Source organism: Anoplopoma fimbria, chromosome 8 (genome assembly GCF_027596085.1).
Source record: "Anoplopoma fimbria isolate UVic2021 breed Golden Eagle Sablefish chromosome 8, Afim_UVic_2022, whole genome shotgun sequence".
Taxonomy (NCBI): domain Eukaryota; kingdom Metazoa; phylum Chordata; class Actinopteri; order Perciformes; family Anoplopomatidae; genus Anoplopoma; species Anoplopoma fimbria.
This window is the reverse complement of record NC_072456.1, coordinates 920,922-993,010: the sequence shown is the minus strand read 5'-3', so window position 1 is coordinate 993,010 and position 72,089 is coordinate 920,922. Positions and strand designations below refer to the sequence as shown.

The 72,089-nt window shown below is 42.4% G+C and overlaps 1 protein-coding gene across 1 annotated transcript; it reads right to left on the bottom strand.

Annotated features, from left to right (window-relative positions):
* Positions 1-63,847: 63,847 nt before the first annotated feature.
* Positions 63,848-70,751, bottom strand: znf644b (zinc finger protein 644b). Its single transcript, XM_054602859.1, has 5 exons — positions 68,057-70,751; positions 66,822-67,355; positions 65,252-65,365; positions 64,887-64,977; positions 63,848-64,019 (listed from the first exon to the last, which is right to left on the bottom strand). The coding sequence occupies exons 1-5, from the start codon at positions 70,749-70,751 to the stop codon at positions 63,848-63,850; spliced, it is 3,606 nt and encodes a 1,201-aa protein (XP_054458834.1).
* Positions 70,752-72,089: the final 1,338 nt, after the last annotated feature.

The following is a 72,089-nucleotide window of genomic DNA, read 5'->3' as shown; positions in this document are numbered from 1 at the left end:
AAAAAAAGAACTGGAAAGTTGCAGGGAGAAATAATTTAAAATAGTTGAGAAATAAAAAAACAAAAAACCCAAGAGAGAAATTCCACGTTTAGGCTACAAGCGGCTCGGATGGTCCATGTTACATTCAGAGAACATGCGGGTCTGGTAGTCCACGTCGCGTTTTGTGTTTGGATATTGAACTTTGTGTTAAAAGTTGAGTTGGATAGACACACACAGGCTGACTGCTCCACATCAGGCTCCCTTTTGCTGCTAATCGCTCCAGTGTTGCTCTACAATGACTTCCTATACTGACGTCACGGCCCACGGCGAGAGGGGAATTAATATTTTCTCCTTTATAATAAACACTCGACGCCTTTTCCTCTCGGCCCCGCAAGCCCCGCCCCCTCCGCAGCCCATTGGCTCCCAGCCTGACAGCCCCGCCCCCTCCGCAGCCCATTGGCTCCCAGCCTGACAGCCCCGCCCCCCTCCGCCGCTCATTGGCTCCCAGCCTGACCGGCTCCGGGGCCTAGCCAATCAGGGAGTTGTTTCTTTATCCAGACGGCTCAAGCCAACCGGTGAGTTTAATTCTAGAATAGCTCTTTTGAGCCAAAAGAATAAATAAAAAAAAGAAGTGGAAAAAGCATGAGCCTGTTTCAAGGCCACGCTGTAAACATTTTTATATGAAATATCCGAGCTGCGACAGAAAGGCCTCTGAAGTGGAGAATAAAAAATAAAAAAAACAGAAGAAATTCAATTCTGGGCTCTTAACAATTTGATAAAGTATGACTGAAAGGAAGAAAGTGGCTGCAGCAGTTGGAGCATTATGGTAGGGCAAACTATTAATACATCGTTTATTATTTTTTAGTTTATTGTATTTTCTTAAACTCCTAAAGAGAGTTAAAGGCTCAACTGTTGCCATATTTGAATTAATGGAATTTTTAGACCTGATTTTAAATTGAAAAATCTTGGGCAAATAAAAAAAATATATTTGAGGCCATGAAAATAACAAATCTTCATGGATGTATCCTCAGAGCCGAGGTCGACATATTTAGGAATGGGAGGAGAGCTGGTGGTGGTGGTGGTGGTGGTGGTGGAGGTGGTGCTGGAGGTGACTGTCATGACAGCGCATCTCGTTAATAACCATGTCATCCTAATTAGTAAAGTAATTATGAGGTGCTAATGAGCGTTCAAAGGTAGGAATTCGGTACCGACGCGCAGATTTTAAAGGATGTGGAGGGAAAATGTGTTCAGCTGACAAAGTGTCTGCAGGGAGGCTGATGTGTTCACTCCTCACAGGTGAAGGTTTGCTTTGCTTTTTCTTTTTTCTGGCTGGACGTGAAATCTTCTCTCAGATGGATTTTTCTCTCTCAGTCTGGCTTCTTTCCCCCGGAATGAATCTGAGGATGAATCATGGAGCTTTATCTTATTACTGTTTTGGTTTTTTTTCGTCTTTCTCTCAAGCAGGTTGACGATGACGATGATGATGATTATGATGAAGATTTTATGCTGTTGTTCACGCCTAGAAATCCGGATTTGTAGGTCTGTTTCTGATTTAAATTACCTATTCTTTTTTAATTGAAATTATCCAGGGACTTTATTAATTCAAACGCCATGTATTCATTTTATATGTATTCCTATATATTATATTGGTATTTGCATGCAGACAATGCCAATAAATCTAACGGAATTGTTAGAAAAAAAGCTACTTACTCTATCGTGTTTTTTTTTATGTCTTTTAGGTTTTCAACTTCTTTATAAATATCTCCACACTCAAGACATGCTTGCGCTAGAAAATAAAAAATGTTGAACTTGTATTAATAATTAAAATGCTTTGAATTGCCAACAAGCTGTAGAGCAGCAGTCTCTAATTAACAGCTTTAATATTTTGATTATTCACATATGCTAAAACGTTCAGTGTTTGCCTGTTTTTTTTTTTTTTCCTCCCCCTTGCAGCATGCTGTCTCTGGAACAATTAAATAAGAAATAGTGCATTTCAATTTCTGCATTTCAGAAGAAAAAAAAATGAAAAATAAAAATCAAAGTCAGTTCAAATAAATTCATATCTTTTAGTTTAATGTCATTAAATGTTGCAGCGAGTAAGATAAGATAAGATAATCCTTTATTAGTCGAGCAGCAGAAAAGTCAGCTTTTATTAATCAAACAGATCAGAGACCTGCTCTCACTGGAGCACAAGGCGGCGACAAAGAGAGTCTGAAGTTCAAAGTGAGGCCTTTATATTTAAAGATAAGATAAGATAAGATAAGATAAGATAAGATAAGATAAGATAAGATAAGATAATCCTTTATTATTATTATTGCAGACTTACAACAGCGTAGAGTAAAGTGCACACAAGAGACATAGTAGAAGAAGACAAGCTAAAAATAAAAAATAAAAAATGAAAAATAAAATAAAACAAGTATTATAAATAAGCAATAAAAAAAAAAACAGTAGAAAAAACAACAATAACTGAAATATTATATTTACAGACAGACAAAAAAAACAACTATTTTAACTATTTTTTAGAAAGAAACAAAACAAAAAAAAAAACGCAGAAACTAATTTAATGACTCATTAGAGCTCGTGACTTCTTGTAGCCCCTCCCTCCTTCATTGAACATTTATTAGCAGTATATAAATACAGAGCAATTGGTATCTCACACATTATATTGTAGCAAATATTAAGTCATTTTTGAGGGTTATCAAGTGATTTTCAACTTACTTGATGCATTAACTAGTGTATAGGCCGATGATCCAAAGAGTGAAAATATAATATGAATGTTGTTATATAAAATATACCTATAAACGCAACAATCAACCGGTCTGAATCTAAAACAAAGGATAGAACGAACATGTCAGATTATCCCCACAAAAACCAGTTCAATAATCAGGCCTTTGCTCAACCTTATTCCTGTGTGTGTGTGTGTGTGTGTGTGTGTGTGTGTGTGTGTGTGTGTGTGTGTGTGTGTGTGTGTGTGTGTGTGTGTGTGTGTGTGTGTGTGTGTGTGTGTGTGTGTGTGTGTGTGTGTGTGTAGGAGCAATCAATCGCTTTATTAGCTTTACGGCCCCGCAGGAGCTGATTGAATGCGACCAGTTAGGGGTGTCGTTCCACTGGCCTCGGCTGATGGTCGATGATGGGACGGAGCCACAGTGGCCTCGGCCTCCGGATCGATTCTCTGGCTTCACGCATGTAAGCTGTCACTTCACCGCTGGCGACCTTTTGGGGTTGAGCAGTGGAGGCGTTTACAAGGAGACACCCCGCATTTAGACTGTCAATCACTTCTCTACAAGAGAGAGAGAGAGAGATGCTGAAGGTTAAAATAAGTTTTCTGTAGATTAAGTAGGATGTTCCCTGCCTTCATGATCAAAGACTGGAGGTCTCTCTCTCTCTCTCTCTCTTTTTCTTCATTAATTACATAGAAGCAACGTCATGAGAAGCAGGATCCAATCAGGGGAGATGATGAAGGGAGTTGGTGATTGGATATGATGAAAATATGCAAGATAATTATTTATTTGTTGTTGGTTTTAGGACAGGATTCTTTGTAGTTATAAGCATCCACATTTAAATCTTTTTTTTTGTCATTAAACATTGTGTACAATTTCTTTTAAATTTTCAGGGACCAGTAAAAATGTCACACATCTAAAACTCTTTGTCCTTTTGCCTTAACAAAAAAACAACAACCTCAAGTTGCATTTAAAATTAACAAAATAGTTTGTAATATATAACAGTTACTAAAGAGATGAATCCCAGTTACAACATTTAATATGGATATGTTATTTTAGTTGTTTAAACACGATGATTACCAAGACTTAAATTGGAATTATACTTATACTATGGTCATGTATGCGCAAACACAATATTTTAATAAGAAACAATCACATTTTAACAGGAGTTTTGTTTCATTCAGGAGTAACTGAATATAAAAGGTAAATCTGGAGCAGTTATTATTTTTATTTTTTTAAATGTAGTTAATTGTTTTGGAACAGAACTTATGATTTCATATTATTATGGTATGAAAATGGCCAGAGCAGTGGCACGTGCAAAGTGTGGTTTAATGTCTGACTGACATCCTATCAAAGGGCTGTTGTCCTTGACAGATGGTCGGGGAATTACATTGATTAAAAGCTGCTAAAAAGGACAAGCTGTCCAGTGGTATGCACAAAGTCAGAAGATCACACCGCCTACATAAATCTCTACGTCTCTTCTGTCTGGTGGTCAATGTTAAAATAGGAGGAGTGCGTATATTCCAGAAAGTGAAATGTGTTATTCGTCCATGTGGCAGAATATGGAGCCACTGGCTGTCAAACCTCTTTATCAAATAAAAATCCTGCTGGATTATTCACAATCCTAAAAATGAAATCCTTTAAAATCCTACAACCATGTCGGTGCAAATCACTCTGTTGCAATGAAGACTTACTTTTAGTAAGGGGGGGGGAGGAGGAACCGCTGTGAAATATCTTCCCAAACTTCAAGAGCATTTAAACACCTGGGCACACGGAGGTACCATCACACACGTGATCTTTTTGTGTGGGTCGCGAGAGGTCGTCCCGGTGAGGATGTATGGTTTAGAGGAGCGCTGGAGGAAACTGGCTGGTTAGTAAACTTCCCAAAATGTACAGTTATCGTCTCATCAAGGTTCAGGGAGGATTACAAACCATCTTCATTGCTCATCAACATATAGAGAATCACAGTTATTATCGTGCCGATGACGTGTCTGCGTGTTGGTCCCTGAACATGTCCTGAAATAAAATTCAGTGAAAGCGTCTTGTATTACACTCGGGGGAAAAATTATGTTTTGTATCTTTTAGATGTTTGGCTCTGAAAAAAAGAGGCAACTTTAGGTCATCACAGAGCAGCATTTATATTTCCTCTCAAACGTTATCAGGTCTTCTTCTAACCCAGACGACTCCATAGCTGTTTGAGCTTATCATGTGTCATTGCCACAGCGCTCAATAAAGAAGTTACATGACTGCATTTAAATCACTGCATAAATGACTTTACATTTTTTTATGTGTAATGACGAATTTAATATCTAGAATAATTGCCTGCACAGTGCTGTAATATGTTAGGTTTGGTAGTGATTGGAACATTAACAACCTGAACTTGACCTTAAGATCACTTTGTGGGTGATGTTGGTTCAACCAAGGCTAAGAAAAGCCTCATACAAGATGCTAAAGTTGCATACTGTCCACCTCAAGAGGAGATTTCATATTGAATATTTAGACACAGTGGCTGCCTTTCATAAGGTCGACTTTGATTTAATTCACCGTGAACATTTTGACATCGCTTTAAACCTCCATTTAGCATAAATGAGTAGTAAATTAAGCTTTGATAATAAACTTGAATGTAGTTGTAATCAGTTAGATTTCTATTTCATTACTATTAATGTATTTGTCAACAGTTATCACTTTGACCAAGACTACAACAATGCCTACAAACATCTCTAACTGCTGTATAAACACTTAATCAACTAATCATATAGGCAGGTTTCAAACTGTTGAGCTTAAAGGTTCATTGTTGACCATGGAAATTGTAGTTTTCCAAAGAATTAAAATTAAAATCTTAACTCAAGGGCAAGTTATTTGATTTGTCCCGGGGCTTTTAGCCACAGCTAATGGCCTTCATCATTTTTAGATGGACTTTGCTCAGTTGTCATGGAGAGGGGAGAAGTATTCATAAATTAAGCAATCAAACAAGAAAATATACTTGAGTACTAAATACAATAAATCAAACTACTCTTACTGTATAATTTGTAGATAAATACTTCAGAATTCATAGCCATATATGACGATGAAGACTAAAAGGTATATTTTATATAACAACATTCATATTATATTTTTTGGATTCTTTGGATCATCGGCCTATACACTAGTTAATGCATCAAGTAAGAACGGTTGAAAATCACTTGATAACCCTCAAAAATGACTTAATATTTGCTACAATATAATGTGTGAGATACCAATTGCTATGTATTTATATACTGCTAATAAATGTTCAATGAAGGAGGGAGGGGCTACAAGAAGTTACAAGCTCTAATGAGTAATTAAATTAGTTTCTGTGTTCATTATAACTGACTTATTGATTTAACTTGTCCTGGATATTCTGGTTGCCTTTACAAACCCAATTGATTCATCAAACGAGTTAATACCAAACTGAACACGCGACTGTCTGCAGTAGTGAACTGATGAGGTAATAGCACGTCAGACTCAACCAAGCAAAACAAGTATTTATCTAAAAACTACCAAAGCGCTCATCTGCACCATCAGTGTGGTGGATGTTGGCGGGGACATTCACACCAAATACTCTCTCTTACAAGTGGGTAAGGTTGTTTTTTGGGGGTTTTTTCCCCATTGTCGGTGTCAGGCTAATATGACGCAGTGATTGGGAATCAAATTTCAATGCGAAATTACATCCCAGGAGCTTTGGAATTAAAGGTTGCGGCGTGAGAGCGATGTGACATTTAGGATGGACACACTGCATGTTATTTCAACCTCTAAACGTCATTTCCACTCATGCAGTAATGAAACATGTGACATTCAAGTTCAATTTTGAAGTGCAAGCTGGTATTATTCCATGCATTGTGATTCAAAATGTGATGAGCCAGGATGGAGAATTAAGTCTGTTTTATTCCATCAAGGGTTAGCAAGCTGGACAGGAACATTTCCGGTCTGCTGTGAGAATAAAAGATCCTAAAAATCTGTATTATGTGTGTGTAAGTGTGTTTTTAAAAAAAAAAAAAAACCTTGGGGTGAGTTAAGTAGAGCTATTTGTTGCCAAGACAAATATTCACTGCAGAGGATTGTGTGTTTCCTCCCTCTGTCTGAGGTGCATGATCAGAGATGCTCTGGGAGCGGAGAACACATTGATTCGAGTGTGTTCCAAACACAGACTGGCCCTGACAAGGTTGTTATAACAGTCGGAGGGTTCTATACAATCACTTAATTACCAAAGCTGTCAGTCAAAGAGGGTCGCTGCTGGCTCCGTCCATGGCTGCGAGCGGCGTTTCCACTAGCAGCCTCCCTGAGTGATTGATCCATGCTGATGGCATCGCAAAAATAATTACAACTCGTCTCCTGATGTGTGATCCCGTAGCACGTTCACGCTTCACAAAGGTAATCGGGGGGATCAGGAGGGGTCAGTGCCATTTCCTATTACCTGAAGTCCGAGCGCAAGGGGGTGCAAACAATGCCACCGGAGTCAGGCGAGGAGAAAAGACGGAGGGGAGGGGGGATGGACGTTAAGAATAGCCCAGGAAAGCTTGTGTGCACTTTGTCTTAACTGTGTGATATATCCCCCTCCCCTCCCCTCCCTCCTGCCCTGAGCCAGCAACAGCACATACTGTAACAGATTGATGGTGTCCAACATGGGGAACTGGAAATTCAAAACAATCACTGGGTCATTAAGTTGATTGGCATCGCAATTGTCGAGCTGTTGGAGGCTAAATGGGGAAGCGGTGTAGCTCATTCACAAGAGTCAGCTTTCATCTGATCTGATGGCAACATTTGGTGTCTGAAAGTGGCTCCAGAGCTCAAATCAACGCTCAGGTTTCTTTTGAAATGTCCTACTTGCCCCCGCCACTTCTTCGTCAGGCTGTCAGATTTAGCATGGCGCCCACACCGTCACTAACTGCACTCCCTGATGAAATATTATCAAATTCTCGCTGTAAAAATCATTAAGAATCAAAAGCAGCATGTGTATACATTAAACATAACTTCAGTAGCTAGCGTAGCATAGACACGCTAACGCTCGTTAATGATGCACTAATTGCTGATGTTAGCTTCACAAGTTTTAATGTAGAAACATAACATTTTAGAAACGTACCTCTCGGTACGGAACGGGTATCACTCTTACACAAAGTTTAACCATGAAATCTAAGCCGTATGGTTGCCAGACCATGGTCGGAGCTGGACGATGCTATGCTATGATTGGCCAGACTACCTGCAAGGGGCGGGACTTAGCGAAGGATCAACTGTACAGGCATTCCTACCTCACACCTGAATTTTTTCTGGGAGGAAAAACTTTGTCATGACACTAAAGAACTCTTTCCCCCATCAGAAGCAAAATAAGAAATAGTATCAAGTCTCAATGCAACTTGGATTTCCTTTTCGTTCTGACAGTTTAAATAAATAAAAAAGGCTTCACATTAGGACACAAATCCCAACTTTATTGTCCCTCATAATTATGTAGATCATCTATATTTCTTTTGGTAACATGCCAATCTACAGCTATTTAGAATGTGTTAAGTATCAGTGGTTCCATGGCAACTGGCTTGGAAGCCCAAATCACAAGTGGAATCTGCCCTCCGGTTTCAGATGCACTTTGTGGAGGCATTCATATTCATAGTGAGAGCATTAACCGTCATTAGCCGTCTCCCTGGTCTTGACACAGAAGCGCAGCGTGAGGAGGACTGGCAGAGACATGGTGCGTTTGAGCCACGCATTACCCACTCTTCCTGACAGCATCCCTTCATCGTAAAAAAACGAGAAAAAACTCACGCTTCACAAACACAAAGAACACAATGTAAATTGTGAATCAAGCGAGTAAACAATGTACATATGGTATCTACACCTGAAGGGGTCGTCCCCTTCCACTCGTGTTACTTCGAGCAGGCGAAGCAGAGGCATGATGTCACTAATGAACCCTCCGCCAAAAAAACATAAGGCGGTGAATAATGAAACACAACGTTGCATTTTGCAACAGAAAGAATAAAAGGTGAAATCATCGGCGAGCAAGGGAGGAAAAGAGTGAAAGAAAGCAAGCGATGATTAAATGATCAAAAGCTGGCAGAGCGAGTCTCTGTGTCACTGCGAGGCACACTCATCTACCCACAAGTGAAAGTTAGGTTTCAAGCACAGTGTAATTATAGCCGGGGATGTCAGTTTGACATTAATGCAGCCAGCAGAAATTCCCTAATTGGCCTCAGAGGAGAAAGTGAACCAGAAAATATATTAACATTTTAAAAAAGCATATTTTGCCTAATCCTTTCACTTTCCAACAATATTTGAAGACCAAAATGCCCCAGGCATGAGAATTTAAATGAGCAATTTTGTTTTTGAAGGAAACGGCCAATGAGACAGAAAATAGACTAAAGGGAAATCATTAGTGTATGAGAGATCCTGACAGGCTCGCCTTGCTGACTGGCTGGCCTGTCACTAGGAGTCTGTGTTCTTCAGCTCCACGCTATGAGCTAAGCTGATAACATGAAAAGACCCATAAACGTGCAGCCAGAAGTCAAAGCCTATTATCTAGAAATTCAAATGCGGGGGTAAGGATGAGGAAAAAAATCATGGAGGAGGGTGTGGGGGGGGGAGGCCTATCTCTCTCTGTCTCCTGTAGGGGAAAACTGGCCGGATCGAGAGATCTTGTAACCGCCCCTGTTATCCGACTCAAACTCGCGGCAGCGGCGGCGCTGCCAGGAAATATTGCAACAAATCACAACATCACTCGGAAAAGCGGCAGATACAAGCAGGAGTGAGCGTGGACGGCAGAGAAAAACTGCTTAAAGTTAGGAGGAGCATGCAATGTCACATGTGCCCGGGCTGATGTGATATGACCGTATCAGAGAAACACAGCTAAGTGCAGTCAGGAGACGTTAGCCCGGTCCCCCGGTGATGAAGCAGCTGAGGCAAGCATCGCCCCTGGCGTCGGACTGCGGGGCAAACTGCTCAGGCTGGAGAGCCTTGCCCTTTTGAAACAAAACAGAGAGGAATGGCCAGGGGAAGCTAGTCCCGGCCTCGGAAAGAAAAAAAAGAAAAGAAAAAAGGGGCCAGGTTTATTTCCTCCAGCAATGAGAAGGGGTGAAAAAAAAGAATGATTGAGAAGACAGAGGAAAGTGAGAATAACAGATCTCAGAGCTTGCGTCTCTTTTTGTGCGACAACAAAGGGCATATGATATTCCAGCCTCCTTTACAGCTGGCTGGTCAGAGGTTTCTTCTGGCACCTTTTATTCTGCACACAACCATGGATCAGGACTGCATGCCGAGGTATAGGGATTTGATTTTTCTTTTCTTTTTTTTTTATCTATTAGGCTGTTACCCCGAACACAGCAATTTAATCAGGCCCTTTGATAAACATTTGACACAAAGCAGTGGGCTTCTGTCTCCGCTGCCTACAGCCCAGGGCAAGAGATTGAGACTGAAGAATTTTCATCCACAATTTTCTCTATTTTAACTCCACCTGTCAAATGGTATGCCAGTCAGTGTGACACAAAAGATGGGGGAAATCAAAGCTGCCTCTCATCTGAAAGGAGCACAGACGTGCGGCGGGCTACAAGTTTAGCGGGAGGTTACAGACGGCACGCAGACGATGAGGCGATGCAGATCAGGTGCCAGGAATTACACTGTGGCGTCATATTGACAGAGTGCTGCGGGGATGATGTACTAGTATTACCCTGAGCCTTCTGCTTAGCACTTATTGTATTCGTATTAGTTTGTTTCTGTACTGTACTTTTGCTCTGGTTTATTCTCTTAGATGCTTGTTTAAGAAAGGAGATGCACTTATGACCTGTGGTGACTAGTAGTTCTCTTGAATACCTATGTTGATTACACTTATTGTAAGTCGCTTTGGATAAAAGCGTCTGCTAAATGACTGTAATGTAATGATGTGTTTTTGTAGGCCGACCCTGGAAGTTAGCATCGCGCTGGTTACCTCGACAGAGAGCCAATGGGCTTTCTAATATTGGATGTGGTATTATTGCAAATCATTTAGTCTGTGGCAAACAAACGTGATGACTGATACTGACACGGTTTTGTTGAGCAAGATAATCTTTACAAGTGAACACCACTTTTATGGTTTTTGAAATGTTAATTAAATCGCCAGAAGTAAAAAGCTAAAGCTCAGCTACAAACGAACTAAAACCCGGTCACATGACTTCCCTTCACCAGCCTGAAGCTAAAGGCTAGTTGAATTGATGACGTTCTGTGGTCTCATTTAGCCACTTGTTAGCACAAGCTTTGAATGTTCTGAGTGGGATATTTACTGACGTATTTTATGTTGTACAAAAGTAAAATCATCTTTAGCTTGTGTTAACTTCAGACATCCTTTCAGGTGTCTAACCAAAACACCATTATAAAACAGACTTTGAAACGAGGAAACCACAAGTGCTAACGTTCTAACCCATTTCCTGGTTTCAGGACTCATTCATGCAGAACTCTATCGCCAGTCAACATCCAGCTCATGCTGCGTTCACACATGAACATGGCCGTATCTCCTTGAGAAAAACGTCAAAAAACAATCCCAATCCCCTTTACCCGACGGAGCTACCTGCTCCACTATCATCTTTGCAGTTCTTGACGGTCATTCGCAACAAGAATCTAACTGGAGGAAACTACAAACTACAAAACCATTTGACCCTGAAGCGCCGAGTATGGAGCAGCCCCTTCTCCGCCCGACGGAGGCAGGCTCAGGTCACCTGGGTCAACACCTTCTTTGCCGAGCCTACAGCGCGATGGAGGCCTCAGACTTGTGTAAACATCGGGGGACTGGACATGGCCTGAGAGCCTCGCAGAGTCCGCGGCAGAGCTCCCCGCAGGCCGTGGAGGAAATGTGCGCTACAATAGCGCTACATGGGTAGCAGACACAAATGCAAAAATACAAAATGTGATTATCTAATCATTAACTTCCATAAATGAGGTGAACAGCGCTAGTTACCAGACTGTCATGGAGGCTGCTCTTACCTGCCCCTCAGGTAGCAGCCTCAGCTACAACACAGAGCTGCATAACGGCAAATACGGCATTCCAGAGGCATCGGTGCTGAGAATAAATGATATGACCTCTGGCTACAGTTTGGCCTTCAAGTCTAAATCCCTACCTGACCGGCGAGAATCATCCCCGCTTTTATTCATTCCTCCCGCATACCAAATGCATTTCTGTGCCGAGTCGTGTCTACGTGAATCTTTTGATTCCTTTCAATCGGTTTCAAGGACTGTAAACAATAAGGGCCGCCGATATGACGGGGGGGGAGGATCTACCTCGGCTCAATTAAGGAGCCGGCCTGCAGCCTCCTGCGGCCCTGAAAGATGGGAGCTATAATTAGAAGAGGGCAGTTAACTTGCAGACATTATTGATGATCCGCTGCCGCCACCTCCCTCACGTTAGCATTAGCATTTCTTCCCTGAGCTGGGGGGCTCGTGTCGAGAGAGGCCGGTCTCTAGGAGTCCGTGTCAGCAGGGGGTGGGGGGATATGTGTATGAGCTACATTACGGCTGAAGAGAGAGGGAGAGAGAGACACCCGAGCTCTCCTCCAGGCCCCTCTCGGTGCTCGTCCACCTGATGGGAACACGGAGACTTGGCTGTTCTCCCCCTCATCAATACAGCAGGGCTCTTTGTCAGTAATTTGCAATAAGTGTCCGCGCCACATCTTAGGGGACCTGGAAATCATTACTGGCTGAGGCCCTGCTCGGCTACTAATTGGATGCGTTGGGCCTTATCAACTGAGGATTTTCCGAGACCTTTGACAGATACCAATTCGAAAATCATTGTTCAGTTGTCAATTTAAGAGACCGTTAAAAGAGCTTATTTTAATTTTAATTGGAACTTCCTCCTGCCTTCACAGTGAGCCACACGGATTAAAAATGAGCTCAGGGCATGTGTGTGTGTGTGTGTGTGTGTGCGTGTACTCCCTTCAGATGAGGAGGAAAACTATGCAGGTCAAATTGACGGGTAACAGTTCTGACCAGCGTATGAATGAAGACAGCATGCGAACACATTTAGTTTACAAGAATCCACCCGGCTTTCCTGGGACTTCATCATCAACATCAAATAAGTCGGAATCTGAGCTGCAAAAGCTCCCAATTAGGCAAAGAACCGCATCCGCTTAGGATGTTTGTTGGGCTGCGGGTGTGCTGGGACCATCATCGATCACAACCACCACCAACACACCCCCACTCCCAAGTAAACTAACCGGCTGATAGCGCTGCCCTAACATATTTATGTGCTGCGCTCTCTCGTGACCCTGAACTGAAACACTCTCTTGGCTTTGATAAGGCCCGGGGAAGGCTCAGCCCTGACTGACTGACTTGGGCGAGGGGGAACGGCTGCGAACGCTGGCAGATGCGGCAAAAAGCTAACATGCGTAAAAGGGGCGTGGGTTTTCTCCAACGAGCCGCCGACGGGTGACGTGGGCCACCCATGAGAGGAAGGGCGTGGGGCCGAGGGCGAGGGGACGGGGCTCGGCAGCGAGAGGGAAAGGAATTGTTTTGACAACGCTGATGGTTTAGGATCCCTTCGTAAACCGCGGCGTCTAGCTTTTTGAGTGACGTCAAATATCACCCCGACTGCATGAGTCAAGCTGCAGTTGAAAAAAATAAATAAATAGCAAACCATGGTTTTCTTTTTTTTTTGTTTTAAGTAAATAGAGCTGTCATTTGATAATAAACCTGGCATTAATGTTAATTCTACCATCCAGTATTTGCAGTATTAGAGGCTTAGAGCCGGAGAGCAATACTGTTCAGAGGGTAATAAGTGTCTAATTAAGGACTAGACAGGAGGGAAATTGCCACGGTATAAAAGGAGCTTTTTTTTTTTCTTTTTTCACTCTCCTGCTTTTTTCTTCCACCACCACGTCTCTGGGAGCCGGCGTTGTGTTTGCCGGCTGTTTTACTCGCTGTCAGAAAGGATTTGAGGCGAGGAGCCATCTAAGCATGCGTACGAGGGGATTCATTTGACCTCATTATACATCAATAAAGAAGGAAGCCGGTTTACTAAATATCACCATGCTGCCCGCGCTTCACGTCAGATCATGCAGGAGTGTGCTAGAAAAGATGATTCCAGAAACGTCTGGTGTAGAGAGGGGAAGGGGAGAGGAGGGGAGGGATGAGGGAGGAGGATAGGAGAGGGTGGGGATGTGTTGGGGGGGGGGGGGATTGAACCCTGACTAGCCAGGAGGGATTCTGACAAGCACAGGAAAAAAAGGAGAAAAAAAACAGAATCGCAAAGCCCTCTTTAAGAGCAGAGCAACTGAAGAAAAAGATTTATGCTTTTAATTAATGGCAATTAAACCATGCCTGTCGGGCTGGCCTATGGCAATTGTTCTCAGTAAAAAGGAGGCCGAGCTGGTGACAAGCATTTGAATCCACTAAGTTCTACCAGGGGAGCTGACACTGCAGGCATCAAACCTAAACTAAATCAATAAAGGAATTAAACTTTTATAAATTGCATTTTGACAAGCATCAGATAGCGCCGGAGCTTTGATATTGCCAATTCCTCCGAGGTGACGCAAACAAGGAGAGGCACACTTAGAGATCCAAACAATCAAAGGGTCTCGTTAGCATGCGCTGTCAGACCGTGGCGGCACTGTTAATTACTACAAATTAATGTGACTCTCTCCACCTCCGCTGATTGCGATGATAATCAAGCTCGGCTTCGGCATGGGGAACATATGCAACCCTGCCAAAAATAATGAGGGCAGAAACCAACAGACGCCTCTCTACGCTCGTGTTTACAAGCCCAAAATGCGTGTTGCTTATTTTATCCTGCAGCCACACACACACACACACACACATATACAGCTCTGCTTTGCTAATGCGCTACGTATAAATGTACATAATGAGATTCTCCATTTGATTTTTCAATGAACCCGCTATATCAGTCGAAGACATAAACAGACCTCAAGGTTGCTGATCATTTACTGCTCCTTCCCATGCAGACAGACAACACACACACACACACACACACACACACACACACACACACGGAAGACAAAAAAAAGTAGCAGTTAAACTGAGCAATATGTGTTCAGACAAAAGTAGGCGTGACGCTGTCTAGAAGGGGAGCAGCAAAAAAAAAAACCAGAGGGTGGGTGGGGGGAGATAGGAAGTGTTCAAAGCTGGCATGACAGCTCAAACGTCCTGTCACTTAAATCGCTGTTCATATCTGCACATGACGAAATCCAGAAACGCACCCGGCATCGCGGTGACATCACGCTCAGCGAGCGCCAACAGGCCTTTTTCTAAATGAGACTGAAAGCAGTAATTACCGCACGCCCCCGCACCCCCAGCCCCCCCCTCGCTAAATTGTTTACCATGAGACTGATCCAGCTCGCTGGTGCTGCCTGCTGCTTACTCGCCCAATTTCTCATCCTCAACATTGAGATCTTTGGTGGCATTCGGCTGACTAACACCAGCAGCGGCCGCAGCTCTCTCTAATTTGCTCAGCGGTTATGCATTATTCATCGCTATTCAGTGGAGTGATTTGCAAATTCCATCGGTATACTCTTAAGTTTACACACATAATACAAAATGTAAGATTTCATGCTTCCCTACAAGACACAATGGCTTTGAGGGGAATACATTTTACAGAAGTTGGCAATGTTAATTTAATGGCACAGATAAGTGGATGCTGTGCCTGGTGAAACATTAACATGCAGGAATTGTTTTAATAACTGCAGACAGTAAATGCCCATGCGGAGAGGCTTTTGTTAGGGGGACGCACAATGGCGCGATGAGCTGCGGTGGAAACGTCGGCGTCCCCTGTTGGCAGGTGAGTGCTGTCACAGAGCTTCCAGCTGGCTTGCAGGTGTTTGCCCTAGTTGACATTAAAAAGAAAGAGCCCGACATGATTTCATTCCCTTGATGAATCTGCCCCAGACTCCACCTGACTTTTGGATGACCCCTGACCCCGGCAAATCCGCCCCCAAAGGACCCTAATGGTGACTCGGAGCGTGTTATTAGCTACTGTTATGTGTGTGTGTGTGTGTGTGTGTGTGTGTGTGTGTGTGTGTGTGTGTGTGTGTGTGTGTGTGTGTGTGTGTGAGCTTGAAAAAACGACTGGATAACACCGTCAAGGTCAACACAGCCTCTCCACCTCCCACCTCTCGCCGAGGAACTTCGCCTCCACCATTGCACTCATTTTCCATGCAAACCCTTACTCTCTGATCTCAAGTTAAAAGACAGCGTCGACACTCTTAAGAGCGCGTTAGACTCCTTTGTGCATAATGCGGCCCCAAAAAATTCAGGTCATCCGTTGTATTTTTAATTTTTTTGACAAAGTATTCCACCTTTGCGGGGGAAAGTGTGTAAAACAGAGGGCTCGCACTCCATCATCACCTATTCCCATTGTCACGGAGGAGTGTTGGTGACCGCGGAATGTGCTGCAATGCAAATTAATGTTACAATTTTAAGAGAGGAACATATGGAGATATGCATATGTGAAGAGATCGTGTGCAATGTGTAATGAAGAATGTATGGCATTATGTGTAGCCTCCCTCTCTGATTTTAATGCTAAGCATTTATATGCAGTTAGACCTCATTATGATAATTTGATATTTTCACTGAATTGCTAGAGGCAGGATTATAAGAGAAGTCGGTTTTAGAATGTTAATGTCTGCCTTTGGAACTAATGCATGTATTTATTGATTTTTCACTAAATCTATCCTTCTTAAGTTGTCACGGTTTAGTTGGGGGGGGGGGGTGTCTTTTTTTTTTAACAAAGTGGTCAGGGGCCCGAACCACGGAATGCAAGCGGTGCACGATCATTAACATCCAATCCTTTCGCAAACGTGCGTTCGTTAGGCCTCGTCTCGTTTTTTTATTTCTTCTTCTTCTTCTTCTTCTTCTTCTTCTTCTTCTTCTTCTTCTTCTTCTTCACTGTCACATTTCAGAGAGGTAGTATTAGCTACGAAACATAAGCGGAGTCAGGGACACGGAAGATAAAAAAAAAAGAGGGTGGAGAAAAACCTGGCGGAGGAGAATCTGAGAGAGACAGATTAATGCCTCGCTAGTACTTCAGTGTATCAGGACAAGGATTACCGCGGTAACAGCTGCGCCCGTGAGTCCCCTGACTGAGAAGAATTACAAGTATTATCACCTACATCATTAAAGAAGGGTTCATAGATGTGGAATGGCTTCAATCAATTCATCCCCAGATAACACCGAGCCAGCTGGACCCCCTGCGTGAGAACTTGACTTAATTGGCCAATAAGTGGTGGGGAAGGGTGTGTGCTATTTGATCAAATTACGGGGCCCCGGCAAAGGGATTACAGCCTTTTTTTTTTCTCGGATGGAGTGTGGAGGAGGCCGGCGGGCGGAGGCGGACCGCGGGGTCAGGGCTACCGTTAGCACCGGGCCCCCGCATAAGCCTGTCCGCGGCTAAGTGTGAGGCCGGTGAAAAATGGTGGCCCACTTGGCACTGGGGAAGGGGAGGGAGAAAAGCAGTATCCAGGTCAGCCTTTTGCTTGGGGAAATGCACTCATTCATCATCCCCCCTTGGCCTCATTTCTGGCTGGTGGTACTTGTAAACTAATAAGTTCCGTGTGCTATTTAGTTCGGATCATTATGCTACACATTCAGGAACTTTTGCTGTGTTCATACAGCGTGGGGATGAGCAGATAGAAGGACCTGTTTATAGCAGAGGGAAGTGAACAGGGCTGTGTACCATAATACAAATGTAAGAGCATGCTGTAAGTGGTACCAAAACAATGTTTTTTTCATGTATTGCATTTATGGTTTAGATCTTGGGTGGCCAAACTACAGCCTGTGGGCCATCAGTGGATGTACAGTGGAGCACTGTACATCGCACAGACAGATATTTTACTATTTCTACCTGTTCTGTTTGTTACATCATAATATCAGACTTTACATATTTACATATTTACAGATAACATTTTTAAGTGAGGACTTAGGCCATTCACAAATTGTTGATTTAATTTAAATCAAAAAGCAGCACAAACAGAAATACATTTTGTAATATATGCAGGATCACCAAAAAAGACTGCAATGTCAAACTTTAATAGTGTTGCATCGTTATTTTGATTGAAAATTAATGATTGAAGAATTGATTTTCTTGCAGTGTAACTGGTTGAAAAACACCTTGACTATTTTCCTGTATATGGCCCACAATGAAAGAAAAGGCCTGGCCACCTCTGGTTTAGATGTTTAGCTGCTAGCATCACATACACCAGAGCAGCCTTCGCCATGTTGCACCAGCATGTCAGCTGATTATTCAAATGTTTAATTAGCACCCAGATGCATGGTTCAACAGGGCTCTGGCGGCTATAATGCATACGCAACTAAATCTTCTCCAGTAACCATAAAACTGGCCAAAAAAATTGGAGAGATAGCAGGAATTTAAATTAGTTAAAATGCCAACGCTTCGCTGAGATTACCTCTTTGCAATATTCATGGGTGAAATAGCTTGGCTGAGAGGCATTTGCATTATCATTATTCCTAAGTAGAGTACAATTTAGTCATCAGTGCCCGACTCGGTTTCCAGTCCTTTTTAGAGGTGGGAAGGAATTCACCTCTACTGGACATGAGGGTAAAGAGAATCTAATTAGAACTGCGGCCCTTAAAGGCAATAGAATAATATCCAACAAAAAAAAGAATGAGTTGGACTGGAATGGGGATTTCATGATGCAATTTCAGCTGGTGAGGAGAGGAAGAGAGTCCCTCTGCAGCCATTTCTCAAGATAATTCCTTGCTGGAGAGCATGTTTGTCATCGCTGTTAAAAGTGCGGCGCGCATTAATTCTAGTTTTGCTACGGTGTAATTCTGGCAAAATGAGCGGCCCTCCAGGGGGCCCTGCAATGTAGACTAACTACCGGACAGAATTAGACTCTGCAGTCCTGGCTATTCATAATGTCATTAATATAAAGGCAATTAAATGAGTTTTTAACCTCCAACCTCTTATCGTTATTAATGAACAAGCGGACGGAAGAAACAAAAAACCCACCCGAGATGAAGCTGGTAATTATCTCTGCATCAGGCCCTTTGGAACAGGTTTGGAAAATTAAAGCTTAGCAAATGAATTGTTGGTGGGGTTTGTTTCCAGGCAAGCCCAGAGGGAGATGATGTGGTTTAATTTAATCACATGATGTCACACCAGGAGGGTTAATTAGATGGGTTTTTACTGTCGCTGGGCTCCGAGGGCCGACGCGCCAGCGTACCTCAAACACACGCAGCATCTCTCCCCGCTATCAAACTGTCAAACTGGTCATTAGTATCTCATACTCTCTTGCTGTAAAGAAGGAAAAAAATCCAGCATGATCAGGATAATTAAAAAAGAAAGGAGCCTGAAGGTCGTGTGTTTCGATATGCTTCATTATGGCCTTATTACAACAGTAATTATGTAAGTGTCGGTGCAGCCCAGCCAGTGTTATCGGGCTCCTAACACTCTGACATTAAGAAGCACCGCAGGGTCAATTTACACGGCGAAGAAGAAGAAGAAAACACCGGCACTCGGCCGCGGTGGTTGCTTCTGGAGGTTTGGAGAGGAGGACGGCGGAGTCACAGAAACTCGTTTGACCGAGAGCAGAGAGTGTAGGAGCAGGTTTTTCTTCTCCAGCCCTCGCTGCTCCCCAGACGGTGTGCGGGGGTGAAGGTCATGTGGGGTCACTGTCGCTGTGTACCCAGTTCTGCAAACAGCTCATTAGCGAGTCGGCAGTCTCACAACAGACAGCACTCTTGGGAGCGTGGGGGGGGGTCAGGCTGGTACCTGCTCCACGCCCCGTTTGTTTAGGGGCTCTCTTTAGGGAATGTTTCGTGCCTTCGTCTCTTCTGCTTCATGTTTAATTAATAATTAACTTGTGTCAACCGCTTGTTTACCCACATGGGGTGACACAAAAAGAGAGATGAAATGCTGCGACGCAGAGGGATAATTCACATTTATTGTTAGCTGAGCCTTTCTGGTCTTTTGGTTACTGCCCTTATTGGTTACTTCTTGTTTAGCTACGAATGTACGCAGCGTACAGAAGATACTTTTGCGTTGTATTCACAATAACGAGAAACAAAACACAAATCTCTGATCTTTAAATCCGAGGTCAGGAGTCTTTCTTATGGTGTAAATATGACATGTCATTTGTGTGCTGCAGCTGGAGGAGAATCTCGAAGGACAATTTCCAGTCTCGCATTCACTGTACGGCTCTCAAATTGGGGGAGAAAAAAAAAAGAAGTGTGATTTTTCACAAGTCCTTCGACTGCTAACTAACCTGTCAAATGGGTAAACTGCGCTCCATCTTGCTGACAACGATCTGCAAATGAGCCACGAGTCATTTACGGCGGTTATGCTGGCAAATGAGTCGAGGCGGCCCTCCTCTGACAGGAGGACAGAGAGGCGACCCATCAGAGCCTTCTCATTTGGCTAATGCGTTTGTTTGATACCGGGGCGTTATTCAGCAATTGTGACAATTACCGGTGAAATGAAGAGTGACAGGGGTCAAAGTCTGACGTCTTTATTAAGATTGTCTCCCATGGCGGGAGGCGGCTGTGCCCAGACACGGGCCGAGGCTTGACAGTGTATAAATCTGTCTGTCTGAAGGTCAACAGAAGTGAAGAGGTTGCCCGACCCGGCGACCCACAGGTCCCGCTTGACATCTCTATCTATAGCCTGTGCCCGTGACAAAGGCACCGCTGACAGATGGAGAGAGAAAATAAAAGAGCAGGGCCGCACTGATGACCTGAGAGGTATCTTTGCTTAACTGCGTGGTTAAATGTCGCTTCTGCGGTTTGATTGATATGTTTAAATGGGGTTTAAACTTTTTACGTAAGTGGGTTTCTCGCTTAAATATATTAAATTAAATGAAAATAATTATCTGCGAGGAAGTCTTCATCTTAAATATAAATTTGACCTAAGCAGTAAGCACTGGTGGAAAGTAATTATGCACATTTGACAATTCTTGAGTATTTCCACAGTATGCTACTTTACATTTCTGCTCCACTACGTTTCAGAGGAATATTTAAGGGTGAACCGGCACAAAGTAACGTGGCACCAAAGTAACGTGGCACCAAAGTAACGTGGCACCAAAGTAAGGCGGTGAAGGTAACAGATGAAGCTCTACAGTTACAATGCAATGTTAGTAATGTATTATTATCAATAAAGTTTTGTGAATTTGAATCACTATTAGAATGTCTCTATCAGTCTTCCTGTTCACACGTTGATGAAATTAAAATCATATGTTATCGTTTTTTATTAAGATAAAGGAAATGGTATCGACTAGAAAGTAATGTGCTACGTCCGTTCAAAGTAAATTACCACATTTGCACAAAATAACACCTTCTAAAACTGAAGAACATGTAAGTTGTTGACCCCAACAAAAATGTGTTTCCATCCGTTACGTTGTCTTTTAAAATGCAGTTGATCAAAATAGGGTACTGGCTCTACATTTTACTACAATACTTTTATCTGCCAGCTTTAGTTGCTGGTTACTTTGCAGATTACAACTTTACAAAATAACTTGATGGTTTATTAAATATCATGCATTGCTAGTTTAAAGCATCATTAACATTAGTTGTCAGCTACAACATGAAAATGTGGTTTGTATGTTAATGAATCGATAATAATCCAGTGATTTAATGAATAATTATATAAAACTGACAGAAGAAAGTCTGCTACATAATAAGTACTTCTACCTTTAATACCTTAAGTGCATGTGGCTGATACTACTTTAGTAACATTTTGAATGCAGGACTTGTACTTGTACTGGTTTTTTCACATTGTGATATTAGTAAGTAAATGATCTGACTACCTCTGATTACCACTGGCAGTAAGTAAATATGTACTACAACTACCGGCGATAGAAATTATATGTAAAATCACGTTATAAAGTAACTGAACTGACATTTAAAGCCATGTAATGCATCATATTAGACTGAGCTCTTCAAACACTCATTTTAATAAAAACTAATTTTGTTTGCTTTTAATGTAAGCATACAACAGAAATACATAGGATAATACCACGATAAGGTCATATCATCACAATGTAATTCTGCCTAAAGTCAATAATATGATATAATACTATAATGATATGATATGATGGAGTTCTTGTGATTTCTCGCCTCGCAGGTTCCCAGGAATCGGGGTTATATTTGGACTGTCATCGTGCCACCTGCTGAGGCCCTGCTGACACCCACTACTACTACCACTATCATTATTAGTCACATTACTATTATTATTGCCTGTACTATTACGCTTATTGACTTGCTTCTACCCTGGACTCTTTGTGCTTTCTCGCTTCGCAGGCTTCTATAAATCGTGGCTGTACCTGGACCGTGGTCGTGCATCCTGCTACGGCCCTGCTGACACCGACTGCTACCACCATTATTATTACTAGTCACATTACTATTACTATTACCTGTACCATTAAGCATTTTAGCTTTACTTCCACCCTGAAGCCCTTTTTGCTTTCTCGCTCTGCAGGTTTCCATGAATCGTTGTGGTACCTGGACCGTAGTCGTGCCTCCTGCTGTGAGCCGACACCCACTGCTACTTCCATTATTATTATTAATCACATTACTATCCCTATTTTCATAATTATAATTCTACTATAATAATTGCTGCTGTTAATAAGTAGTCTTATTATATGAATAATTTATGTCAGGACAGAAAAAAGCTGTGACCGGGTGGATCGGCCGCAGGGACCCCGTCGCTCAGAGGTCCCTGCGGCCGATCCACCCGGTCACAGCTTTTTTCTGTCCTGGCCCCTCAGTGGTGGAATGAACTCCCCACTGACCTCAGGACAGCAGAGTCGCTGCCCATCTTTAGGCGCAGGCTGAAAACTCACCTCTTCATGAAGTACTACCCTGAGTCTTCCTCGTAGCACTTACTGCATTCATATTAGTTGTTGCACTTACTGTATTCGTATCAGTTCGCTGCACTTATTGTACTCGTATTCGTTTACTGCACTTATCCTATTCGTAGTAGTTTGTAGCACTTATTATATTCGTATTAGTCTGTTGCAATTATTGTTTTCGTAGTAATTTGCCTCTGCACTATACTTTTGCTCTGGTTTATGCTTTAAGATGCTTGTTTAAGAAAGGAGATGCACTTATGACTTCTGGTGACTAGTAGTTCTCTTGAATACCTATGTTGAATACACTTCCTGTAAGTCGCTTTGGATAAAAGCGTCTGCTAAATGACTGTAATGTAATGTAATGTAATGTCATATACATTGAATGTGTTGTATCTCTGTTATGCTGTTCATTCTGTACACATGACATCTATTGCATTCTGTCCATCCTGGAGAAGGATCCCTCCTCTGTCGTTCTCCCAGAGGTTTCTTCCTTTTTTCTCCCTGTTAAAGGGGTTTTTAGGGGAGTTTTTCCTGTGCGATGTGAGGGAAGGACAGAGGATGTGAGGGAAGGACAGAGGATGTAACATGTGTACAGATTGTAAAGCCCTCTGAGGCAAATTTGTAATTTGTGATTCTGGGCTATACAAAATAAACTGAATTGAATTGAATTGAATATTCAATTCACATGACTACAAAACATTGCCTTTTAAAAGCCTCAGCTTTTGGTTGCCAAAAAACAAAAAATATGGTTGCCATAGTTTATATTATGAGTAATTAAGGTACGACGCAGTTACACGTCAGTTTAATAATGCAAATGTGACATCAAAGAATAGAAACTACACTAATCTGAGAAAATTCTTTGTGGTTTGTGTTTTATCTGATAATTAACACAATTTCAATCTTAAATCTTATTAGTAAACGTGTCTAAAGCAGTTGCGACTGATGGCAACCAAAGGCCAAAAATTGGTTGCCCATTTCTCAAAATAGTTGCCAATGGTCTCCTTTCAATGATTACTGTCGAGCCCTGCTACATAACAAAAAAATCATAATACATGAAAAAAGACAAACTAACTAATGTGTTGTTGAAAATCTCTATTCCAACTAATCACAGGTCACGTTCCCCGCCAACCTGGAGGTCAGTCCTTGGTCCGCTGGACAAAATCCTCATCCACTTCGGGAAATTGGAGATTAATTGCAAACCACCCAAAAAGTAGAAAGCGTCCTCTGATGTGTCCACGTATCATTTTGCCCGCACGAGCTTCTGGCTCTGGCCCCCGCGGCGCTGATGGCTTTAATTGACTGTCTCGCTGTGATTAATGGTCACATGTTAAACATGCACATCGAAGACATTCTTACACAGATGTGGAAGGCAATTTAAGGGAGAGGGGCCATCTCTGGAGAAGCACTTATCTCTGACTGTGAGCTCAGTGTTTGGGATGTGATGGGACGGAAGAGGGGAGCACCGCTCCGGTCTGCGGGCCCCAGAGCCGACCTACGCCTGCATGGCAGTGACATTGAGGATATTTAAAGAAATGGCCTCCCCCCACTGGGCCACAGACAATGGGCTCCGGTAGCGAGTAAATTCATGGCTGAGGCAAGATAAAAGGTTGGAAAACAGAGGCAGATCTGTGGAAAGCAAGCGTTTATATTTTTGGCAAAAATAACACCTAGAAATACATGTAAAATGATTACATTACAACTGAAGTATTTTACTCAAAACCCTTAAACCCGACCAATATGTCATCCAAGTCCTGTGACCCCCCTTACATGTCTCCTCTTGGTCACGGCTGCAGATTACAAAGCCTGCCACTGATCCGGGCTTTGAGGAACTAAGAGATTCACCACAGTGACAGTGTTTACACAGTGGGGTCCACATGGCAGCGCTGTGTATGGGACTGCAGGCCAGCATCAATCAACCCGGCACCAGGCAGCCACCAGCCATCAGGACCAACCACTGTTCAGACTGATTATCGGGGTAGCTTTTACATCATTAGCACAACCTCCCTGCCCCCCCCCCCCTTTTCCCCCTCATCTCCTGATGACCAACAAGGCCTGGCAGGCCACCGCTGAAATGTCTTGGCCAACACAACCCGCCATCACCTGGAGCCGCACCAACACCAAACAATTTGACCCTGGACGGTTGAGGCAAACGCACAGCGAGGATAAAATGCAACTAAAGACACAAAAGCCCTTGAATGAGGGAGGTCAGTATTGGAGCATGTGATTGAGCTAATTGAAATCAACATCCATGATTGGACACAGGGCCGGGGCACTTGGCAGCACGTCTCGTGCCAACATCAGTCACCGTTTGCGCTGCCCCGCCGGCGATGAGGGCGGCCCGCTGAGGAGTGGCAGGGCTCGCATGCCTGTCACGGGTTTACAGTGCGGAAGCGATCATAGAGGAAATTCTGGGACGCCGCTGCTGCCTCGGCGCACCATTTACAAGGACATCCAAGATATGGATCGGGGTTGGGGTGAGCTCGGAGCCTTCGCTCAGAGAGTCGGGACCAGACCGGGGTCTAGGGCACTCTCACCTCCCAGCAGGCTGCCTGTAGGCCAGTGTTAATGGTGGCTGCTCCACCGAGCCACGCCAGCCCCCACTATCCCCCGCCCCCCCAAGCAACTCTGGCACCACACTTGCCCAGGGCCGCACACATTAATGCTACGCTAATTAGCAGAGGAGCTGACCAACCAATTATGCACAGTTCAGTCAGGATTCAGAGGTCAAAGGGTACTGGGATGCTGGGATGCTGCGTCACACACTTCAGAATGCTCTGGATGCGCTTTATAAATTAGCCAGCTGTGGGGGGTAGGGGGTTGCACACCGTCTACAAAACAAGGTGCATTCTAGCTCACTAATTCAAGCTAACGTGTATCTCTGCTGCTCACTACACAGCAGATGATTTAGCAATCAAATCAGGTTCTACAACAGCAGGTTGTGTTTAGGCTGGATGGAGAAATAGTTTGTTACGTAAATTAGACAACAAAAGCTAAGTTGCCGGCAGCAACCTCCTGGTAGGAGAGACTCTATTTGAAATATTAAAGGCGCTACGTGATAATTACATGCCAGATTAATCTAGCTATTGTCTATTTCACATTCACATCAATTTTCATCCAAACAAGATATTCTATTAGTGAGTTGTGGTGATTGCATTGACTTCCCCTTGTCTGGAGAGAGAACACACAGGCTGCTGATGTCAATGGAACCTGAAGAAAAGCATAGCGGCTCTATTTATCGGCCATTGCTTAATTTGAGATACAAAACTACAGTGACCCATTTCTGCCACATGCTTTTGTCAAGGGTTGTTACACACCAACACCGCGGTGCATGCCCAATCCCAGCGGGGATATTGCATTGACACAATGTGACAGAACAAGTGCTTTTGTTTGGATTCACTGAACGACAACTGACCGTTCCCAGTCAGAACACACTTTGCACAGAAATTATACAAAAACACCAGAGATTCCCTTTTTTTGGGGGGGGGGGGGGCAGTACATCCAGTAAAGCACAACGACGATTTGAATGCTTTGTACAGTCTGCCTTATACCCATGATTTGTTTGGTTTGCCAGAATTATACTAAAATAAAATCGGATTAAATTCAGGTATAATCCTCAAGATTTCAGTTGTGGTGGATTAAGTGAAACCTGTGGGGACTTGATGCTAAAAACATCTTAAAATACAATCCTAGAATTCTGTTAAAGTGGCGGTCTCAAAGATTTTCATTTCAATAAATGTCTGTTGAGTCACTGTGTATGGCCACTATCTCTAGAGTGCTGAAGGAAGTAACACATGGGTGAGTATTGAAACTTAATGCTATATTTGCAGTATTACAGACTGGGTTTCTGTAATACCGGAAAACAATACTGTAATACAGTTTTCCTCCATAATATACACAAAGAAATGGAACTGAATACACGATCCAGAATACTTATATTCTGTATACTTACAGACTGCCAAGCTTTAAACACAATTTCTTTGTTTTTTTCTCAAATAGCAAATCTAAATCAACCAGGACTGAAAACTGAAGGATTGCCACCTAAAAAAAACAAGACAAATAACTGCTGACTTTCAGAGGGGTTTTAGCTTTCCCCTCTTTCTGGCGTGTCAAAAACTTGTTTATAAATCACTGGGGATATACACACACACACACACACACACACACACACACACACACACACACACACACACACACACACACACCACTACAATCTATTTTTCTTCTTCCAAATTCCATTGACCAGCATTTCTGTCTTCGCGATTACCTCCATCCAAACCACATCTGCTCTTTGGTATTACCTTGTTACTTGACAAATGTACATATATTACAAGAAGTGTCCTCATGCCTCAGCTCATAGACTATTACATTTCTTCCAGCACTTGCATGCATCCTCTGTGCAAGTGAACTGAAATTCAATCCAAATCGGGAATGGCGGACTCCGCCACTGAAGATGCAAACTACTATATAGAGAAGTAACTAATGAGTGCGAATGCATCTAAGGTCTATAGCGGAATAAATATGGCAGCCACTAATAGTATCAAAAGTCATGTTTGGAAAAAATTTGGATTTTAGTTTTAGGTTATAAAACTGAAAAACAAATGACGCAAACAAATTAACCTTATTATTTTGTAGCATTATCTACTGTTAAAGGCTTTCATTTACCCACATATCCTCTCTCTAAGGCCTTGTGTTATAACCATGATATAACACAATATACTTGTTACAGAGCAGCGTGATCAAACTTTGCATCTGGCACGGGTAACCAGGGGAAAGCTGCTCTCCTGAACACTTTCTGAAATCTACCCACAGCCCAATTAGCAGGGATGTTTAAAAGAGCAGACTTGTGACCAGAAGGTTGGAATCCCAGCTGGGATGCCGCTGTGTATCTAAGGTACTTAACCTGAATTGCCTCAGTAAATATCCAGCTGTATTAAGAGATATAGCACGTACAATGGGAGCACACTTACCCTTCATATGGGATTTAATGGGCGACATGAGCACAGTGTCGGGTTTTTGCAGCTTTTTGCGAAACAACTTCAATAACTTTGCACAAATGAAAAGTTTGCGGCCATAAAAGCAGCAAAGGCAGACGGCTATGTATTATCCCAGGGGCGGCCATTACCGCGCCTTTGTCCTATCGGGATACTACGGTTGGCTATCGGACTGCAGTCATTTGTATTCCGCTCACAGGGCAGTGATCATCTGCCACCATCTGCATAGTTTTACTGCCTGTGATCATGGTGCTGTTCAGAGGGGCTGTCATTATGCTTTACAGCGTTGTTAAAGCCTGCCTGGGTGCAGCGTCAGAAAGATTGGCTCGTTTCGAACGACGCTCTCTCTCACCCGCTCTGCTTCGCTCCGTCTAGATCAGGGGTTACAAAATACACATCCTCTGCACACAAGCGCCTAAAGACAAAACTGACCGGCACTTTGCAGAGTGATACACGGAGCCACTGAGGCGAGACTGGATTTAAAAGGTCTGCATTTTCTCAGAGCTGGGAGCAACAGAGACTTTTGACTTCTTACTCTTCATTAGACAGACAGAGTAGATACACACATGAAAATGTTCCCTCATGCAGCTACAGTGCCGTCATGCAGCTGCTTATATATGCTCAGAATTGCTTCGACGTGAAATACTACGCTCGCCCAGGGTTATGATATGCAGCACCATATTACCTATTCAATGTAGATAAATCATGCATTTTAGTGTGCTATGAAAACAAAAATATCGAACTTCTTTGAATAATGACTTTCCAGTGATTTAATGCTGAAGTCTACTTCCTTCTGAGAGTCCCAGGTGCTGGCACTTTGCATATTGTTGTGAATAACATCCGCTCGTGTGATGGGGGGGGAGAACCCGGCATTGCCCCTTTGGCAATGTAAAGCAGTCCTTTAGTGCGAATCACATAGCCAGGGGTTATCGCTTCATATTTTTAAAGTCAGAGGCAAATCAAAGGCCTGAGAAACGTAATTATTCAAAAGACATTCGACTGTTTTGTAGAAGTGGGAGTTCATCCAGCGAAACAATTTAAATCCAACTCATCCGCAGCAGTGCTTGTAATAGTTTGAATCATGTTATTAGTGTTCCATTAGTAATGTAACGCTTATAGATGAGCTGCAAGGTTGCTACACTGCGAGAGAGAAACGCTGTGCAAGTGTACTCTGTACACAGGATGGATTTGCTTCATTGAAGCGTTCCTCATGAGTCTGCAGAGTTGCCGGTTCTGTGTTCTGAGGAAAAGTCTTTTCTTGTTCCCATATTAACAGGGACTCGCTTAGAACCAAATCTATTCCTCACTGACCTCGTGAATGTGCCTGCTACCAAATAATCTTCTGCTTTTTAGGTCTACTACTACTACTACTTCTACTACTACAACTACTCCTACGAGTACTACTACTACAAATACTACTGTCAGTTAAGGCTATTTTTTTTATTTGCTCACGGAGAAAACTAGCGAGCCGTGCTGAACGGATAATCCAAAAACTCCAGCACATCTGAGAAGTATTGTAAAGAACCATTTTGGATTAAACACCACGTAAAAATTGTGTATACAGTTTTATAATTGAAACTGCCTTACAGTGTTATTTACGTGCGTTTGTATTCGCATTCATTCAAACTACTTATGAGTCGATTTTTATTTCACATAAAGTTTTCATGAATGTGCACCATCACAACAAACAAATTTACTTACTTTTACTTTTGTTCGTAACGGGATGAATTGCAGCACTGATCAGATCCACTCGCTCCGTTCTAACCTTTTACAGTAAAAGCCCTTTATATAATATTTGCAGGCAAGTATTTTGCATTTTCGGGTCGTTTTTTGTCATGTCCGCATTTTTAAGTCCCAAGATCTTCACAAAAAGTGGACGGGTGTCCTATGTTTTACAAATAATTGATTATATATTACAATATTGTCTTTTGATTCAAGTCATACAAACATTTCTTGGCACCAATCTGTCCATCAATCCACCCCAAGCCTTAAAATATTTTAAGATAAATACATTGACATAATTCTGTAATCTGGGAAGCATATTAAAGCACTGTATTATGCAAATTATCTTTAAACAGTGTTTTTGCTAATTTGACAAAAGAAAACTGAATGGAATAGATATTGCAGGCAAAAGGAAGCATCAGCAAAATGAAGTCAGACTGTGAAGGAATTTGTGGTAAGTTTATAGAACGAGGAGCGAAGAAAAAAAAGGGAGGCGGGGGCTCTGGAAGCCCTATTGATTTCTAAAATACATTCTAAAAGGTCCCATGCCTAACTTTAGTTTGACAGCTGGATTTGTGAAGACTTTGAACTACTCAAGAACAAGGGCGCTGCGATAACTCCTCAAAAGACAGCGCTGGTGTGGACTGGGCTAAGAGGGCCTTAAGGAGACATTCAGAAACAGTCAAAGACTTTGCTTCAACCTGCGCGGAGGGCCAACCGTGGGCCACAACCATTAATGGGATGGGAGGATGCTGGAAAAACGCTTGGCCCAAATTTGCATGCGAGAAAAACGCCAATGGCACATTCGGATAACAAGACAACAGATGAGGAGGAGGAAGAGGCAGGGTGGGAAGAGTCAGCAGCATCTTTAATAATATCAGGGAAAAAACTCAGAAAATGAAAACTCTGCCTATAGGTATGGGGCTAATTAACAAAGTTTTGTCTCAGAGAGGCATCGGGGGCAAAAGAGAATGGTTAGATTCAATATTCCCCAAAGATTGTCTTCAAAGCCTAAACCGAGGATATTAAATGCATCAGAAAAAATAATAACGCAAGCGTGTGCGTCACTGCTGGTGGCTTCCGTCAGGCGGGATGTGTGTGTGTGTGTGTGTGTGTGTGTGTGTGTGTGTGTGTGTGTGTGTGTGTGTGTGTGTGTGTGTGTGTGTGTGTGAGAATAACAACCATGCGGCAAGGATGCTTCAAACTGGTGAAATATTGTATTGTTCGCAATCAGCCAACATGAAAAGGAAGATTATTTTCATACATGAATATATTCAGACACACATGTCCCCCCTACATGAGACACATCCCCTAGAGATCCCCCATTACTAATTAAAACTCGTGACAAAGTGTCTGTCTGCCTGGGACATGGTCACCACAGGACCCCCACGTGTTGATGAGATGATGAACAACACAGATGAGCAGAAGTTTTTTTTTTCTTTTTAACACATTCTCCTCCTTGTCAGAGGACAGACGCATTTATCTCCACAATAATTGAGCCTGCTTGTGTCGTTCTTTCCATTTATCACAAGTCAGGACAGCTAGTCTCATGTAAATGTGCTCTCATAGAGCAGCTCGCCTGCTGCTGTGAAGTCAACACATACAGCCCCGCTTTGTCTCCATCTCATTTTTCTCTGTTTTTACTCCATAAAGAGTTACTGGTTTTGTTCACCAAATTACATTTAAAAAAAAACATTGTTTTATTCTTTTTCTCATAGGTATCTAGCCATACAATTAGTTTGGGTTTTGACATTGGCGATTTTTCTATACTTTCCTTAGTCAAAACTACAGGGAATTGATATTACCAACCTTGTCTGTGGATCCATGTTTCATTCGAATACATGTCCAAATACTATGAACACACATAAGTGAATCACACTATACCTGTGCAAGAAAAATGCTCTAACAGCACCAAACATGCACTAAATTCACTGCAAAAAAAGTGTTCCCCAACAACTGCACTGTTTAGCTACAGTGCCCAGCTGTTTTAGAAAACTATTGAGCAGCAATGGGCTTGGGGCTGAGTTCCACAGAGAGTGTAGAAAAGTCCTGAAATCATGGCCAAACTAACACACTGCTTTTTGTTTGTTTGTTTGTTGGCAATGAGACAAACAGGCCTACAGAATAACGCTGGCCTTATCCGTCAAACTGCTATTTCCATGGTCAAGTAATGAATTTTCACACTCAATTTTGGTTTCATTTGGTCTGGTTTTGAAGTATAGGTCTCCAAGATTCTGGCATCATCCCCTGATACAATGGATGTGAATGGAATTTCATGCGTGTTGCTCAAAGTATTTAACAATCACAGCAAAAACAAACAAAAAAAACATCCACAGTTTTCAGTGGAACTATTTATTTTATATTTCTCCATTTAATTTACCTTCTTTTCATTCCCACTGAGGCCGACATCGCCAATATAACCCAAATGATCTGAATGGTTAAATACCACTAGAGGCAAGTCAAAAGTATTTCCTTTTTTTGTAAGCAAACCTTTAAGATTCCTATCTAAAGTTCATACTGTATCACTCATGCTACTGTTGCTGCAGCTGCAGCCAACAGTTGGTACACTTACAAGAGTGTTTCCTTAGAGGCAGCCCTCAAATATCTAAGGCCAATTCAGCATGGCAATAAGTGTAGGATTACCAGGGAAGCAGCCATGATCCGAGCCCTTTAGGTTGCTTTCAGCAGCTTGTTTACAGTCGGGTTTGCTCAAGGTTGACCCCAGCTGTTGTCAACCTTGAGCAGGTCTCTGACTCCAGGCCTGTCCCGTCCAACGCCTCCGTCCATTTGTGGATCTTGGAGGGCTGAGGGGTCAGCTCCGTTCTTACACCGTCAAGCCCCCTTTGCCTGGATCCTCACTCTGCCAGCTCCACTTACTGTCTCCCACCCCGTCTCCTGCTCCCTCTCTCCAATCTGCCGCTACCTCCGACCCCGATGCATAGCGGAGCACTACATGTTTCCCTCTCAGCCAGCGAGGAGGGCTGTGTGTTGTGTTATCTCTCACTATCTGTGCTTTTTTTTTTTTTTCCCCTCAAACTGTCGACTCACATCGCATTACAGCTGCGCGCTATAAGACTCGAAGCCATTGCAAAGGATCAGCTTCTATTAGGGCGCCTATTATCATCCCAAATCAGTCGCATTTTAGCATTTAAGTGTCGAAAGTTCACGCTGAATTTTCCAGCGCCGTGCCTCAAGGTATAGAAGGCACATCAGGCAGCCGCCGATAACATGTCTCTCTCTCTCTCTCTTTTTTTCCCTCCTGCTACTCTAACACGCTGACTGTTTGTGAAATTACAAGGGATTTCACAGGGCCAGAGTTGGGTGTGATGAAATGCTTGCTGAAAGTGCCTGGCACTAGCAATAAATGTTCACAATGTTAAGCCAGTGTTGCATTGTGCAACAAATATTAAGCTAATCATCAGTCACTTTTGTCTTCTAGGCAACGCTGGAGCCCTCTTTATAATCCTATTTACCATTTCCAGTGAGGCCGCCACCCCCTCCCGCACCCACTGCCCACCCCCTGCATCCACACGCACCCCCTCCCTCTCCCGCCAATCCAACCCCAGGCTGTTCATCTCTAATGAAAGAGAAGATAACGCACAGACAGTCGGGATCACACACTTAGATGCCTGCCCTACATAGTGCCTTTTCTTCCACCAAATACTTCACAAGATGTCACTGACATTATTTAAAGTGATTACATTTAGCAGAAGTGAATGCCATGGAACAGCACAAACGCTCTCATGGCAGATTTAGCCCTTTTGACAATCTCCCCTACAGGTTAGACCCCCCCCACCCTGAACCCCCCAACCCCATCACTTTTAACGCAGACACAAACACTCAATGTCCCGTCATCCACACCGTGAAAAAAACTATACATCGGAAAACAAAGAAAACGCTGGCTTATGTTTCAACCCAAGAGGAAAGATTTGCTGCCAGGCAAGTTAATTTCAAGAAACAACATGAGGAGGCTGGTGTTGGCTCCGTTACTGCAAGTTTTACAGCAGCATCAGTGTAGAAATTTAAAGATTTTTGTTTTCTTTTAATCTTTTTTTTTTCTACGGCTTTTTGGGTTGATAACATCAAAACACTATACATCTAGGCGAATTAAAAAAAACACATGAAAACAACATCAGTCAATCCACATCTCGTATGTTCACCAAATACTTACATCCAAAGTATGGAAAAATCAGTTTGGTGCATAAAATTAAAATTCTAATATCAATGTAGGAAATCTATCTGAAGCATAGACACACATGTACGCACACGCACACACATAGACACAAATAAGAGACTTTTTTTTCACAAGGACATGCAGAGCCTGAAGCCAGCGCTTAATTGCGCCGGCTATCATTACACGGAAAATCAACAATTTTAAAAATACACTGAACACCTTTCATCTTCACCCTCCTCTAATCGCACCAGTAAGAGCCGTCTGGAAGGGGAGCTTGATGTAGTCAAACTATCTAAATAGCGCCAGCGGGTGCCTCACAATCAGCACCACTGATGCAGATACTTTTGGACACGGCGGAGTGCTGCAATGCTGCCTCGCGCTGCTGCCATCCTTTCACCGTCTCGTCTCCAATGGGGAATCAGATGTGACCCGGGTGCCATGTTTGCCTGTTTCGCCCATGGTGAGCAGCAGACAAATGAACCAGATACGCAGACACCGACACACATCTCTAACCCCCCCCCTCCCTCCGCCTTGTGTTCGGTCTCCATTCGCTGTTGAAAAGCCATTTGGAGATTGGTGTTGAAACCAAACTGTTACTCGTCTCTTGTCTTTGTGGAACGGCGAGGATGCACCCGTCTCCCTCCTCGCCGACTGAAGCGCTGCCCTCGGCCCTCGGGGAAATGATATAATGAGGATCTCCATGCCTACATTCTGCCTCATTTCAATTGTAAACGCTGCACACACCCTGCACTTTGGACCGGTGATGGTTGCATTATGGGCCGCGCTCAGGATATGACAGTCCATCATGTCCGCACAACGTGCCGCCACGCTTTTCACTGCCGTCTCGTGCGGTTTATTTTAAACGCACTTTTTTCTCTGCTTTTTGCTGCTTTGAGAAAGTTTGAAATGTGGTTTCTGTCAGTGATAAAATAACCAAATGTGATGCATATACTGTGCTCCATACCTGCTTAATAGCTTACAAAACTAGCTTAGTTGGCACACTAGAAACATAATTTTAAAACGCTACGGATTGTTTTGAATAATTGAGCAGCGCTGGTGAGGCTGAATGCAGCAATTAGCCAGAACAAGGTTAGCGATTGAGTGACATGCCAGTGCAGAGGTCAAGTCGCATGTGAGGCGCGCGACGGCACCAAACTCCCAATTTACACACACTGGACCAACCTCTTAGCCTTAATATTGACAAATGCATAACAGCGGTGTCAAGTGCTCAAGGGTGATCTACTTTTCTCCTGATGTGGGGCTCCCTGGAGTCTGGTGCAGAAACATATTCTCTTCAAACAATCCCAATGACAGCCAAATAGCCTGCTTGTCGCTTGTAAAAAACCTTCTAATGATGCGTGTCGAGGGAGCGCCCTGCCTTCTTGTAGCAGACGACTCCCCTGTGTACGAGGGAAAAGCAGAGGAAAAAAAAATAATAATCATGTTTCCCCCAAATCATTCCTCCTCATGAAAACCCAACGACATCCGAGCATCTAAACAAACCTCTCCTCCTCTCAGGATCCCTCGCGCTTCCTTCCTCCCTGCTTTTTCTGATCTGCCGAGTCAACATTCATTACAATAACCATTAAATTTCCATTTTCAAACAGTATTTGCACGTATGCACAGACCGGAATATCTATTGGAATGAAATTGGACATGATAGGTACACGAGTGGAAGCACAGGGGTCTTCATACTGCTGTTGTGTCAACGTAATGCGGAAGCAACCGCTTCATCCCTGAGCATGCATTTCAGGTTTCCCCCTTCGCCTTTCATATTATAATTAGAACAAGAATGATAGCAAGTTGGATGTTTGGTGTCTGGGGCTTAATGTTCCCTCATGAAATATTGGGGGAGAGGAAACAAAACACATTCATGCTTTTCTGATACTAGTTCTTGTTAAATATTGTACTCTCGGCCACCGGCAGGCTGTGCAACTTAGGTCTGAAATGCAACTAATCTGGATCTTTTTATAAGGGTGTTTAATTGGTATTTCCATTTATGTGATGAAAGGAATAAGTTTTCAACTTTAACAATTCATTATTAAGCAGAAGTTCCCAGATTGCAATTTGACTTGTTCAAATGTTTCGTTTTGTCCTATTGACAGTCTGAAATCCAAAGATATTCTATTTTCTATCACGTAAGACAAACAAAAGCAGCAAAACCCTCAGCGTTAAGAGTCTGAATTTGTTTGGCATTTTTGCTTGAAATGACTTATACTAATTAAAAAATACTCAAGCTCAATTATAGGTTAGTTTCTATGAGCTGTAGCTGCTGCTATGTCTACATCCCATTTTGTTATGCACCCTAACTAACCCCAATTAGACCACGAGTAACTACCATGAGTTATTCAAGAGAAACGGCTTCACATTTAATAAAACAGTAATTTAGCAAGAAATTCAGCGGTTAAGGGGATCATTAGAGAAGCAGAAGAACGACATCTTGATCTTGAGGGAGCCGGCCAGTTCATTGTCAGATCACAGAGCCTCTATTAAAAACATATCTTTTTCATGTTCGCCGAGCAGACAACGGGGCGGCCAATGAGAGAGCGGGAGGCTCCGTGTCTTAATGCCAAGAAAGTGGGAGTGCTAACGGGCCCTGATTAGCTCCGTTTATCTCTAATTAATTACCTTTACCTAATTAGATGCTCTGTTTCAGCTAGACATGGAGTCAAGTAGACTAGATTATTAGTGTGCTCATCGGGCCTTTATAAAGAGCTGAAATTAATGTTGCGTGCAAAAGATCCGCTGCTTTAATTGCACAGGTGTTGCCTTATGGCAACACTTCATCATCCGCCGGCTCCCCAAGATTATTAGCAGGGATTCATACAAAGGGACTGTTCTGTGAGCTGCACCGTCGCAACAGCTCATTAGTTAGGCTTGTTATTGTATTATTTATTACATTTGGCCTTCCCCCATTGCCCATATTGATTCATACACCCAATTTTTTTTTTTACCTCCTCATCTCCTTGGCTGTCTGTTATTTCATAGCCAGTTAGTGAGTCTAATTTCAAAGCCTGTTTTTTGCAGAACACCAGAAGCCATAGTGGAAGAGTGTGTTTCTTACACTTGCATCTCTTTTATGAGGAAAACATTTTCAAAAAGCTTTCCTTCATAAACAAGAAAACACAAAGGCTTTAGATAAGGGTGGCTAAATTAATTTGATGATAACTAACTTAACATTGATAAAAAAAAATACAAATTGAAATCCCCACTGTGGATTTTGTGGAGAATATTTTAAGAATGCAGGGATTTGTGAAGAGTTAGGCTAACAGATAGAAAACAAGCTCTGTGTATTTTCTTTATTGTGAACCCAAATACCAATCTGTTATACACACTGTTTAGTTTAAACATAAACTCTACATTTACCGCCGCAAATACGCAGGATTGTCAACCAAAAACACTGGGAATCCAATGAAATAGACAGTGTCCTGCTGACATTTTGAACTGTTAAATTTAAAGGATTAGTTTGACACTTTGAGATATATGCTTAGTGGCAGTACTAGATTAAAGGATCAATACCACTCTCATATCTGTCCGTTGAATATAGGACATCAGCTAGCAGCCGGTTAGCTTAGTTTAGCACAAAGATTTGAAATGGCCAGTAAGTTCTTTTTATTACCTTGAACTGTAATATTACGTCTGAGGTAGCATACGGTTCATGCTTTTTGTAACATTAGTACTGGTAGTTGGTAGTTGCCTAGCGACAATTTAAACAAGCCCTATTATGCTATTTTCCAGGTGATCAGGTTATCTCAAATTACGTACGTTTACATACGATAATAATCATAATCCGCCTTGTTTTTCTCATCCTGGCTGTCCTGCAGCTCCTCTTCTCACCCTCTCTCTGAAATGCTCCGTTGTAGCGCTTGCTCCTCCCTCCAGAAAGCAAAGTCTGCCCTGATTGGTCAGCTAGCCCGCCCTGTTGTTTCACATTTCAAAAAACTCTTCCTCCGGAGCTTCAGCTCCGTCTCTCTCTTTTGTTAGTTTTACGTCACCTCTGTAACATTGTGACCTCATAAAGTTACGGAAGTGAAGGAGAGCATTCAATGGAGCCATTTCAGGCAGCTCAGGAGATTCTGAGCGGGAGGGTAACTCCTTTTAGGCGTGGACTTCAGGTTTTACACTTTACGGACCTTTTATACAAAAAAATATATAAACACACTAAAGAAGAGGGAAAAAGTGGAAAAGCATAATAGGGCCACTTTAAGGAAACAAAAAAACGGGCAGCATACTGCAAATAACCTGTTTGGGCAACTAAAGTTGGTGCGGTGCGCCAAACGTCGTTTTACACCTGCAAAATGTACTCTTTCTCATCAGGGCCTTAGCTTTTTCAAGTCTTTGTGCTAAGCTAAGCTAAGCTAACTGGCTGCTGGTACATGTATACTGTGCAGAACAAGTTGTATCAACGTCTTGACTAACTCTGCGTAGGAAAGCAAATAAGTCTATTTCCCAAAACTTAGCATTATTGCTTTAACTAGCCCAACTGCTACACCCTAATCTAGTGGAATGTGCATTACAATGGCATGTAACCTATTGAAACCCCAGAACAAAGCTTAACGAAATTATTTTCATGGGTCCAAGCCAGTATGTATGAAAGTCAAGTATGCATCATGACACTGTGAGCAACTACATAAGGACATAACAGAGACTGTGACCATTTGTAAAATATATGTCACAGTGCACTGTCAGTTTAAAATGATCAAGACATTATTTTAAGAAATGGCTCAGTCTATAACATTATGTGGTGAAGGGAAAGGCCTTTTAATTGGCAGTGGCAGCGGCTGAAGCTAAACATTTTTGCGTTGGGTTTCTCTACTTATCGCTCTCTAGCTCCACCAGCTGTTTTTTTATTTTTTTCATTTTCCTCTTCTCCTCCAATCTCACATGGTGTTGTTCCGGGGGAAAAGCAAGGCTGACAGCTTGAGGAAGTCTGATGTCCTGGCACTTATAGGCCTGGCAAAGGAGTGGATAATGCAGTGAAGTGAGGGGATGTGGAGAGGGAGAGAGAGAGAGAGGAGAGAGAGAGAGAGAACGAGAGCCTGAGGGAAGCAGACTACTGCACATGCATATGGTCCTCTCCTGGTTAGCTTCTCCGCCGCTTCCTCCTCACCACTTATGGCCCCTCGCAACCCCGTCTTATGGCACCTTTGCCAATAAGAATGGGCAAGGCAGCTGTAACCAAGCATGCTCAAGGCCACTGACCTGGAAACGTGGCTCAACCTAGCGAGCCCACTCACTAGCCCCTACTGGATTTTTATGGCCCGGAGAATGTGAACCCCCCCCCCTCCACCTCCACCACCACCCCCTCTCCCTCCTACTTCATATCACACTGCCCATAACAGCTCAGCTCACTGCCAGTGTTATTATTGTCCTAAAATGTGTGTGCGGATGTTCGGTCTAAATATGCATACGAGCATGACAAGGCAGATAAAAAAATGTCAATAATCCTCAGACGCATTTTTGTCACGTTAGCGTCGAGTGTCAGCGGTAAGTGAAGTGAACGCTTCAAAAGCCTCGCGAGTCAAGAGTCTATGTTTGAGGGTTTGTCTTTAAGGTGCTCGACTGTAATTGTCTTTAGTTGGCTGTGATGGATATATTAAGATAAATCCCCCCCACCCCTTCTTCTGTCTTTACTTTATTTCATCACACGTCTGTTAAGATATCACACGGTGTGACAATTTCTTAACAAGGCACACTTCAGATTTATTCGACAATAGCCCATCACTTCAGAAATTTCTCTCTTCAGAGAAAAAAAGAAACGGGCACGCCATGTTTGTTCAATGGCTCGGAATGAGCGAAATTAACAAAGATGATGTGACACTATCTGTCAACGCCCATTACAAATCAATGGGCTCTCCACGCAGCTCGGGCATATTCCCAATGGTTTTGCTTCCTTATAAAGTACAGCAGGTATTTTAATGCGCGATGAAAGGGCTCATTTCGTGGCCGAGCATGAAATGTGAGGGACATGTGATGACGGCGATGCAACCCCCCCCCCCCCACGTCTCAGAAGCCGAGACGAGAAATCAAGCGTCACTTTTGAGATGTGACGACGGGCTTTAAACTGAAGTATCTTAACTTGTGTCACGTTTAGAAACAATTAGAGCCCATTGATGTTTGCTGGCGGAGCTGATGAGGGGGGGGCTGCTCATTTCAGACGTTTAGCATTTCAAGCACGCTGACACATTCGACTCGAGACTGCAGCCCACTGATGGTGTAATGACAGACATTGCTTTAGCTTGTCTTACACCTGCGCCGTAATCAACCTACTTCAGCGTAAAACAAGCACCGGTGACCTAAATGTGCTCCATATCGCCCATTGATGTCGCTCCTTTCATTCTATTATGATACATATACATATGACAACGTGGCACTGATGTGAAGCAGCATGTTGTTTGCTTGATCGTGCGTTTCTGAACTTCTTTAATGCCGGGGAAAAGTTGGATGAGGGCCCTCTGCCAGACAAAAAGGTCACTCAGCCAAGAGCACGGAGAACATTCTCCCACTTCCCATCCCATTTCTTTAGTGTGGGTGGAGCGTAGGGGTGGGTGTCTCTCACACTCTCTCTCTCTCTCTCCCCCTCTCTCCCTGACACACTCCCGCCGCACTGCTGTCCTCAGCATCTCCGTGGGGCGGTGACTAATTGCCCCCGTAAATCACTGTGCAGGCCGCGCGATCCTCCGTTTATTTTTCCTGACAGTAATTTAGTGCTTGCTCTTTTACACACTTGTCATCGCGTGTTTTTCCTCACATTAGAGGCTGGTGGAAAAAGGACGGTAATTAACGGCGCGACGCGCGCTCGCCATGGCTCTTTCATCATGGTGTGATAATTGTGCTCCTTGTCTGTCACGGTAACCTCTCAGTTTCCCCTGGAACTCGCGCCGCGCCATTTGTCAACCCTGAGGAAAATAGGGGGAAGGATTCCGGGGGCCCGGCTGCGATTCGGCTCGCCTCGCTGCCAGTTTTCCCTATTTGTATTGGGACTGGGTCATTTATATCTCACACAAAACTTGTCACAAATATTAGCCTCATCCTGCACAGGAAGATAAAAGATGTATGGTAAACACACCTGAGTGCTTGATGGCTGTGAGTTCCACACACACCCTCCTCCGCCCTTTTTCCTCTTATTTCTTGAGTCTCTTTTACTCCTGGAAAGGAAGGGAGGTCGCAGAGGAGTTGGCAGGGACAGCCTTAATAAACAGTCCTTCCATTCATAGTGCTGAGACACAAAAGCCGGGGAGGTGGGGATGCACATAATGGGCTGAGACCATAGAAAAATCAATTCACTGAGCTAATCTATTTACAGGAAAGCCTGGTTTCGCTCATCTCTTTAGAACTTGCGGTGGAATAACGCCGTGTGTACGCCGTACAACATGTCATATTCTATTTTTACCAGCTGCAGGCAGGTGATTCACTGTCTACCTTGTTATCCTCTGCTGCTCCGTGCTGCGGATGCACAGTATCCATCACCCATAACCTGCACCCCAGAGGTTAAGTCATCAATAACTTTGCTGCTGAAAATATTGCAGAGGACTTGGAGGTTTGCGTAAGGTCCTTTGAGTGGCTGTCCCCTCCCCCTCCCCCAACACCTTCTTCTGCTCCCAACTTCTCCCAGATTTTTTTAAATATCTTTATTCTCCTGTCACAGACAGGGGCTAATGGGATGTGTGGTCAAGATTTCAGGATCCATCACTGGCTCGCTGAAGAATTAGCATGGGCCCCATGCATCACCTGCCAGAGCTGTCAGGCCTGCTGTCTACCGCGCTTCATTATAGCGCTGGCACTGTGCTGCCTGTCTCCCCTCTGCTGCTCGCTTCTCCCCAGCCGGAAACCATGGCCGGGGGAGAAATAAAAAAAAAAAAAAAAAAAAAACAGAGGCCCTACCACGCCCCTCAATGTCAGCCCTGGTCACCAGCCACTAAATTAGGATACACTGTTGTGCCTTTTTAGAAATTAGGAAAAGGAGCGGACAGAGCCTCTGTCTGCTCTAGGAGACAAGCTATTCTCCCTCCCTCCTCTTATCCTTTCACTCCTCCTTCTGTCTGTGACATAGCTTCAAGTGTTTTCCTCTCTTTTTATCAGGAGTAAGTCTTTAAAAACTATTAGGGTAATTAAGCAGCATTTGGCCCCTGTCGCGCTGGAGGAACTGTTTGATTACTCATGTCCCTTTGGTTGGGAGTATAGGGTACTGCTCTCGTTTTTTGGTGGCTAACCCCCTTGTGCCTCATTCGGGAGCCAGGACCCAGAAAAAAAAAAAAAAGAAACCCTCTCGAGAGCCATTCTTTATGTCTCCTCTGCAGCGCAGATTAGGCCGGCAGTGCTAAGAAGGTCACAGTGAAAATGAAGAGAGCAAAGCAGGACTACAGCTGGGGACCCAGCCCCGGTCCCTTTTCCCCCCTTTCCCTCTTATTAGCAAATCAAAGCTGCCTCCAGAAAGATTCACACTCCTCACCTGATTTTGTCCTTTTCCGCTAATCACATAGCCACTTTGCCTTGACTGACAGTTTTCTTTATAATTGGCCCATGATCTGGCAAGGATCTAATAACCAGAAAATCCCCTCTGAGGGTCCGCCGGGCTCGGGCGACCTGTCTTCACGCACGCACACGCACACGCACACACACACACACACACAGCCTCCACCATCCCCCTAACGCCATCTGCAAAGGGCCGTTGCCATGCCACACTGTTTGTGCACAACAGCGGTGAGCTAATCTTAACGTTCAATAATGGTGTGAATATTCAACGAGCAGCCCAGGCAGAGGATCCACAGTAGCTGCACTCTAATTACTGTTCATTTGCCAGAGTATCAAAGCCTAATTACTGTTCATTTTAATGCTCGGGAGAGAAGGGAGGGGAGTAAAGGCAGGGTTAGAGGAGGATGCCCTCCAGAGATCAGCCAGTCAGTCTTTATCCGTCTCTCTCTCTCTCACTGCCTCTCCCGCCCGCAGACGGCTTCGTTGTCTTTGTGCGTGCCTGATGCTCGTGTCCGCTTACATCCTGCGCGTATTTCTGCGCAAGTGTGTTTTTTTATTTTTTATTGTGCGAGCAAACATTGTGAATTTCTTCAAACAAACACGTTAATCAATCACAGAGACAGCTTAGAGGAGAGAGGGGAGGGGAAAAAAAGAGAAAGGAAGACATGTGAGCACGAGACGAAGGAAAGAGACAGGGTCCATAATCTGGAGCTTATTGTTTCTTCTCCTTTTTTTTTTTATCTGTTTAATGTGTTTTGGGTAAATATCAGACAAGGGAAGGGAGGGGACTGCCGTCATATTGTCTTTTCGCCTTCACCAGAAGAAAGCTCCTTTTTTTTTTCCTTCCCTCTCACCTAATCCTGACAGAAGCCACCACCATCACTATCTGCCACCCATTTGACAGTTTCTGTCACCAATTAGCAGCTAAATCAGCATCTCCACAAACAAGAAAACTGGGCAATTTATCTGTCTTATAAATTATTATTTAGCACTTGTCTAAGTGGGTTTTTCTTCCCGTTCTCATTCACACTCTTACTCCTTCACATTAGAAAACAGACGGCTGCGATGCAGGCGGCTGGGCCCACCGGTCCTCTCAGATCCTCGGGCTCCCTGCGTCGGCGCAGGAGGCCCTTATGGGCGGGGAAATAAACCCTGTCTTCCCCTATCAGGAAGTTTGTCTTGTGAAATTTTCCACCCTTTGCTCCGCGGAAAATTTACAAGGCTTTCGACAACCCCCTTTTAATGAGGCACACCAAGCTGTTCGCCGGCTTTCCCCGTGATAGGATGTTAAATGGAAAGCTGCGTGCAACACACGCCGTTTGTTATCATTCAATCTGCTTGAGACCGCAAACCGGTCATTATCCAGCCATTATTTTCCCTGATTTACAGTCGCGGGCGGAGGAGGCGATTGCCGGGGCTTGTTCTCCCCTCGGCGGGACGGATTGGTAGCAGCTTGAAAATTTGCATTTACATGATCCGGCTGAGCAGCTTATTAGATCTGGATATTTATTTTCCACTTAAACCGATGTTTGATTACACTTTAATAAAGAACAGGAGAAACCATTGAGCTGGCTGGGACCGACTGATCCTGCCCGGTGGTTTCTTTGGGATTTTGTGTAATGAAATGAGAGGGACAAAAGATAAGGGAGCTTAGGGTAGTAGTAACAGAGACGCAGATGAGGATGATAAGTAGGACGACAATAACAAGGGGATGGGGGGGGGGACCCTGCCAAAGGATTCAGATCCATTCCCTCAACAGGGCTAAACTGTTATTGTAAGAGATAAAGCAATCATAAAGGATAAACCAACAAAGATACAACAGGTTCAATACCAAACATTCACCCCATAACATATGTCACGATCCACAACAATGGCAACAGTAGAGTTACAACACAAAGCAAGTCTGCATGAAGACTAAATGAAGACCTGAAAGGGATTTCAACACTTGAGATTTCCAAGCAGTGAGTGCTCAGTAATGTATTATAATGAAATACGACTTATTGCACCAATTAGTAGAAAAACAGCATAACATGCTCCAGGGCATCCACTAAAGATTATTTTCATCATCGGATAATTTGCCTTTAATTTTCACAAGTAAGATTAATCGTTGGTTTGAAAAAGTGTTCAATAATAATAAAAATACCCATTGTTTATTATCATGTAAAAACTAAGAAAATGCTGAAAAAATATATATAGATATTGCGATATAGAGCAAGTTTTCTGCTATTACAATAAATAAATAGTCTGTATGAAATAACCACATGGTAAAGCCTATTTTTGGTACTACTTTAGTGCAAAATAAATGCTTAAACAGTTTCAGTGAAATTCTAGAGAAGAAATGAATAAATATGTCCAGCTATACATTGACTGTTCACATGCATGCACACAAAAACAGAGCAAACTGATTAAGAAATAGGTTTGATTTTACTGAGTCTGATCAGATTTTCTTAGAAATTTGAGTTAGTATGTTCTTGTTATTATTGATTAAGATGATGTAATTGTGTTTCATGATACCTTGATATCCAATTTCCTCAGGTTACAATATAGAATTATCCCTCCCTAAGCAGTAATGGCGGCTTGTTTACTTCCGGTATTTCCCCAGATTTGTGTTCATGTATAATGCGAGATTGTAGAAATTTCTCAGCTGTTAAGAGAGTTTTCTATTCTGTTTCACAACGCTTTATGGCAGTATTGGATTTACAGGAGTTTTACAGCAATGAGGAAATAAAATATCCTGTATTTGGAGATCCCCTCCAGGCATATTATCAGGCTTATAGAAATGCCTTGCTTTGAATAATAATTGTGTTGTTGGGTAACAACAACCTTGTTAAAAACTCGTGAAATTGCATATAATCCTTTGACTTATTGGAATGTCCACAAATGTGAAAATGCAAATATTAATAACTGTGATTTATGGTGAGCATAGAGACACTTTCCCTTTTCAGCAGTTGAACGGGAAAACAGGCTTTTAGAGAATAATATATATATTATTATCATCATTATTATTATACATTTGTATTATTATTATTATGTTATCCACCTCTACTGTTTTTTTATGTTTAACAGTTGTCGCTCAACAAAAATCTTTAACGATAAACTATACAATGACTAAAATGTTGCGTCTTTAGGGCCAGAGGTGAAAACTTCAGGGTACTGGTTATTGAATAACTATTGACACTGGCTGCACGAAAATAAATCCTGTCCCACCTGACAGGACGTATGGGAATATAAAACAAATGAGTTATGTCAGCCAAAGCAAACATGGAAAATACTACGAGACCACAACGTCGTAATTACTTATGGACATTTGCTTTAAGCCAAGTGACGCTACGCTTGACTTAATCAATATTTGCCTTGAGAAGCCATTCATAACCAAGTCACAGTTGATAAATAAGTCACAATTATGGAGTGCATCTCTTGTGTAAAGCAAAGGTCATGATCTGTAATGGGGGCGGTGTGGGTGTGTTTTGCGGACACACGCCGGCTCATTTCTGGACTTCAAGATGATGCATGTGATCCACACAATGGGCTAGTTTACGCCACGGACACTAGAGGCAGCGCACCTTGCAGACAGCCGACGAAAGGTTGATACCCGACACTTTCTGAAATCTTAAACTTAAATAAGAACTTCACTAAACCAGGCTCACACACACACACGCACGCACGCACACACATACGTTGTATGGACATAATTCCTCACTCCTAGTTCCTGTAACGGCTGCTTGTTGTCCGCCAAGCAGCACAGAGAGAAAATGCAGAGGTGAGCCTTTGGCCTGGAGTGCCCCTCATTTAAGACGATCGACAAAATCAATAAAGTGAAGTATGTTTCCCTCGCTCTTTTGGCTCTGTTCCCGCTCCTGAAGCGTTCCCTCAAGTAACCCACTCCAGCTGAGTTCTGCTGCTGCAGCTCTTCCCCCACGTGTATACATCCTCGACCGCTCCATCTTCCCCTCAGCAACTGAAAACTCCACCAACACAAGCTATATGGTGTTCTCTTAATGGTTAGCTCGGCACTGCAAAACAAACCAAGCATCCACACGTATGCACGAGAATGATGTCAGAAGGTTCTGTTTTGGACTGAAAAACGGTGCTATTACATATGCACTTGCACAATGGACGTGTCTTATTAACATTCCTCTAGAAGGCAAAGCAAATGGTAGAACGTCCATCCCAAGAGCAAAGAAAGAGTAATCGAGAAAACAATTGAAACAGTAGCTTTTTTTTAATATTGATTGGTTATTTTTCAGTAAAGCACATTAGTTATGAAGCAATGTAAAGTAACTTTAGAATCTATTGTTCTCACATGATGTCACAGCTCCTATATGCATATTTTCTGTGTAAGACATTTTGAACTCCTCTTGTCGAAAGTCATAATTTCATTCAATGAGAAAACAAGGCTAACAGTCTACAATAAAAAATGTTAGCAGTCATGCTAGCCGCTCTACTTCAGCAGTGCCACAAGCTAAATGCTAACATTGGGCCAATTAGCAGTTTTCACAAAGTATAACTGAAGTTGACTGGAATGTCAGTGGTTTTCCAGAAGTGTTTGACAAATGGAAGACATTTGACCTTATGATGGCTCTAGATGAAAGGTCAGAGGATATTGAAAGTGCAGACAACTTGCCTTGTCTCCACAAAAATCCAAGTCCAAAAGTTTCAACCTTATAGTGGAGGAAAGGCAATAATAGACTCATCCTCTGGGAACCATGGATGTTTGTATGAACGTTTGTTCCATTCCATACGCTAGATGTGGATATATTTTAGAGGATAAATGAAAATGATGACTTGCTATTGGTGATGGAAAAAGAGACAGAAGACACTAGGGTTTTTAGGATTCAGCTTCTGGGGACTTTGAACGCTCCCTATAACAGCTGAAAATTATCCCAACTCAGTGATTAGCAAGTAAATTGAAGTGATTTGGATCGAGGTGATGGTCCCATGTCCCCGTCTTTCACACTTTTTCCTGTCTTCCTTTTTCTGAATAAACTAAAGCAAACCATAAACCTCTTGGCAAAAACCCTAAAGATACTCTTTAAAGCAGACAATGTTTCAGTACAAAGCTCTCCTAGCGCACCCCAAAGAAAGCTTTGTCTTGAACCATCAACAATTTCAATATATCACATAAGAGAAAATGGTGCTGTTTTTCCTCCTTTTTTTTTATTCCCAGTATGCCCAATTAGATGGCACCTTGCTGGGCGTGCTCTCTCACCATTGGTTACTGTACAAACAGGAGAGGGACTGAATAAATCTTTGAAGTCTTTGATTGACACAGAGACATCCCCGGGCTGTGTACCCATCAACTTAAAGGGAAATCAACAGTAAAATATACAGGTACAAAAAACTGCTGTGCTGTTTTCATACATTTCTTTGTCAGTGAGATGGATTAATTTGTGTTTATACACGAGGTCATTACCGTTAACACAGTAGTCGTTTGTCAGCAATTGGCTTTGTTTTTCTAATACAGTGTGTCATTGCAGACTTACCTGGTTGGCAGGCTATGGAGCAGGACTCAGTAGTGACATCTTTCATAAACTGTTTCCTCTGTCAGCACAACCTGCAAAAACAAAAGTGTGATTTGCTACCTTTACATTCCAGAAATGGGTTTGATATTTTGGGAAATCTGCTTTCTTGCAGAGCTAAATAAGAAGATTGATAACACTTTTTTTTTATGTTTATTATGTGTAGGACAGAGCTAGATGTTTCCGTTTCCAGGCTTTATGGTGTGCATCATCTTTTGCTATACCTGTTTAAAAAAAGGCCAATATTTCCAATACATCAAACTTTTCCTTAAAGCACCTGATCATATGTATTTAAGTAATACAGCATATAACATCAGAAAAAAAAATATCTGTATCACTGTATTGCTTCTTCACTAAATTAATTTTGTAGATTCAATTCTTGTTTCACTCACTAAATCAATCTTGGCCACAAAAACATTTGACTATATATCTGCTCTACGTATATAAGAAGCAACTTCAAAATAGCTTTTGTCTGTGTTCTAATAAGACCTCTTTGAGGTGTGAGAGATGAGGAGGGGGGGGAACAAAGCCCGAGTCTGGAAGGTCAAATCTTTGGGTTCATAGACCCCGAGGAGGTAAATTGATTGTTGAGTGTTCGGGGAGGGGTGGGAGGTAAGCATTTAACTGCTGACAGACTAACTCTGGCCCTGCAGGGGAGAGCAGGCAGCACATTGTTTGACATCATTTCCACAGGCCTGTGTTCCACAATCCTCTTCTGTTCAATGGGGCAAGACCCTGTGCTTTTGTTACAATTAACCTATTAGGAGAAGCCTTTTGATTCGCAGGTGATTCCACACTCCCTTGCGTGCCTCAATAACACTATTTTGATCCGAGGGACCACGGCCTACAGACATTTGACGGATAAATTCTGTTGAAAAGTGGAAGATGTTTCATCAGAAGCGATAGGTCAGCGCTAGCGTGGCTCCATCAAAACTTAACCGCGTTTTGTTGAAATAAACAATATTAACCACACTTTATATCCCTTGTTATAAGGAATAAATGTGTTGTTTCTGCAGTGTATGTGTAGTATATGGCCTGCAATAAAAACAAATGACTCTCACCCTCGGTGAAAAACATAAAAGTATTTAAAAATTGACCCCAAGGGTCTGCTTTGTCCGTGGCTGGAGGCATTATTATACCCTGGTTGTCACAAAGTACCCCCTCAGGTCATTACTCCCGGGCAGCCACGGACCCTTTGGCAGACAGAAGCTGAGCTCCATTATCTGGGACGCAGAGAGGAGCTGAACGCGGCGTAGAGGAGAGGGGAAAGAGGGGGACGGACTGGCTGCGGATCTGAGGAAACGGAGACGTGGCGGGAGATGGCACTGTTCTGATGTGACGTTTTTCTGGGGCCTCGCCCGGCCTGGAAGCCGCCCAGTTGGGACAGGTTCTAGTGGTAGCTGGCGTGTGCTGGCAGAGAAATACTTAACCCAATCAGGAACATAATTGCATATTTTTTTCATCTGCTTTTCATTTGATGCATATATTCTCTTTAGTTAAACTGTTTCCTTCTCGCCAGTTCCAGCCCATTGGAGTGCAGATGAGAGTGATGTGCTTTTTTGTTGTGGGTTAAATCAAAGCAAAAGCCCATTGTGAAAGGAATCCGCATTACCACTGTGAGGCCAAAGAATGAAATATGTGTCAAAGTACACATCCATCACAACGCTCACTGCATAATACATACTAAAACAATACATTAAGTCTTTTGAATCAAAAAGATTCACTGATGTGTTGGCGTTGCACTCCAGTACACTGGCTCTGAAGCGAAACAATGACTATAGAGTGTGCCTGCCCGATTTTGGAACAATGCAATGCAAAGGACTTTGTAACCAGTAACGATTACTTTATTTAAGTTTCTGTCAAGTTACCCAATCACTCTGTTCTTCTTAAAGAGTTGGATTATGTATTAGACTCACCAAGAGTCAAACAGCCATGCTAGCAGCTATGTGAGGCCTCACTTGTGTACGGTACCCTACCAAGCTAAATGTCAGCATGTTAAAATTTGTACAGTGATAATGTTAAAGGGTACATATCGTAAAAAAGTAAGCGGTGCTAGTTCACATCCACTTGGGTATCTGGAGTGCCTACCAACCCACAAACTGTGAAATAAGACAACCCAGTCAGTTTGTTGGCTGCCTGGATCAGAAAACATGAGATTCAACAAACCAATCAGATGTGGTTCCACGTCCGATGAAAGGCAGGCGCATTGGGGGGGTGGTCTTAAAGAGACAGGTGCTAAAGCGGAGCGTTTCACACAGAGGGTGAATACAGGTATATTCAGACAGACAGTATGAGAGAAATAATGTGTTTTTTGAACATTTAAGCATATAAACATGTTCTAGTAAAAACCGAAAAATACAAACTATGCACCTGAAAATGAGAATGATACGTCCCCTTTGACATGCTGATGTATGGCAGGTTAGGTTTACCATGGTCATCATCTTAGTTTAGCCTGTTAGCAACCTAACATTTAGTAATGCGCACTAAACACAACATACAGCTGAGGCTTATGGGAATAAATTGGCAGGTATTTAGTCATAAACAAAAGTATTAGACGAACGAAAATTTTGATCTGATGATGGCGCTAGATGAAAAGGCATGGGGAACAACAGAATCTTAAGGATTCATCCTCTGGGGGGTATGAATGTCTGTATAAACATCCATGGCAATATATCCAGAAGTTGAGGAGATAAAGAAGAGAATCATAATCACTTTTTGTTTGAATGTGATAAAACCTAATTTTATAAAATGGTATAACAAATTTCATATCATAGTTAGCGAGCGATCATGATACGTAACCTTTAAGTGCTTCACACGCTCTGCAGGCTACTACATACACAACACAGGTAAGGTTAAAGGGGAAGAAGTTTTCTATTTTATGCACTTACAACATGTAGCCAGTTTTTAAAATGACTGCTAAGATCTATATTGCCACGATAGGATGCAAAGCCAATAACGTGGATCCAATTGTGTACAAAGTAAGCTGTTGTGGGATTTATGCAAATGTCTCTGCATAAACCCTGAGAAATCTCATCTGAGGAAATGCAGTTGGTTTTGGTGTAATTACTCATTCATCACATCTTTGGTTGGCAGACAGGAGAGCCATCATGTACTGTGTTCTCGCTGAGTCTCTTCCCCTCTTCCAGGGCATCACACATGTGCACGTCAGACCGTCAATCAAACATGACAGCTATTTACACTCACTGGGTGAGATGAAAGGTTCTGGCTTCATCGCTCAGGCCCCGTTCACCTAAGAGAATGGGAAAGGAGACAGACAAAGCAGGAAAAAAGGGCCTGTAAATTTTTATATTCTGGGCTGTCTCGGATGCTTTCCTATGGCAGCTATGTGTGTGTGTGAGCGTGTGCAGAGTTACAGCAGAAACACACACACGCCGTTTCTAATACTGCAGCGCGGGCCCTTTGAAGTTCAAGGTGCTGTATCTGTTGTGCATGTCTGTCCTCTCAAATCATTCCCAGCACTGGGAGTAAAACATGGAAACAAAGGCAAACAACATATTCAAAAAGTGTCAAACGACACATCTGCTGTTTCATGTTAGCTGGATTGCGGTGACATGGAAGCGGCTCCAGTCAGTGAAGATGCAGGACGGGCTAATTGACACCGGCTGCCGCAGGAGGCGAGAGGTTAGAGAGGGGCAGGGAGTATCCATCTCTGTCATGAACTGCCCTCCACCAAAACCAACTCTAATTAGACTGTGGATACAAAGTTAAAGGCTTCAAATGTACCGTCATAATAAAGGCTTTACATGTTTTGTAGCAACTGGATAAAAACACGCAAAAATATCAGTATGGTCCTTTAACGTTATGTTAACATTACCAATGGCAGCAGTAAGCCAGGCTGGTCTCACTGAGATAGATTAAACCACCACAACCTCTTAACAGAGTCTTACCTGGTGGTGGCACGCAACGTGATAAAACGACTGGTCGTAACGATGGACATAATACCTACTAAAGTCTATTAGGATCCTTTGTTGTGGTGGACACACAAGTTAAACAAATCCACGCTCAGAGCTAGTGACTGAGTACACTACTGCTTATGGTGGCCGGGAGGGGAGAGGATGGGTCAAACAACCACAGGACTGACTTCATTGTTATTGGGAAGTTACATTAGTTACAGTTATTAGTTATTTGTTACATTACTTAGTTTTTGTATTAATTTTAAGCCAAGCCACGGTGGTTTTCCTAAAACTGACCAAGTGGTTTATTCGCCTAAATCTAATATTAGTTTTGTTGGCTTTAGTAGAGACATTTCAGAGAGAACACAACCTACTGACTGAGTCCATTTACTCCAATTGGAGAACTGAATGTGAGCGGAGATTATGAATGATTATTTTGCTTCATATTAATGTAAATATTAGACTCTCGCAACACATTCCTGTTAGATCTGGTGACTAACGTTCCTAGCTAACTTATTTTCTTAATGCTAAATATGGATGTTAGCTGCGCAAATATATAATATTAGCGAAATGAAATATAAATATATTATTTAACTATAACTCAATCTGCTTTCATCCATCCACACAATGTACACACTATGACCATGACCACTTAGGACAGGAAGGGCATACCATTTGAAACCGTTGGCGTGGCTTATAATGCATCATCTTTGTTATAGACCATCTCTGCCCAAAACTAACGTTGAATTGTTTTTGTGGCGCCGACACGTAAGTTTACACATTAAGTGCCACCACAAGCTGTTAAGAGGTTTTGTGAGATCATGTTGGAGAAAAAGAGACCAGCCATAATTGAATGTCTTTAATTACTTTAATAGACTTCGTTAAAGGAGGCTTTCACTGTCAGAATAAATCATGTTTTTTTGGTTATTCACTAAAATAATTTACTACCATTGTGCGAGTGCGTATTTTCAAAATTCTTCCTGTTAAAGTTTTCATAAGGAAACCTGGGACTGACATGTCCAAGTTCTCTCTGCTGTCTAGGCAATTAAAGGGGCCCTGGTGGAAAGTATGCGAGAAATACAAATCTACTGAATATGTGATGCACTCACCAACCTGCATGCAAGTATATCCCTTCACTTTAATGCTGTTGGTTTTAATACAATTACAACTCGATTATAAAAACATGACCGGCGACTCCTTCGCTGCTTGCCATTCATATGAGATTGAGCTGATCAGTGAATCCCTGCTAAAGGACAGCTGGGACTTTCAGCTCCGGTGATAACTGCTCACTTCTGCGTGAAACAACACAAAGGCATCCGTCTCCGTGCGCCGCGTGCCAACGTTGCCCTCAGAAATGATAATGAAATGTCTGTGAAAGATGTGAAGGAAAGGAAAACAACGCCGCCGCTTTTATAAATCACCTCAGAAAATGATAATAGATGCTGAAATAAATTTGACAATTATTGGCTGAGGGGAAACTTTTCAAATAAACAGGTTTATGGTAAGTCATATCACTTGGCAGTTGATCATCATGATCACTCCTGGATTGTCCCAGAAGGTGGCATATTTATTAGTATGCAACAGATGGGGAACACGCGTTTTTCCTTGCTACGGCTCTTGAAATTGGTCTTTTGGTGGTAGTATAAATATGATGAACTGTAGCCTATAACAGGCACTGGATCCCGCACAAGGACAAAATGTCCAAATGAGCAGGGGAAAGTCGCGTTGTGGCTGCTTTACGGCAGTGCCATCAATGATTGATCTACACCCCGCTGAGCCACTACAGGAAACAAAGTACAGAGCCTATAATTTAGTTGGAAAACAATGCATGAGACCGTCGGCTTGTGCATCCATTTCAGCGCAAGCATTCCCCGGTGCAGATAGATCATTAAACTAGCAGGCGCTTTGCAATATGGTGCAGTCAATGTCACTGAAAAGATGGGACAATAAAGTGAGGTAGGGGGGTGGCAACAGCAGGGAGAGAGCATGGAGATGTATTAATGTCACATAGGCTTTAGCCTGCCTCCTTAAGCCCTGCAAAGAGTCACCAAAGCCAATTTCCATTATCATATTGATTGAAATAGTTCATCATAGTGTAATTTCAGGTTTATCGCCGCCCGGTTGGGATATAAGACCAAAGCATTATCCAACAAAAGCTATTGTTCCAGGGGACGTTTCGCTGTTCCAGTTCATTGATGGAGTTGATTAAGTTTAAATGAAGCAGACGCTGGATAAAAGTGAGGGTATTGACCAGCGAGCAGTGTGCCGCGCTTGGAAAAGCCTGATACACACGGAAAAGCAAGATTTGCTAAATGCTCTAATCTTCAATCAAATCTAACATCAATACAGACAAAGTTTGGTAATGAGAGATTCAATGAAGCATGCAGCAGAGAGAATTAATCCCCCTCGCCTAAACTGAGTTCAACTTTGAAGCTTGCTCCTCAGGATGGATAGTTATCTAAATGCTAAATAAGAAACGTATTGTACTTTTCACAGCATACTAATCATTTGTTCATTTTGTCTCCATTATTTGTTCTCTCACACATCCCGCTTGTTGATCTGGCGATTAGATCAACCTTGGATAGTGGAGGAGAATGGAATAATGAGGCTGCCGGGGGAGATTTGATGCACAGCACCACGTAGCGTTCGGGCCTGTGGGGGGACGCTGACGGGAACGATACTGTTACAGCTCACAGAGTGGGAAATTGGGCACAAAAGAAAAAAAATGATGAGCATTTAAAGAGCAGTATAAAGATTACTTGACACCGGCCCGCAGGTGACGAGGAATTCGTTCGGAATGTTCGGGGAGCTTCGTTAGTGGATTACTCGGGTGCAAGGAAACAAATTCTTAATTTAGAGAAGCTCACATTCTTATTTCAGAAAAATCAACAATGATGTGCTCGGTTAACTCTGGAGGGCTACGACTCCTTCTAAATGACTAGGGCAGTGGTTCCCAACTTTTTTTGGGCTAATGATCATCTCAAGACACATCTAAAAGAAAAAAATATATTTTGTGTGTAATATTTTCAATAAATTAAGTCACAATAAAAAATAAATTGTTACTCCTTCTACCACATTGGAAAATTCAGAATCTGTAAATATTTTTTAATTATTAATCTTTGACTGATGTATAAAAGATATATTGTTTAAGACGCGTGTTTGACCATGATTTGGGTTAACTAATTGTGATGTCACAACAAAAACATGCTGCACATTTATTAACTGAGACTGAAGCAGAGTGCGAGAAGCTTCCCCCCTTTCAGCAGATGAACACAGCCTCCATGGCACTTTGTGACCCCGAAACCATGTTCGTGACCTGTGACAGCTAAATTGTTTAAGTAAGTTAGTTTAGGCCTCAAAGGGTGGCTGCAGACAGTATTTCACGTAAAAAAAAAATACACTAAAAATGACATGTCATTGCATTTGGTTAATAGAAATATGTTTTGGTTTTTTTCTATTCTATTTCATATCCCTTATCAGCTCGTGACCCTTCAGACGTATCTCGAGACCCGTTGGGAGTCTCGACCCCGCAGGTCGGGAACCACTGAACCAGAGCAGGAGGCCGTTATGGCCCTTGATAACTCAGAAGTCATGGTTAAACAATATAAAGAAGTATTCTACATCACTGTGCTGACGCGGCGAGGCTGTAATGTTGCTTTGCCTTCTGTTAATCCGCTCAGTCAGTCTGAAGCTCCCATCAATGTGGCCGCAGTGTTCACTCTCAATTACCAGCGTTCTCATAACGCCACTAACTTTTGCTACCTATTATTATCGTATTATCGGAGTAGTCAGACTCGGTTTAAGGTTTAAACTTGTATTTTACCACTATTTTGTGTGGGTGCGGCACCCTTAAACTCTGCTGCCTTTCTTTACCTGGATGTACACTAACCCATGATCTCATTAGGCGTCACGTGACGTTGTTTTTCTTCTTTCAAATCCGTAGACTGAAAAGGATTGTTTTAAATAAACCTGAAAAATAGATATATCAAGTTTATTTTTATTTTTTTATTTTTTTTATTTATTTATGTGTTTGACGCCGTGTGTAAGAATATATGTGACCATATAGAATGACAGAAATTAAATAGAACATTGTGTAGCTTATAAATCTTTTTTTACGTTGAGTTATTTGCTTATCTTTTTGTTTGCTTTTTATTTCCGACATTTCTAAAACTAATAAAAATGACCACCAGTAGTTGATTAAAACACATAATCCATGATATAAATGATATTGAATGATGTATTTAGAACAACATTGAATGATAACTTTTCCTTGCTTTAAATATATACATATATATCACATCCGCAGGCAGGCTTCTGAGGTTTGTCCACCGCTCCAGCTGCAGCACAGGTGTGCATGGCTGTCTAAGTATGGGCCTGCTGTCCACAGTGGAGCATCGTGGAAGGTGAATGAGTCAGTGGAGGCTCTGTGTGTGTGTGTGTGTGTGTGTGTGTGTGTGTGTGTGTGTGTGTGTGTGTGTGTGTGTGTGTGTGTGTGTGTGTGTGTGCTGCTGTTGCTGACATGAAGCCTGCTACCACAAAACAGGTGACAACCCTGTACACCTGAAGTAAACGCTACACATGCCCTGTGAGAAGCTTTCTTCTTTAGAGAGGCTTCCTGCTGGCGACGCCCAGATCCACTGTGCGTCACTGTATATGAAGGCAAGACTTTTGGGGCGTTTTAATTTTAGAAATAATAATACCTGTGTACCAAATCCGTCAATGTTTATCACACTATTTATTTTTTTGATATTAGATTTGTGTCTATACCCTTGAAACGTCTAAATAAAGATTCACAGTGCCACCCATTGGGTCTTAAGCGGACCAGAGTTGATATCAGTTTGTCTTCACTTCCACTATTTATTTCCAGATGCCACCTCATTATTTGCATTTACTTTTTGTGTGTGTGTGTGTGTGTGTGTGTGTGTGTGTGTGTGTGTGTGTGTGTGTGTGTGTGTGTGTGCAGAATGACGGTAAGTGTTGAGTGGATTTTTTTTCAACCCTCTTTTTTTCTCCCATTGTTGAGATGTGAGCTGTGGGACATGAAGTCTGAGCTGTGTGTTGTCAGAATCCCATCTAATCTGCATGTTTGTTTCTTAAACAGGGCATGTTCACTTATCCCCCCCCACACACACTCCTCCTCCTCCTTCTTTTCCTGCAAAATCGACAGGAGATGTAACCCAGGAGAAGTGCAATAAAACAAACTCTTGCTCTCAGAGGTGCTCGGCTTTGTACCTGCGCGTTTTGCCTGTTAGCTGCACATCCTCCTCTTTTCATCTGTCAGTTATTCCCCCTCATGTTTTGTCATTTGCTCTGTATATTCATTTGTCGCCTGCTATTTTTTATTTTTTTATTATTCAATACCTGCGTACACCCGCGGTTGTAATTAAATTTCTCCCTCAAATGCGACAAAGGCAAAGATTTTTTTCTGTTTTTTTGTTTTTTTTTTTGTTTTTTTTGTTCTGGGATCTGTTTGATTACTGATGTGATGTTGAGACAATCTGTGCAGCTCTTGCAGACTGACATCCTGAGAGCTTTCCAGTGGCCACAGCTGACTGATGGAGACGGAGAGGAATCGGCCTTACAGGAGGTCTGGGAGTCAGCTGGATTCCTAAATCAGTTCGTGGTACTCACTGTAGTTCAACCTGCAGAAGAATGCTGGACTGTGTGTGTGAAGTGAGAGATCATTCCAGGAATATTGTAAAAAAAATAAAAAATAAAAAGATCACAATAAACTGAACAGGAATGGCTCAGACAGCTTGAAAATGAAAAGAGAAAAGAGGAAAAAATTAATAAAAGGCAACATTATGCATTTTATTTTGCTGAATGCTCGATTTTTATTAAGTCCAATTAATCCCCTGCTTTTATGTTATTTTTATTCCATTTATTCCATTATCATTGTTTTGCCATCAATTCCACTGTAACCACTCTGTGTCTATTCCTTCCTGGCTCTCAGGACGAAACGAGCAGCGCCCCCTGCCGTCCGAAGGGTGGAACTGCACCGTGGTGTCATGGGCCCAGTGGTTAGGAAACACTCTTTAGAGCCTCTAAGTGATTACCAGATGCAATCACAACCGTAAACACTCACTTTTTGTGTGAATGATTGTGGGATTCAAAGCACTGATGCCCATCTTGTTGTTGTTGTTGTTGTTGTTGTTGTTGTTGTTGTTGTTGTTGTTGTTGTGGTGGACTAAATGTGACTGGATCCGTGTGGATGGGAGTCTTTATTAAAGCTAAGATAAGATTCTTTTTTTTCTCCTCAATTTACTCTTACTGGAAATCGTGGCTGACTCGTCATTTCTGGCTCATATTCTACATTTCTCTCCTCATCCAAATCAAAAAAAAAAAGCATGTCAAGCCTCCAGTTTAGTGATGTAAAAAGAAAAAAGAAAAGAAAGAAAGACAGAAAGGAAAGGAGGTCATCCTGAGCCCGGCGGGATGCAGGGCAGCTGCTCCCTGACCGGTTCTAAGTCACACCTACTGTCTCCAAAGGCATCCAGTAATCCAGTAATTAATAGGAAATAATGATGCTGCATTATGAATCCTCTTATTGTAAACTACACATTGATGGTGATGATGATGATGATGATGATGATGATGGTGGTGATGCTCAGTCTGGTGCCTCGGCTGAATTAATAAGGCCACGTTAATTATTTGAAACGAGAAAATATTCTTCTGGGTGCATTTTGGCATTAAATAATTAAATTTTTAAAAAATAAATTAAAAATGTGCCATCAGGCTATGAGCAACACTCAGCCTTTTTATTTTTTAATTATATCATTAAGAACATGAATTTTCATGCACCAACTGTCATAAAAAAATCCTCCGACTCTGGTAATTACAGCCAGATAATGTAACCGTAGCCACAACGCACTTGTCTGCCCAATTAGCCGAAACAATTATTACAACTTTGACTTTAATTACGTCTCAATTTGAAGCCTCGTCTATAATGCAGTGATTAAAAAACAGAAAACCCCTCTCTGCCCCAGTGCCTTTAGGGCAGCCATGATTAGGACCTGTCAGCTGCTGCAGTGAACAGAGCCAGCCATGCGTGTTGTGCAACATGACCCGCTGTTGTTAAACCTTGTCAACATATTAACCTGAATTCCCCAGTCATTATGGACTGCAGAGCACAGCATAAAGAGGGAAGAAAGTACACATATGTAAGTGTAATTGAAAAATAAATGAGTGTATATTTAAGGGCAGCGTGAGGTCACATAATGTCCCAAAGGCCTATAAGTTCAGACAATAGGAGATGGAATGAAAATCATGTTGCCAGAAATTCTGTTTATTAATTATATAGGCTGCTTCAGAGTTAGCAATGTCTTATAACTATTTAATCATATTGTTCTATGTGATGTCAACAATCTGGGGTCATCTGATCATCCACAAGGAGAAAAAAAAACCACAAGTAAAGAGGTTTGACGTGAGGGAAAATCGTGTTTTGGGAGGGCCAAAAGGCTTCATCTGAAGCACATTTCATTCTTGTCAAAATATATCGATCCCTGTTCTTTCTGGAGACAGTTGATGTCTTCGTTATTCATTTCTGACCGGCCATCTGGACCGACTGACTCGGGGACCCCCGTGTTCTCTGTTGGCCGACAAGTCAGGTGCCTAATGAGCTCACTTATATATACAAAAACACAACAGAAGTCATCTTCTGCCATGCAATTGAGATATGATGCAACATTTCAGCGTTTCACGTAGCCAATACTGTACAATGCAAAGCAGGTGCTTCACATGCAGCACACTTTAAGGTTGTTGGTTTGTTGTTGTTGTTGTTGTGGCCCGAGCAGACTGGGCCTTAGGTTTTTTTTCCTATTCTTATTTCCCCTCAGCCACAATCAGTGCAGCAGAGTTTTTCCTTTGGTGTATCCAGAGGTGAATAATTTATAGGAGGATAAAAGCGTTTGTGGTAGAGAGCTAGACAGTCAGACAGTAGAAGGAGGCTGGCTGGGATCCCCCCCTCTCAACCCTCCCACCCCGCCCCAGCTGGGCTCGACCCCCCTTTGGCGGCGCGGTGGCCTTGCACGATGCGCCTCCTTGGACGGCTGCTTGAAGTGCAAATCTGTGTTCCAACTTGTTCCCGGTGCCTGTCAGCATGTTTTCCTCTTGTCAGCAGCGATCGAGCGCGGGCCCGTGTCACCCCTTGTACCACCGCTGTAACGGGATCATTGACGGGCCAGTGACACTGCCCAACCAGATAATGGAAACCTATTGATTTTTTTTTCTGCCTTTTTTTTTTTTTTTTTCTCACACAGTTAGTCTGTGGCACTACTGAACAACTGGCAGAAGGACAGGTCGTGATCAATGGTCCTGATCTCTGGATCACTGCTGCCTGCTGAATGGAGGGGGGGGGACACAACGCCATAGCTGACAAAAAAAAGTCCTATGATATTTAAATGCACACTGCGTCACACTTGATTAGCTGATGAACAAACACACCAGAACCACAAAGCTATCCAAAGTTTCCCAGTGTTCCCATTTAAATTGGATAAATCAAAAAGCAAGTGTTGCAGGTTTTTCTGTGATGTGCATACAGGGGTTAGATTTGCAGTTTTAATGGAGCAATCTCCAGAGAGGAGGCCCCTTTGATACCCATGGCGATGATAAGCATGCATTGGCTGCCTACCATTGGACCCCCGTGGCAGATGGCGAGTGTGGGTCCCTGCAACAACACATTTCTTTATGTCAGCCTTGTCCCTCTCTCCCTCTCTCTCTCTTCAGCCAGTGGAATAATGAAAAGCCCAATTCTGGTCATGGCTAACTCAATCTCATTATAATCTCCCCTTTTTTTTATTCATTCGGCCCCCTTGGGATGCTGTCTGCCAGCGATGTGGCTTTCAACCTCCTGAGAGAACATCTTTTGAAACAGCCAGGAGACCTAATGAAGTCACAGAGTGGCACAATTATTTCCCAAAGAAGGAGCATTAATGTACTCCAAAATTCCCTCCGGAGACGCGTGATGACAATTGGTTTGTACAGCTTTGATCGCTGCTTTAAATAGTGCCCAAGATAAACTGCGGGGTTAGCCCCCTTTGCCACTGGTAAGTAGAAAACCCAGGAGTGGCTATCAAGCGGTGGATACATCAAATACTCAGCCTGGAACGCTAAAAACAGGAGTTTAAAACAGCACATAGCCTTAAAATCACTTCCTGTTGGGAATAATGGTGCAACATCACACTGAAATCTGGGTGTTTGGCCCTAAATGTTTGCCTAAAATAAAATAGGCCCGTGTGTTGAGACCAGATGGCAACCTACGATTCTGCAGAGTGAAGCCAATGCTGAAGTGTCTTAAAACTTGCATTCTCTCTACTGACCAGTAGGGGGCAACTACTCTGGTTGCAAAAAGAAATGCGATTGTATAGAAGTCAATGAGAAAATGACCCTACTTCTCTCTTGATTTATTACCTCAGTAAACATTGTAAACATGATTTGATGGTCGCAATCTTTAGTTTCAAGTCCTCTTAAATACAGCATCATGTTTCTATTAGTAAATTAGGGCGGCCTTAATGTGATTGACAGGTCACTGCCTCTACTAGAGCCGTATCCAGCGTCACTACATCAATTCTCCTCATTCCAAATATGGTAACGTCAGTTCACCGGCTGCAAAAATTCAAGATGTCGACGGCTGTAATCCAAGATGTCTAGAGCGAAATCGCTGAACTCAAGGCAGTCCACAAACCAATGGGTGACATCATGACGACCACGTCCACTTCTTGTATACAGTCCATGGTTGAGGGGCAGGGAACGGTCCATCAGGAAAGGGTTAACTTTTAATCAGTACTTTCTCTTGAGAAGACACGGTGCATTTTTAAACCCAGTTTTCACCTAAAGCCCTCGTCCCAACTGTAGACAGACTTCATTAGTTGCCCATAGGATCCAGCAGGAATGCATATCTTGCTGGAATCTTTTATTATTTTATAATAATAACTTTTATTATTACTGCAATATATGTACTCCCACATCACCCTACTCAAATAAGGCCACTAATATTAACATTTACATCATTTCTTCTGGATTTCGATCAGTTAATGTTCCTTAAAGTGACAGTTCACTGCAAAATCTAAAACACATAGTTTTCTCTTACCTGTAGTGCTATTTACCAATCTAGATTGCTTTGGTGAGAGTTGCCTAGTTGTGGAGAAATTGGCCGTAGAGATGTCGGCCTTCTCTCCAATATTAACGGACTCAATGGTAATTTGCATGTACAGTTTCATGTAGGAACTACAGCTGAAAGAAAATAGTTCCGACATGAAGTTGCTCTCACAACAAGCTCTGTGGATAATCTTGAGCAACCTGGTCACGATTTCTGAAGAACGACATTGCTGTTGAGTTTTTCTACCACAAACCATAGTTCTATCTAGTCCTATTGTATTGGAGAGAAGGAAGACATGTCTATGGCCAATGTCTCCAAAACTTGGCAAGTCACACCAAAAGAATCTCGAGGTATGTGTTTCTGCTGCCCAAATCATAAAATACATCACTTCCTGTGCTGCATTTTCTACCCTTTAAAAGACCTGACAGTCACTGGAACTTTCGAGCAGCAACAGTTAAGTCATTACCGTTTTTAAGCTCAGCCAGCAAGTGACTGAAGGAAGCACAATGATCATTTATTGACATGAACATATTAATTATTGTTTTAATACAGATATAGCAGAATAACATGGAAAACCACTGACTCAGATAACAAATGGGAACCATCATTGTCCTCCTGTATGTCTGGTTGGCTCTCCACATTGACATTCAAAAAATAAGCTTAATGAGTAAAACTCTGACGATCAGAAATTCAGCGCGGCTGTCCTTTAATTATGAATTCACCGGCATTCTTTTTCACCCTGACCTCGACTGTCTAACAACTTTTGGCTCACCGCTATCTTGCAAATGAAGTCTTTTGTTCTCTAAATCGTAGACAGCTTGCTCACTTGAGTCAAACCTTTGGTCCACCAACACTGTAGATGTTGGCCTCTGTAATGTTCTGCATATCCTCTTTATGAAGGTGCCCCGGTCCATTTGAACCCTACCTATATTCCATAATTGATACAACTTAACAGGGCATCACTAATAAATGCATTAGTTAATCTGTCTGATTTAAGAATAATTCACATTATTTATTTAAATTTTGTGACATTTTCAAATCATGCAAGTTTACTATGAATGTCACTGATTTCTACACAAACATCTAGAAAAAGTTGTATTAGAATCTGAGCAAGTCTAAAAACTATCAAGCCTGATTAGGGATGTAAGATATTTTATAGAAATGCATAATTGTATATTAGGGAGTGCTACATATCTACAAATTTTAAATTTGAATATAAAAAAGATGAATTAATACATAAAATTACATTTGTTCATTAAAGTTAAATATTTATCTTATTTAGGTAAATCTTGTTTTTTTTTCTTACATAAGAGTTATTGGCTTTTATCGGTGAAATGAACTGAAATAAACATATACATTCCTATTCATATTGATGCTATAATATATATTAATGTTTTCTTTCTAAACTGAACTTTAAACAAAACTAAAGTACATATCAGAATGATGTGAAGTGAGACTCAAAGAAGGACAGTTGTGCTTAAAATAAATCTTCCAGTGTTAGACTCTGAAAAAAATAAAATAAAACCGACCCAACCAAGAACGACCCATTTTGAGTCTGAGCTTTCGGAAATACACAGCTGCCACAATGAGAAAAAAATAATTCTAACATGTTATAACTGTAAAGGTTTCTTGTTATAACTAGAGAGCGTTCCTCATTATAAAAATATGTTGCTATCGCGGCTGTAATGAGAGCCGTATTTCAGAACTTGCGCTGATGGGTGAAGGTTAAGCAGGAGAACAGTGACAGAACAAGCTGTCCCAACATAATGAATGTCGCTTTGATTAAGAGAGATGCTCCCTCTGATGCAGGCGCAGGGAGGTGAAATCCCACAAAGCATCCGCAAGCTAACGACAGCCCCGTGTACACTGCTTAACAACGAGAGCACCGTTTGATTTTATGTCGTCTCTAGAAGAAAGCGAGGTGTGAACTCAATTGAAATGCTTGTGCGTTTTGCCAATATATGCTCCTTTTAACTTCACTTGTTGTGACAAAAATAAACAATTCTCATAAAAAGAGAGTAAGTTATTGGGAAATGTTTCTTTTTATAATGAGAAATGTTCTGTTTATGACATTAAAAAGTAACAAAACAATTGAGATATTTGGATATTTTGTCATTATAACAAAATGCTTTTTTACAAGGCACTTTTCTTTATCATGACAAACACATGAGAACAATGTCTTTCTAACAATGGCAATTCTGCACTGCCAGACCAGCTTCAATAAACCTGCAGTCAATAACAATAAACCCTACAAGTTCTATTAGCTTAGTTTATAAGGCAAAGCATAGCATTAAATATCCTATATAAAGTTTTTGCTAATATACACAATATTATCAATATACTACTTTTATATAGTAGTCTGGATTAACTCTTATATATTCCTAAAAACAGTTGCAGGACTAGTCTAAAACAATATGATGATTATACATAGAAACAATGTGCAAATTCAGGCAGCTGGAAGTCCTAGACGGGTAAAACTCTACTCAACATCTGGGCGCTCACGAGTCATACTCATGTGTACTTTGTGACCCAGAACCTCGACCATCCCGGTCCCTGAGTGGGGCACGCTGGTGTGCAGAAGGTGCCTCTGTAAGTGTTTGATCCAGTCCTCCTGGATAGAGAGGGGACCCTGGAAGACGAGATTGCAGAATCTGCAGAGAGGAAGAGGAGAGGCACTGTCACCGTTTCTAGAGTTGATGCACAACCATCTTCCTCCAGTGGGGAATGAAAGCTTTGTTTTATTAAATTGATTGTATCACGATTTTTCCTGCATCCAGTTAAGATACATTATGATGCGTTCAAGGTCCATTGAGTAAAAGCGAAGGTAAGTTATAACGTTATCATGTAGTGGTCAAATATAATCTTGTAAAATATATTTTTTTTGGTGAGAAACTTGAATAAATATAAGAGATGTTTTTACAGCAAAAAAAAAGTTATTGGAGAGGGAATTATGACCTGTGTAACTTTTTTACATTTTTAACACACTGGTATAGGATTGGTGCTGGGTATCGACTGATAATCACAAGGTAGGCCCACCCTAAAGAATACTCCTTTTTATGGTCTATTTTACTCTAAATGGGACCATGTTGAAGAAGAATTAAAACTAACAATTAAGACCATACACTCATGTTCACAATTTTTACTGAGTAAATAAATGAAGTGTGAAATAGGGTCATTTTCTCATAGACTGCTATACAATTTGACTTATTTTTGTGACCCGAGCAACCGCCCCCTGATGCCCATTAAAGAGAAACCAGGTTTAAGGCACTTCCACATTGGCTTCACTTTTCAGAACCTGCGTTTGCCGCCTGATCCCAGCCACATTTCAACAGTTCTGCCAATTGTAACGTGATTGCAAGCCCTTTCTTAAGGGAGCGAGTGCTGGAGATTTTTTGGGTGGTCCCAGATAAGGAGTGGCTGGTCTGAATTTTGATCTTTTATTTGGGGCCTACATATGAGATATGAAACTGGATAGGGAGCTCTCTCACTTAAACATGCAAACTTCACTTTGTACGTACCTGCAGGTGAGTGTGTAAATCTTAGCATTCATGGAGGGTAACATCTTCTTCTTAAGCCCAGGCCTTGGCTTCTTCAGCTTATAATCATAGCCTAAAAAGACAAAACATTGCACTGCTTTACCTGAGGGAATGCATTAAGTTATCGCTGACAAGATGCATAAATAAATAATCCCAATATTGATATTTACTGTTCTAGTCAACATCTATCGTGAGACGTTTGCTAAAGTAACTCATCTAATGTCTACCCATGCAGATTTCATTACAAGTATTCACTTCAGTCCTGTGCTTCAACCACACTTTGGATTGCATGGCACATGAAACAAACATTTTGACATGTTGCTATATGCAAATCGCCATAGACTTACCTGGTCCTTCAAATATGGCCATCCTCTTCCTGTGTGTATAAGCTCGAAGATGACCAGGAAGTTCGGGGAAGGCGTCGTTACACCGAATACAAATCTCCTTCGAATCACATTCCCCTGAAAGATGAAATAAAAGATTGCCAAATTAAACTCAAAGAGAACAGGGCAAGAGGATCAAAATATTTAGGTTTAAATCATGCGATTTCATTTTCTATTTGACTGGATGATGTTCATAATACAGTTTAGCTGATACCTCTGTTTTGAATCAAGGTTCAAGATCCTAAGTAGTCTGACACTGTATTATTTAAGGAATAAAGCATTGTGGGATGGTGTTTGAGTTCACGCAGTAATTTTATTATCAAGCAAACTGTTAGTCCCAGTGTGCTCCTCCACCTGGTTTCACTCTAAGCATCTGATTTGCACTCTCCTGTCTGAAAAGTGTTACATGGTGAAGTTTAACACAATCTTTTGTCTTCAGGGGGGTTTGTTTTCACATACACCGGAGTCACAGAGGATTCATAAACTACTCAAGAATATCACAGACGTGTTAGTCCTATGACAGAGAACTGGCAGTGGCAGTGCCCATAGCCTGTTAACCAGAATGTTTGTTAAGCGGTAATCCCAAAAGATCTCTCACAATTAAAATTATTTGACTTTTTTCACAAAAACATCTAGAAATATTGATCAAAAATAAGTTCTCTATTTTGGTAGAGAATACAACGTGAACAAAAACTCAGTGATGAAAAACTCATTACAATTATCACCCTAATGGTTTACTACATATTGTAATCTAAATCAGTTTTTAAAGGACCGGACACACAAAGAAAGAAATCTTCGGGAGAACATTACAGCTCAACAAAGAGCAATGTGATGTTTAAATCTTTACCTTGTTTTTATCTCATTTTTCTCAGTAACGGCACTGAAAGTTTGATTTGGACAGACATTAAACAAAATTGTGGAAACACGGATGACGGGCTTCAAACTAAACATCAAGAGGATCTCATGATTTTTTAATATGAACTTCAAAAGCACTTTGGCGACATTCAATCTACTGTATCTGTGTGTTGTTGTATTTTCCCATAAAAATCTAATGATTGTGAACTATTGTTTAACTGGCATCCACCTGCAGTATACAGCTATCTGTCAAGAGATACTGGACAATTTGTGATAAAATATTGATGACAATCAGAGGACTGAACGTTAGTGTGTACACTATTTATAGTGAACTTCCCTGTTATAGAACACAGCTCAAAGGGTTTGATTTGTATAGGAAAAACACATAAATGATCTATTGAGTAGTATTTTCTTCCAAGGGAAAGGGTGGGGGAGCTTTTATTGAAATGCTTTTTATATCTTATGAGTGGTTTTGCCAAATATCTGCAAATCAATTATACTTCATATAAATGCAAACCATTTTCCACATTGTTAAGGTTAATTTGCTACTGTACCACCTCATCCTGTGAAAATCTACTTGACTTGAAATGTTTAATGCTTAAACATGCAGAGCCACTCATGTTTATGTAACGTAGGAAAATGAAGTTGGTATCTTGCCCTAGTGCGTGAGCATCCATACCATGAGCCCAGGTTGGTTCCTCCATGTAATCTTTGGTGAAATCACAGAGCTTCCTGGTTGCGTAGTCTTCCTGGTTGCTTCTCGCTGAGAGCTCCATACTCTGCTGTCTCATCTTGAGCAGTTCGACTAAAGTGCTTGAGGAGGCCTTAGTGCCTCGTTGTGCTTCTGCCTGAAGCCTACTATCTGAGAAGGCCTCTGCTTCCTGTTTTGGTACAAAGCTGTCCAACATGGGACGTGGACTCCTCATCTCCAGCTGGATTTTCACTGGGATGCCCATGCGCATCAGGATCAGGCCATCGCTGCTGATCTGTGAGGGGAATTGGCTCTTGTTGAGGACCTGGAGGATGTTCTGATGTTCCTTTTTGTCCTGCAGCAGCTTGTTTAGGATGCCCAGCGGGGATTTGCTGGTGCTGGTGACACTTTTACCGATTCGCTTCAGGTGTCCCCTCACGTGGTTGGAGAGGCCGGTCTTTGTATCGAACCAACCCCAGCACAGGGGACATTTGTGCGCTCCTTGGGCTTCTGGTTTTACAGCTGTAATATCAGATGAGATTTGTCAAAAACATTGCAATGAAAGAACAAAAACACCAAGCCAATATTCATGATATACTGTTTTAGATTGCTTTGTAATGGACAATCCTTAAAAGGTTCTATGAACGGGATTAAGAGCATTTATATAGCAGCAAACAACTATTTGCTATATAAATATATAGTGGAGTAATGTCTACCTGAGCAGAGAATGAAGTCACTCTCCATCTGTGTGTGTAGTAACCCAAGCTACGCCTATAATCTTAATATTTATACTAACAAAACAAAAATTACACAATCTGAACAGGGTTATTCATAGTAAACCTATAGAGAATTATCACTGGAGCTTTATTGTGAGTTTCAGCTCACAATGACAATCCAAACGCATTAAGTAGAAGGTTTAATGGCTGCCATGTTCACCATATTAGTAGCGTTTTAGCATGTTAACATTTGCCAATTAGCATTGACCACAAAGGGCATCTGAGGCTGACGAGAATGCCGTTAGTATTGCAGGTATTTCGTCATAAACCCCTGAAAAAAAAAATCACTGGTAAGTTTTGACCGGATGTTGGTGCTGGATGAAAAGTTAGGGCGATCACAGAAGTAATCAACAACATCTAGACCTCTAGATCCAAAATTTGGATTACATTTGAATAGTAAAAAAACATTTTTATCTTGAATTGTTAGCTCAACTAATGTTATAGTACCTTTTCTCATTTTCCTCGTGCCATTGGGGATCCTTCTGCGGATTCGTGGCCGATGGTCCCGCAGTGCCACTTGCTCCGGCGAGACCATGTGCCGAGCGTTGTAGCTCAAGCCGACTCTGTGAAGGTGCCCTCGCACGTGATTGGACAGGCCCACTCCGGACTCAAACATGGCCGGGCAGTAGGGACAGAGCTTGTGTTCCACCCCTGGTGAGGGGAAAACATCAAAGCCGTCCCCCTTGGCGATAGGAGGCGACTCTGGGGAATCGCCACACGCTGTGGTTTCGATATACTCCTCCTTGATTACGAGTTGCTCTATGTCACTGCAGTCTTCACCTCCATCCTCTTCATCCTTGAGCACATGAGGGCTTTGGTCTTTGGCTGAAAACCTCTGTCTCTTTGTGATATACCTCCGAGCATACGGGTTCTTCTGGCTTTCGCTTTCCAAGAAGCCGCCTGTAGCTTCACTGTCATCACTGAGTTTACTACTGCCCTCGCACTCTTTCTCCATCTCCTTATCTGAAGACGGTTTCTTGAGCCTCTGGCAAAGCCGCGCCGATATATTACCATTCATACTGTCAATTGTGTTATTCAAGGGCGTTGACATTTTTCTCTTTGTCAGAGAATTTTGTTTAGCTTGGGATTGTAAGCTCCCGCTCTCCGGGTCATTCTTGCCACCCTGACAGAACATCCGCTCTAATTTAAGATTTCTGGCTGATAGCAAGAAATCGGCGGTCGCAGGACAGGTTGCCTGCTTTGAGCTGCCAAAAGCCCTGCAGTCATTGTTTGCAGAGTCTACCTCCACGCAGGTGAGATCAGTTGCCACATCTAATTTTTCTACTGGCTGCAGGAGTAATTTTCCATGCCTGTCGACCCTCCACAAAGACGGTGGCAGCGTGTTTTTGGTGCAGCCGGCACGGCACTTAAACTGTGGAGAATTTACAGTTTTATCGTTGGACTTTTGAATGTAATAATCCTCTTTTTTACTAAAGCTGTGGGTGAAAGGGGCTGTTTCTCCATGAGTTGACTTAGGCAGATTCGGTTTAGGCTGGTCTGCAACCTTTTTATATTTACCAAGCGAACGCAGACGCTCCTTCTCAGAATGTCCTTCCAATACTACGTCGTCTCTGCTCGTGAAAGAACACCCTTTACGCCGAAACTGAACACGGTCCGCTTCCTCTGCATCACTTGCACGAGTCATTTCCCCGTATCGAGGCCCATGCGTGTTGCGGTGTGCGACACTCAAGTGTGCTTCGAGCGCCTGCTGTGTCAGCGTAATGTAGTTACACTCCTCGCAGAAGTAGTAGTGTTTCAGATTATCGTGTGTTTTGGCGTGCTGGACGGAGATTTTAGGGTTTACACATCCAGATCCACACCGAGGGCTCTGCACTTTGGCGCCCCCGTTTACCAATTCTGTGTTTTTGAGATCTTTGACTCCCTCAAGAAGTTTTTCCAGCCTGTCTCGGTGAATAATGATGTGCCTCGTGAGGGAGTCGCTATCACAGAACAAACGCCCACACTCCCTGCATATAAAGGGCTGCGAGACGTTCTCACTGTTCACCTGATTATGCTTGCCTAAATGATACATCATATGTCTATGGAAATGTCTCCTCTCCTTGAAATTAACATTGCATGTTGTGCATGAAAAGAAAAGTGGATTTTGTTCCACTTGTTCCATCCTCAACCGTTCCACTTTTGAGCTGCAATTGTCTTCATGTTTGGGATCATTTCCCTCATTACAGCCTCCCTGTTCTGCCGTGCTGTAAATATTGTGCTGCGATTCTGACACTGTGTTCTTAGAAAGATCTTTGAGTGCAACCACGGAATATTTAATATCAGTTGGGGCACCCAAAGAATCATCTTGGTTGTCGAGGTCAACGTTTCCAACATCAGTGCAGAAGCAGAAACGTCTGTTTGTGTGATTTAAGCTGCTGTTAACCTTTTCCAGAGAGCCTGACATGCTTTTTCCATGTGTGTTGTGCTTCCTGTCCCCTCGGTGCATCACTCTGGTCTCCAGCCTTCTGTCATTCTGCAAGAGGCACTCCCTTGCTGAATCCCACCTGATTGCCTCGGCGTCTCCGTAATCATCCGAGGAGCTCTCTGACCGTTCTACGTCCTGGTGAGATCTTGTTGTCGTGGTCTGCTTTGTCAAAGGTTGGCTAATGTGCATTTGCTCCACGCCGCCTGCATCTGACAGTGTGGGACAGGCCAGTTTGGACTCATTCTCCTCTGAGTGAGACAGTGGCGTGTTGACACCTGGCTGTGTGGCCAGTGTTTTCACGACGGGCCCCGCTGTGTTCTTCCAAGCGTCTGATTGAAGCTCACTAGGTGGTGGTAACACCTCGGGGCTTGTGTCCTTCCCCGCTTGCCACACGGCATCCAGGACATTGTTGGATAAAACAGAGCCTTTGTTCAGGACACAGTGTACCTCAGAGGTGGGGTGTGAACCAGGTCCATTAACAAGTGCTCCTGAAGGCAATGAATTGCCTGCATGGGGAACAGCGGGGACCCTGCTGTATACAAATGGATTCGGCTGGGTTCCATTTAAAGGGTTTTCGTGTTCATCCGAGGACAGACCTGCAGCATTGTTCTTCGGGGAGAATGTGTGACTCTGTAATGGCTCCTGAGTTCGACCTGGGCTGTCAGACACCCATTCCACGTCTTTGTCCTCTCGTGCATTTCTTCTCAGATCAGACATAGCACCAATACGTCCTGAAAACATGAAAGAATATCACAAATTCATCAAGTGCACTTTATATTTCTAATCATTTCAAGCAAGCCGATCAAAGCAAATATCACTTACAAGCTTAATATTTATTTTTACTCCGGTGCAGTGTTCAACCAACCGGAGACAATTTGCAGGAGGAAATAAAGCAGATGTAAATGACAGAATGAAACACTCTTGCACAACAGGTTTAATAAAGTCTAGCAAATTTCTTTCACGCTGATAATGTGGTGCTGTTAAAGTAGAGAAAAAAAAAAGGATTTTTCTCCATAAAACAAGAGCGGTATTATTCTGCGCCGCATTATGATTTCCCCAACACCCTCTTTCGCCACCTCTATTCACAACAAACCCTGCTGTTAGCCCTGAATACCCTGGCGAGGATGCTTAATTATGTGAGCGTACCTCTGGGACACAACCTTCCCTGCTTCTCCGCCTAAAGTTCTCAGTTGCCTGCTAAAATTGACCAATTTCCATGGGAACAAAGTACACCTCCAATGAGATCATATTGCGTCTTATCACTCTGTGATGGTGCCAACACGGATCCCAGCATGAGACTGTTGTTACTCGAATCCTGACAAATTGGCAGGCACACAATCTGTCTAAAACACAAACACAGGCCTGCATAAAGAAAATAAAACACCTTTGTGCACACACGCAAAGGTGTTTTTTTTGTAATTCCTTTTTGACAAACCTAGTATTTAAATAGGATCATAATCAGAATATGATTAAATGTGTGCAAACTGCATCTTGTGACAGATTACAATATGCTGTCCAAGGTCGATTTAGTTCAAAATGTGCGCTCAGTGGGTTTTGACATCCGAGGCTGGTCGCTCTCTACAGGAAGCTGCGTTGCTAACGAAGTGGTAAATTCAGTGTTAATGAGTGGCTTCACTGTTACCACCTCCGAGGTAAAACCTTCCGAGCTCCATATTCACCCCATCTGTTGTGGTGTAAAAAGGTTCGAAGAGGGAACAGACGCTCTCCATTTAAAAGTGAACTTCGCTATTACCCCCAAACGGCGGGGTGGCAAAACCATCAAAATATCTTGGTTCCAAATGTGTGCAAAGCCTCATTAGCAGCCAACTCACACAAATCGCGTCTATAAATATATAAGTATGTATATAAGGACAGGGGTTCAACAGAAAAATGCAATTTTCTTATGAATTTATTTGCTTCTATTTACTTAATTTAGTCAATGTTAAAAGGCTGACTTTGCCTTGCCTGGAGATATTTACAGGGATTATGAGCTTTAATACAGTTAAGCTGTATGCACAGATCAATCTGCCAACCCTGTTTGCTGTTTGCCCCCAG

Bases quoted from the DNA above. Each gene is read 5' to 3' on its own strand.
- znf644b (XM_054602859.1), bottom strand. From the start codon at position 70,751: ATGTCTGATCTGAGAAGAAATGCACGAGAGGACAAAGACGTGGAATGG. The intron at 67,356-68,056 runs GTACTATAACAT...CTGATATTACAG, and splicing joins CACGAGGAAAATGAGAAAAG to CTGTAAAACCAGAAGCCCAA. The intron at 65,366-66,821 runs GTATGGATGCTC...TTCATCTTTCAG, and splicing joins GGAACCAACCTGGGCTCATG to GGGAATGTGATTCGAAGGAG.